General features: G+C 53.6%; 3 protein-coding genes across 3 annotated transcripts; 1 reads left to right on the top strand and 2 right to left on the bottom strand.

The window, feature by feature from the left end:
- Nucleotides 1–3,421: 3,421 nt before the first annotated feature.
- LOC139585590 (olfactory receptor 14J1-like) lies at nucleotides 3,422–4,354 on the bottom strand. Its single transcript, XM_071418383.1, has one exon. It carries the CDS (start codon nucleotides 4,352–4,354, stop codon nucleotides 3,422–3,424), a length of 933 nt encoding a protein of 310 aa, XP_071274484.1.
- Nucleotides 4,355–11,721: 7,367 nt separating this feature from the next.
- Nucleotides 11,722–58,975, bottom strand: LOC139585581 (zinc finger protein 436-like). Its single transcript, XM_071418374.1, has 4 exons — nucleotides 58,924–58,975; nucleotides 58,621–58,737; nucleotides 58,117–58,548; nucleotides 11,722–12,032 (listed from the first exon to the last, which is right to left on the bottom strand). Exons 1-4 carry the CDS (start codon nucleotides 58,973–58,975, stop codon nucleotides 11,722–11,724), a joined length of 912 nt encoding a protein of 303 aa, XP_071274475.1.
- ZNF132 (zinc finger protein 132) lies at nucleotides 17,180–29,655 on the top strand. Its single transcript, XM_071418407.1, has 3 exons — nucleotides 17,180–17,231; nucleotides 17,418–18,113; nucleotides 29,009–29,655. Exons 1-3 carry the CDS (start codon nucleotides 17,180–17,182, stop codon nucleotides 29,653–29,655), a joined length of 1,395 nt encoding a protein of 464 aa, XP_071274508.1.
- Nucleotides 58,976–69,793: the final 10,818 nt, after the last annotated feature.

Genomic DNA, 69,793 nt, shown 5'->3' on the forward strand with positions numbered 1-69,793 from the left:
TGTGTGAGAAGGGGAACTGGAAGTTCAGCAGCCTCAGGGTCCTGCCAGCTCAGCCAGGCCCACTGGAACATTGGGGTCCACGACCACCAGGGACCACCAGAGAGACCCCCAGGACAGAAGAACACATGGGTACAAGGGAGGGGAAATCTGTTAATGATTTTGGGGAAATGATTATCATATGTATGTTTAGTCCAGGACAATCAATGAATATGTGAGCAAAATACAGAATATAAACAGAAACTTTCCTGTACTCAGCATGCAGGGCTTTGGGAGGAGCTCTCCCCCGTGCATCCAGCTGAATAAAGAATGCTGCTTCTTAATGCTACACTGGGGATAAGGAGTTTTCTGTTTCACGGAATTTTTGGTAACACTCCCACTGCCAAGGAAAGCTCTGTCTGCTGCTGTTCACAAACAGAGAAGGGCTGGGGGCAGATGTGGGGCTCAGAGGCTGCCTGGGGCACAGTGACCATGAAATAATCAAGTTTTCCATGTTCTGTGAAAGAAGGAAGGGCAGCAACAAAACTTCTGCACTGGAATTAGGAAGGGCAGACTTTGGCCTGTTTAGGATGCTGATTTGGGGAATATAAAATCAGGTACTGAATTATTTTAAGGGAAACACCCCTTAAAAACAAAGGGGTCCAGGAAGGACACACATTTCAAGAAGGTAATTTAAGGGGGAAGGAGCAGCCTGTCCCAGTGTGACAAAAGATGAGCTGGTAAGGACAATGACTGGCCTGGCTGCCCATGGAGCTTTTGTGGGAACTTGGGGGATAAAAGGACTGGCAGCTCAGGAAGCATTTAAGGATTTTGATGGGTTATTCAGAAAGAAAAGTTGAGATGTGAAAGCTCAATTAGAACTTAACCTGGTGGCTTCTGTAAAAAAAGAGGTTTTTATAAAAAAAAAATTATCGCAAAAGTAGGGAGAAGAAGAACCTCTAGTATTTATTAGATGCAGTGGGGAATATAGTAACTAAAGATAAGGAAAGGGCTGAGCTACTTAACATCTTGTTTGTCTCAATTTTCAATATTAGGACAGGTTGTCCTCAGGACAAGTGTTCTCCTGAGCTGGTAGATGGGCACAGGGAGCAGAACAGCCCCCTGGAATACAGGAGGAAGCAGCTGCTGACCTGCTGAGCCACTCAGATGCTCACAGGTGTATGGGATCTGATGGGATCCATCCCAGGGGGCTGAGGGAGCTGTGGATGAGCTCCCCAGGCTGCTCTCCATCATTTACCATCAGTCCTGGCTCAGCAGGGAGGTCCCAGAGCACTGGAGGTGCCAGGGTGAGCCCATCCCCAGGAAGGGCTGGAAGGAGGAGCTGGGGAACTCCAGGCCTGTCAGCCTGACCTGGGTGCTGGGCAAGGTTATGGAACAGATCACCTTGAGTGCCATCACAGGGCACCCACAGGATGGCCCAGGGATCAGAGCCAGCCAGCGTGGATTTAGGGCTGGCAGGTCCTGCCTGACCAACCTGGTCTCCTTTTATGCCCAGGTGACCCAGCTGTGGATGTGGGAAAGGCTGTGGATGTTGTGTGCCTGGACTCCAGCAGAGCCTTTGACTCTGTCTCTGACAGCATTCCCTGGAAAAGCTGCAGCCCACGGCTTGGGCAGGTTCCCTCCTGGCTGGGAGATTTAAGAGCTGGCTGGAGGCTGGGCCCAGAGAGTGGTGGGCATGGTGCTGCACCCAGCTGGTGTCCAGGCACTGGTGCTGTCCCCAGGGATCTGTGCTGGGCCCAGTCCTGTTTAATATCTTCACTGATGATCTGGGTGAGGGGATCGAGTCCAGCATTCACAAATTGCAGATGGCACCAAGCTGGGTGTGAGTGTGGATCTGCTGCAGGGCAGGACAAGAAGACCCAGCCTTAAGCTGCGCCAGGGGAGGCTCAGGCTGGACAATAGGAAGGAGTTCTTCACAGAAAGGGTGAGTGGGAACTGGAATGGGCTGGCCAGGGCGGAGGTGGCAGAGTCACTGTCCCTCTCCAGTGGCACTTAGTGGCATGGTCTGGGTGACAAGGCAGTATTAGGGCATTGGTTGGACTTGATGATCCCAAAGGTCTTCTCCAGCCTATTTGATTCTGTCATTCTGTGATGATTGGGACACTCTGGGGCCATTGTGACACTGCAGGGCCTTGTGGAACTAAGAGGACCATGGTGACACCATGCAGCCCCACAGAACCAGGGGTCCATGGTGGTGCTCTGGGGCCAAATGGAACCAGGGAGTGCCCCATGACACTCTGGGCCCTCGTGGAACCACAGAGGCCATTGTGACACTGCAGGGCCTCGTGTAACCAAGGGGTTTCACCATTTTGACACTGCAAAACCAAGGAGACCATTGGGAGACTGCAGGGCCCAGTGGAACCAAGGGGCCGTTCTGACACTGCGTGGCCTCATGGAACCAAGGGGACATGGTGACACTGCAGGATCCTGTGTAACCAAGGGGCCACTGTGACACAATGGGGCCTCGAGGAATCTGAAGACCGTTGTGACACTGTGTGGCCTGGTGGAAACAAGGAGTCCATTGTGACACTGAGGGGACTTGTGGAACCACAGAGACCATGGTGACAGTGTGGGACCTCATGTGACCATGGGGCCATTGTGACACCCTGGGGCCCATGGAACCAAAGGGCCACTGTGAAACTGCAGCACCAACGAGAACATTGTGGTACTGTGAAGCCCCATGGAACCAAGGAGACCAGTGTGACAGTGCAGGGCCTGGTGTAACCAAGTGGCCATTGTGACACTGAGGGACCCCATGGAACCAAGGACATCTTTGCATATGACACCACACCAGGGATGAGTGTTGACCTGTAGGAGCAACAGAGGGCTCTGCACAGTGACCTGGACAGGCTGCATCCAGGGCCCAAATCCAACAAGGTGAGGTTTAACAAGTCCCAGTGCCGGGCCCTGCACTTTGGCCACAACAACCCCTGCAGCGCTACAGGCTGGGGACAGAGTGGCTGGAGAGCAGCCAGGCAGAAAGGGACCTGCAGGGACTGATGGACAGCAGGCTGGACATGAGGCAGCAGTGTGCCCAGGTGACCAAGAAGGCCAATGGCTCCTGGCCTGGATCAGGAATGGTGTGGCCAGCAGGAGCAGAGCTGCTGTGCCAGCACTGATCTGCCCCCAGCTCTGCACACAGACATTGCTGCTGCAGCTCCAGAGAAGGGAACACAAGGGGATCACTGCAGAAAACTTTGCTGGGAGATCCTTTACTTCCTTTAAATACAGAAAGAGGACAGCCCCTCATTTACACAGTCTGTGGCCACAGGGAAGGTGGAGAGAAACAAAATGAGAAATGGCACAAGGAATGACATTTCTTTGTGGACAATATGAAAAAAACTAAAACAAAGGAAAGAAATCTCCAAAATGAAACCAACAAGAAGTATCACCAACAAGTGATTTGCAGAAATTTTCCAGCAGTTTAATGTTCCTGAAAGCATCCAGTCATCAGTCTCCTCACTGCAGCCTTGAGCTCCTGGTTCCTCAGGCTGTAGATGAGAGGGTTCAGGGCTGGAGGCACCACAGAGTACAGAACTGATACTGCCAGATCCAGGGATGGGGATGAGATGGATGGCGGTTTCAGGTGAGCAAATATGGCACTGCTGAGGAACAGGGAGACCACGGCCAGGTGAGGGAGGCAGGTGGAAAAGGCTTTGTGCCGTCCCTGCTCAGAGGGGATCCTCAGCACGACTCTGAAGATCTGCACATAGGAGAAAACCATGAACACAAAACAGCCAAATAGTAAGCAGGCACTAACTGCAACTAGCCCATGTTCCCTGAGGTAGGAATGTGAGCAGGAAAGCTTGAGGATCTGTGGGATTTCACAGAAAAACTGGCCCAGGGCATTGCCATGGCACAGGGGCAGAGAAAATGTATTGGCTGTGTGCAGCAGTGAATAGAGAAAGGCACAGCCCCAGGCAGCTGCTGCCATGTGGGCACAAGCTCTGCTGCCCAGGAAGGTCCCGTAGTGCAGGGGTTTGCAGATGGACACGTGGCGGTCGTAGCACATGATGGTCAGGAGGAAAAACTCTGCTGAGATGAAGAAGAGAAAGAAAAAGAGCTGTGCAGCACATCCAGTGTAGGAGATGTTGCTGGTGTCCCAGAGGGAATTGTGCATGGCTTTGGGGACAGTGGTGCAGATGGAGCCCAGGTCAGTAAGGGCCAGGTTGAGCAGGAAGAAGAACATGGGCGTGTGCAGGTGGTGGCCGCAGGCTACGGCGCTGATGATGAGGCCGTTGCCCAGGAGGGCAGCCAGGGAGATGCCCAGCAAGAGGCAGAAGTGCAGGAGCTGCAGCTGCCGTGTGTCTGCCAATGCCAGCAGGAGGAAGTGCCTGATGCAGCTGCTGTTGGACATTTCCAGTGTATTGGCATGGGGATCTGTAAGAAAAGTAATCATGGAATAGTTGGGTTTGGAGAGGACTTGAAATATCCCAGCACAGCCTGGGGGCACTTTCCCCCCACTGCCTGCCCAGGGCTCTGCTGCCTGGAGCTGTCCCTGCCAGCAGCTGCTTCCCTGTGCCCAGGGCTGGGCCCTGCCAGTGATGCCAGAGCCCAGCCCAGCCCTGGGGGCTCAGCTCTGCCCTGCAGAGCCCTCCCAGCTCAGGCACTGCCCAGGGGCAGCTCTGGCTCTGCAGGCTCTGATGGCAACGTCAGAGCAACCCTGAGGAGGCTGGAGAAGCAACACTGATGCTGCCTCTAAGGGCTGATTTCTGTCACTGCCCAATTTATTCAGATCTGAGAGAAAATTTTTTCATTTTTCTCAGCTTTAACTGAGAGATGAATATCTATCTGCAATTTCCCATCCAGGAAACCCAGAGCAGTAGATTAAAAAAGCAGGATTTTCCCTTTTATGCAGCCCCTGACTCACTGTGCTCCCTGTATAATCTACTTGGAAATGTTCTGACGTTCAATGCCATGCTGGGAGCAGTCCTTGAACAATGCAGCATCCTCCCCACACAAGAAGAACACTTCCAGCCTCACCAGCTTTCTCCTGCCAGCCAGATCTTGTCCCCCAGTGCTGGGAGCAGCTGCCAGGGCTGGCTGAGAGCTGTCCCTGGCAGGCAGCAGAGTCCCTGCCCCAGCACAGCGCCCTGGGCTGCAGGACCCTGCTCTGCAGGACAGCCCTGGGCACCCCTGGCTGCTCTGCACAAGAGACAAGCAGAGAATGTACTCACAGGCTCTGCAGGCATTGGCATGTTCCAGCTTGAGGAGATGGCTCCAGGAGCTGCAGCTGCATTGTCCTGCAGCCAGAGGTTCCTGTGCCAAGGGCTGGCAGTGATTGTGCCCCAGGCGCTTCTCAGCCCCTTCCCAGCCCTGCCTGATTGAAGCTCTCTGTGCCTCTGTGCTGTGCCCGGGCTGGCTGCAGGCAGTGCCCCAGCCCTGCTGGGCTGGCACAAGAGCTGCTCATCAAGAGAAATGTGCTTTTGAAGCTCTTCTTGGTGACCAGGAGCTGCCTCTGTGCCAGGAGCCCAGCCCAGCTCAGCAGCACAGACACAGCACAAGGACTTTAATCAGCCTCTGGGGCTTTGTGCTCAGGCCCTGGACATCAGTCCCTGAGAGGCAGCTGAAGAAACTTCTCCAGACCTCCAAGGCAGAATCCAACTCCAAAGTTTCTTGGACTTTTAATGGGTCCCAGAGAGGGACACGACTGAGCAAGTGTCCCCAGGCCCCAGGCAGAGCAGAGAACTGCAGGCAGTGATGACAGGTGGGGTCAAAGAGAAGCCAAGTCTTGGTGCCCTGGGGCACAGCAGGGTCTGTGCCAGCAAGGGCTGGGAGGAGACACCTTGTCCTGAGGGCCTGGGGCCTCCTGGCCCAGCCCCAGCCAGGCTGGGCACTGTCAGCCCCTTGTGCTGCCCTCAGCATCCCCCCCTAGCCCACATCCCAGTGGCCTCAAGGATCTGCTGCAAGGAGTCCCTGGGGAGCCTTGCTCAGCAATGGCCCTGGGGGCTCCTGAATGCTCCCTGCAGGGACTGCAGGTTTTTCAAAGCACTTTGGGTTTGGCTTTTGCCTTGGAGTCTCTGAGAGGTTTGTGCAATCCTGGCCTCCAATTATCTGCTGTAATTAGTCCCTGGAGAGGCTTTGTCAGTAACAACACTCAGTGGGGCTCATTAATGCTTCAGGGTACTTCAGTTATTTGAAGGTACTTGGGGTTTCCCTTTTGATACAGACTCTGTGAGAGGTTTGTGCAATCATGGCCCCAATTATCTGCTTTAATGAGTCCCTTGAGAGCTTTGTGCTGACACTCAGTGCTGCTCAGTAATGCTTTGAGGTTCTCAAATTTTTAAGGTAGTTTGGAATTTCCTTTCCACATTGAGACTCTCAGAGGTTTTTGGCCAATCCTGGCCTCCAATTCTCTCCTCTAAGGAGTCCATGAGGAGCCTGTGTTGGGGATGGACCTCAGCTGGACCCATTCATGCTTTGAGACACTTTGGGGTTTTCTTCTGACTTTGACTCCTGGCAAGGTTTGTGCAATCTCCTCTCAGGCCCTGAGGTTCAAGGGCTCAGCTCCAAATGCACCACAGGGCTCATCAGGATGCAGCAAGTCCTGACAAACCATGGCTCTGCCTTGATTTCCCTCTGCTCTAATGCAGTGTATCAGGAATGTATCTGGAGTGATTTTGGTTTGTTAATTTGAGATTTCTCAGCCAATTCATCTATTAGTTCAGTGGGATCAGTGTTGGCTAATTACCATTGCACTCCCTGGAATATATTTACTCATTTCCTGCTGTGAGACAGGATTAGGAGAAGGGCAAAGTAGGCTCAAAATTTTAAAAGTGTATATAGAAAAGTTTATTACCAGTAAATAGAAGAAAGAGTAATAAGAACCTGAACACTTCTCCTCTCCCTACAACCTTTTCTTTCTTACTGACAATGCAAGGAGACAAAATCTGAAATTTTCAGTCAGTTTACACCATCTAGAACAGTCTTTCTTCAGTTCACTTAGGGAGAGGAGTCTCTCTTTCATGCTATGGAGACTTCTCCATAAGAAAAAAGTTCACTTGTGGCTCTCAATTGCCATGAATAGCAGCTGCCCGGAAAATCTGCAATTGTGAAATCCCTTCCATTTTTCACAGCTTTTCCCACAGCTGTGGGGAATGTCAACTTACGGGGTATGAGTTTAAAGATGAGCTGTTGAAGAGCAAAGATTCTCTTCATCTATTTCTGAAATCATCTTCATCTCTGACAACAGAGATCTTCTTCTTCTCTCCATGAGGGCACAGGATGTCAGCACTCTTCTCTCTTTCTCTGTTTAAACTTCTCATGGGATCACAGCTACTTCAACATTTGCTTTCTTTAGCATGGAGGTTTTTGCAGAACAAGTCATCTCCCCATATTTTAAATGGATTATAGAGAAAAAGAGAGTCTGATATATTAATTACATCCTTCCCCATAGCTTGACAAGAGGATTTCACCCCAAGATCAAGGCATCTCCTCATCCCTCCCATCTGGGACTCAACTTCCCCTTCACTGACCTCGGTGTCTTCATGTTGCTCCTCTGTGTGCCTGCACTTTGTCCTTTTCTCTCACTGGAGGGAGGATGGAAGCACTGAAAGAGTTCATATCTCACCCGGGGCCTGCAGATGGTTCCGTGACCCCGGTCGGGCTCGGTGCTGTTTTACGATGGAGGTTTCTGCAGCGGCTGCGCTGGGGCTGTGTCAGGATGGGCCGCGCTGGGGCAGGGCCAGGATCTCAGCAGCCAGGCCAGAGCACAGCAGCAGCACGGCCGGGGGCCGATGGCTTCTCCTGCCCCTGCCCGGGGCTTGCGGCTGAGCCCCAAGGGTGGCAGAATCTTGGCCGAGCCGGCCCGGCCCGGGGCTGCTCCTGGGGCCCAGCGGATCCTGGCCGGGCCCGGGCTGGCGGCGGGGCAGGGCTCAGCAGTGCCCAGATGTTCCCAACTGCAGCCATGGCCTGGCCCGGCCTCGGCCCCGCGGCCTCCCCTGCCCTGCCCGGCAGCCGATGGGGCCTGGCGGGGTCCCTGGGAAGGGGCCCGGCCCCACGGCAGGAGCCGCCCAGCCCGGCCTGGCTGAGATGGGTCGGGTCAGCCTTGTTACCTCTGTGCCAGACAGAAGGGAAAGAGACCCTCCCAGGCTTTCCCGTCTTTAACATGTGTCTTCACAGAGGCGTGTACAGTTTCCTTAGTGGTTTAACAGATTGTCAATTCTCAAAGATAATTACTGATTGGGTTTTTTGTCAGACACGGAGGAAACTCCTAGCAGCTTCTCTTAGGACATCACTTCCATGATGCAAAACCAATACAACTGCACAGAGCACAGAGCTCCTTTGTCCATATGGAGTGCTCATGTGCCCGAGGCCTCAAAACCCCTCCTTGGGAGATCTCTGGGCCCTACCCAAGGTGTTTTCAAATGAAAACATTCAGCTCAGTGTCTAAGAAAATCACCAGAGGACAGGGCCAGCCTGACCTTTCTGTCCTGGCTACTTTTGTCTGGGAGCAATCCTTGGAAATAAGGAAATTGGGAGGCCAAATGCTAATTTTTGTCTATGGCTCTTGGACATGAAAACCGGTTCTTTTCCGTAGGAATGAAGGAACAGAGCCAGTGTTTCAGGGGCAGATGAGAGGTGGCCACCAGAGGCCAAGGCCAGCCAGAGCTGGCAGGTTTTTTTCTGGGAGATACCATTGCATTAAGGAAATTTTTAGGGAGAGTACCAAGTTTGGCAATGGGCATCTGTCACAATCTGCTCATACAAGTGGGGGTCGTGATGGTTCATTAACTGATCTCAGAGTGCAAAAACAACACGAAGGGGATTTCAGTATTAATCAAATAAATGCACCTTTTATTGAGTGCCCACAGCAAATGCAATAGAAGGATTTAGAAAGAAGATAAAGGATAGAGAGAGAGAGAAAGAGAGGGGGGGGAATATAGCTACCAAACAGAGAGACTAAATCCTCATGTGGTCCAGCCAATAGATCTGTCTTGTCACGTCAGGGAGAATCTCAAAGTCTTGGTTAACTCAGGGGTCTATTATAGTCCTCTGCTGAGGGGGGAACAGGTAAAAGACAATGAAGAATAAGTCTCTTGAAAACGGGTACAGACAGTCCATGTTCCAAAACAGGATAAGTCAATCTCAGCAGTGAGTGAGAGCAATTGTTTTCTTGGTCCAATGACCACACCTGGGCAAACATCTCACTTCAATCAGGCTAACCCCTCCCCATGTTAGGGTTCTAGGGGTCTCAGTCTCAGTCCTTGGGAGGGGGCTTCAATCTCTGTCCATCACGGTGGTCATGAAGCAGATGAAGGATTTTCCATGGGGGACCACCAAAGTTACCCCAGAAAGTTCATTTGGCCAAGAGGTGGGGAAATTCATGGGCTATTGTCATGAAGCAGGTGCCAGCATATAGGGCGAGCTGCTCCTTTGCCAGCCCCCTGCTCGAAGCAGCAACCATGGCAGCACTGTAAACACACCTGCAAACAATCCCTTGGTGAGCATCCACTGCAGCCAGGCCAGAGCTCCAGTCAGGGTCCTCAGGGTCCCGGTCTCTGTCCTTGGGACAGTTGTGAGGCAAATGAGGGAACTTCAGACCTCTCTTACAGCATCTGAAAAGCCAGATGGTTCTTTCCCATAGCAAGGAGAGCATGGAGCCCCAGTGCTCCAGGAGCTGATGAGAGGCAGCCCTTGACATCAGCCAGACCTGTCAGGTGGCCCCTGGGAGGCCAAGCCAGCCAGACCTGTTCCATCTTCCCTCGGTTCCTTGGGGCCTCACAGTGTCCCAATGGTCCCTCGCTTCCCTGAGGCCCTGAGGTGCCATAATGCCCCCTTGGTGACACCAGGCCCTGAAGGGTCCCAATGGTCTCCATGGTTCCATCAGGCCCCACAGAGCCATAATGGTCTCTGGGTTCCATGAAGCCCCGCTGTGTCACCATGGCCCCTTCGTTCCATGGGCTCCAGTGGTGCCACAAGGATCCCCTTGGTTCCATGAGGTCCCCACAGTGTCCCAGTGATCTCCATGGGAAGGGAAGAACCCAGCCCCAGTGTTGCAGGGGCACCCACCAGAGGCCAAGGCCAGCCAGACTTGATGGTACTGGCAGGCTGTGCCTGGGAGCAACCCTTTGATATATGGAATTTTAGAGGTGGAATCCCAATTTCAGACATGGACACCTGGAAGAGAAGGATGGTTCTTTTCCATAGGAAAGAAAGCACGAAACACTGATCCAACAGTGAGATTTGGGGATCTGTGGGGGCTATTGGGGATCCTTTTTGCACCTCATGACCCAACAGGAGCGTCTCTAATAAACTTTGCCTGAAGCTCCCACTGTGGCCATGACAGGAACCCCTGTGAGTGTCTGGGACATCCCGGCTCTTTGGCAGCCTGGAGACTCCTGGGATGTCACTGTGGAGCCCCTGTGAGTGCCTGTGACAGATGGGTGCCTTTGCAGCCCAAGGTGCCCTGGGATGTCAGCATGGAATGGCTGTGACTGCCTCTGACCACAGGGCTCTTTACCATCCCCAGAAAGCCCTGGGAGGTCTCCATGGAGCCCCTGTCTCTGCGTGTGACATTCCAGCTCTGGAACAGCCTGGAGACTCTTGGAAAGATCCCATGGAGCCCCTCTGAGGGCCTGTGACAAATCTGATCCTTAGCAGGCAACCATCACCAGCCCCCTGTTGCTATGGTCAGTTTCCATGGTAACCATCACCAGCCCCCTGTTGCTATGCTCAGTCCCTTGGCAGCTCCATGGAGACCCCATGCGAGGGGTGGTTGCCATGGACACCAGCTCAGGCCTGCAGCCAGAATTTTTTTGCCATGGCAACCATTTCCAGTCCCATCCCCAGGCTCATGGGATCCCAGAGCCACAGAACTGGCGGAGCTGGGAGGGACCCACCAGGATCCTCCAGTCCAACTGCTGACTCTGCACAGGACACCCCAACAATGCCAGCCTGGGCCTGGCAGCGCTGGCCGAACGCTGCTGGAGCTCAGAGAGCCCTGGAGCTGGGACCCTTCCCTGGGGAGCCTGGCCAGGGCCCCAGCAGCCTCTGGGCAAAAACCTTTTCCTGACATCCAACCTGAGCCTGCCCCAACACAGCTGCAGCCGTTCCCTCCACTCCTGTCCCTGGGCACCAGAGGGAAGAGGTTCCCACAGCCCCAGCTAGGGACCCACTCCCAAGGCTGCTGCCATGGCCACCAGGGCTGGCACCAGCTGGGATGCTCAGTTTCCATGGGCCGGGCTTCAGGAATGGGATTTCCCAATTTCCTGCCCCCACTAAAACCGCGCTGCCCTTGCTGCCCTCCCGCCTGCCATGGAAAGCACAAAAGGCAAAGATCCGGGGCTGGGATAGGAACAATTTATTGGGAACAGCAACGAGATAAGGAACAAATGGAACAGAAACAAAATTGATAACAGAAGGGATCAATAAAACTGTTTACAGGGAAAACTACAACATCAACTACTGGTTCTACCCAGTTTCGTATTTCCCCTCCCTGGAAAGGACACCCTTCTCCTCAGGGAGAGAGAGTCCCTTTCCTGCCCCTGGCAATGTTCTGAGGTGGGAGTGAATGGAATCACATGGCCATGGCCAGACCCTCATGTTCTTCATTCCACACCATGTCATTGACAGGGGCAGGAAAAGGTACAGGCGTCTTCCTCACATGGATCACAGGGAACATGGATCACCCGGGCTCTTTCCAACATGGGTTTTCCCATGGGGGTTGAAGCTGGAGCTGGGCACAAAGCTCCTCCTGCACTTGGGGCTTTTGCAGGGCGTCTCTTACCGGTGACTCCGTTGGTGTCTTGTCAAGTTAGAGCTGAAAGTGAAGCTCTTCCCACACTTGGGACACTCGTAGGGCCTCTCCCCAGTGTGGATGCGTTGGTGCCTGATGAGTTCTGAGCTGCAGCTGCAGCCCTTCCCACACTCCCCACACTCGTAGGGCCATTCCCCAGTGTGGATCATCTGGTGGCGGATCAGGTGGGAGCTCTTCCTGAAGCTCTTCCCACACGCCAAGCACTTGTAGGGCTTCTCCCCATCATGAAGCTGCTCATGGGCCACCAGCTCTGAGCTCTGGCTGAAGCCCTGTCCACCTTCCTGGCTCAGGGTGGGTCTTTCCTCCTCAGAGCACCCTGGGCTGGCTTTGTAGCCCCTCTTCCGGTACAATCTCTGGGGATTTTCCTCCCTGTTGGATTCCTCCACTCTGGAATCACTCAAAACAGCCTCTTCCATGAGGTTCTGCTGTGGGGATTTGTCCTCCCTGGTCTCCATCCTCAGCTTCTTCCCTGGGGGAGGAAGGACAAGGAGATTATGGGATTTGCCTCCGTGCCACAGGGAAGGGAAAGGAGATCCCCCCAGAGCATCCCCGGCACGATGGGGTTGGCAGCAGGGTTGTCCTGCAGCTGGGGGCCGTGCTGGGCTGGGAGATGGAGCAGGAGAGAGGGGGAAAGGGGCACTGACTTCCTCCTCACCTGCCTGGGGCTCCTGGGGCATCTTCCTCTTCCTCACAGCCTCCTCCTCCATCTGGCCAAGAACTGAAATGGGAAATTCTCTTTTAGGAGGAAAACAAAGGATGAGCACACTGGATTTTGTACTGATTTGAAGGAAAAGCTGGGGAGGGTCTAAACCAGGAGTACAATTTAATATGAAAATTTCGATCACGGCAATGATACAGAAACGCTGCCTTAAACTGACAGAGTCAGGATATAACCTGACACCCTGTTGCTGGTCAGGGTGGTGGCAGCAGTCCCATTAAATGGTGGCTGCAGTCCTGTTGGAGTGATGAACGTGATTCTGTCCAAGCAGTGATCCTGTAGAAGGGTCTGGTCTTCCTCTGGAGGTCCAGAGGTGGTTCTGGAGCTCTTGTCCTCTGGGAATCCAGTAGGCAAGCTGCTCCTGGTGTTGCAAGGCTCAGCTTATATCCAGGTAGGAGTGCTTGGATCCTCCCCCTGGGCGGAGCATCCCACAATGGGATGATGGAATTTTATCAGTACTGCAGTGACACACAATGGCCCATTCGCAGAAGATATCTCCCCTGGAGGGCGTTATCAGGGCTGAGTCATGGAAGAGATAAAGAACACTGCCCCGCCTGTTTATAGCAGTTGATGAAGATGGCGATTGAAAACATGCATTGGGTTCCATCTTACACTGCAACCTGAAACAGTGGGGGAATCCCTGCTCAGGGGGTGAACACCACCCCCCTTACCCAAACTGGCTCAGGTGTAAAACCTCCACCCCGGGAAGGCCACACACACAGGGGACAATGTCACACTTGGCCCACTCCAGGGGAGATCTCTGTCCCTCTCAGTCCCTGGCTGTCCCCCCTTTTCTTTTTCACAGGCCGGGGGCTTTGCCAAATCTAAGAATATTTTTTTTCTTTGTCCCTGTCACCTTTGTGACATCTAAACAGAGCTTTCCCTTCCTTTTCATACTCTTTTCATAAAAGAGGTATCACAATGTATTGGGCCGAATTTCCACTTTTCTTTTATCAGAATGTGCCAGCAGCTGAGCTGGAGCTCTGCAGGACCAATGGATTTTGGAATTGCCACAGAATTGCTTCTACTGTCAGTTTATTAAATTTTGTAATTTGTTCTCGTTTCCACCACAAGTTACTTGTGGGAAGAGTAAATTCAAGGCATTTTCTGTAGGCTTAAGTTTGATTTTTGTCAAGAAACAACTTCACTTTGTCCAGTGCCCAGGGAATGCTCAAGGGGTCACTGAGCCTCTCAGACTGGGGGATGCTTGAGAGGGGCTTGGGAGGGTTTGTCCCCATCCCTGTCACCCCAGGCCATTCCCCAGGGGTGTCCCTGTCCCTGTCACCCCAGGCCATTCCCCAGGGTTGTCGCTATCCCTGTCACCCCAGGCCATTCCCCAGGGGTATCCCTGTCCCTGTCACCCCAGGCCATTCCCCAGGGGTGTCCCTGTCCCTGTCACCCCAGGCCATTCCCCAGGGGTCTCCATCATTCTCACCCCAGGGAATGCCTGGGGGGTCTCCCTCCCTCTCACCCCTGTGCCAGGGGGTGCTCGGGGCAGTCTCTGTCCCTCTCAGCCCAGGGGATGCTCGGGGCTCTCTGTCCCCTGGCCCTGGGGGGTGTTCAGGGGGTCTCCATCCCTCTGGCCTCAGGCAATGCCTGTGCAGGGCTGGGCACCAGGGGCTCTGTGTCCCTCTCACCGCTGAGGCTGCTCAGGGCTGGGGGGGCTCTGCCACCTTCTCACCCCTGGGGAGGCCGGGGGGGTCTCTGTCCCTCTCAGCCCTGCTGTGACCCCACCCAAACATCATCGGGGGCACAGGGACAGAGACACCCCCAAAGCCCCAGAAAAGCTGAACCTGGGATTTGGTTTGGGGCTGAGGATTTAGGAAGGGGCTGGAATTGGGGCTGGGCTTGGAGCTGGGGCTGAGATTTGGATTAGAGCTGGGATTGGGGTTAAGACTAGAAATGGAATTGGCTTTAGGGCTGGGGTTGGGATTGGGTCTGGGGCTAGATGAGTGTGGGGCTAGGATAAGATTAAATTCAGAACTGTGAGTGTGTCTGAACATGCAGTGAGATTGAGACCAGGATCAGGGTCAGGTTTGGGACTGAGCTCACCCAGAGCAGGACATGGGGGATGTCACTGCAGGATGGTTTGGGGAAAATCCTGGTTTCAGGAAAAACAGGGTGTGAATGCCTTTTTTTGGGGATTTCTCTTGCCCAAGTCCATCTCTAGAAGTCACCTGATGTCCATAAAAACCTCCAAAAATCAAGACTTAATTAAAAAAAGCCACCAGGAGTGTCCTATGTCCAGTCTCATCCCTCCAGGGTTCTGGTGTTCCCCCATCTCAGGGCTGCTGGGGATCCTCAAGGGTCCCCAGGACCCCTCTCCAGGGTCCTGCTTAGGGATGCTGGGGGGTTTTGGGGTCCCCTTCTCCAGCCTCACCCCAGTTCAGCCACTTGGGTGTCCCCCCTCTTCCCACCACCCTGGCCTCGTATGGGGCAAATTTGGGAGAAAAACTCCAAAAGAGTTTCCTCTAGAAAGCAGATTTAAGAAGCCCCTCCCCCAACCAGATTGGGAAAAGATTTCCTTGGAAAAAAGTGGAAAAAACGTTTATTTACCAGGCAAAGCATTCACCAGCACAAACAAAGAACAATATTGAACAATAAAACCTCTTGCCACTCCAAAAGAGATGACAAACACAGAAAGTCCCTCTGTGGGCTGTAGCTCAGCTCACTCAGTCTCTTATCAGTCTCTTATCAGTCTCTTATCAGTCCCTCCAGTGCTGGAAATGCCGCGGCCCAGGCCAGGCCCAGTGGGCCACAGGTGCGAGCTGCTGGTGGTGTTCTGTGTGTTCAGTGCAGAGCAGGTTCCAACAGCCCCAAAGAAAAAGAAAAATAACAGTCCAGGCAACTTCTCTGCCTCAGAGAGCTAAAAACTAACTAAAAGCAAAGGAGAGCTCTGTCCTGCCCTCTGTCCATCCATGAGCTGGAATGTGGAGGAGTGAGTGCAGTGTATGAAAACAAACTGCAGCTTCTTCGTCCTCCCCTTGGCTCTCAGAACCAGCCTTAAAGGTGCAGAACTCATTTCTGGGCTAAAGGGACCGATGGGGCACGAGCATCATGAAGTCACCCCAGGACACGCCCCTGTCAGGGTCAGGGGGTCCCGTCCCCGCCTCATCTCCGGGCTGCCGGGGGTGCCCCAGCTCCGGTGTCGCCCCTTCCCCTCTCCCCGCCCCGGGGGTCCCCCGTTCCACAGCCCCGGCTCTCACGGGGATCCCCAAAACCAATGTCCCGCCCCGTCGGTACCGGGCCATCCCCACGTGGACCCCCCGGGACCCTCCCGAGGGGCGATCGCGGCTCCTCTGCCCCCAAAAAAGCTCCTCTTAGGGAGCCTGGAGATATCCAGGGCTCGAGTCCGGGATCTGCCGGCTCCAAACACTCTCCAAAAAAATCCTCCCGGAGACCCCTGGCTGGAGTTATTTGGGAATTTAGCTACTTGAGCTGCGCTTCTTGTAGGACTTTTAGCAGCCTTGTGTTCCTCACCTTGGAGTAAATGAACTTTGTCAGTCACGCTGATATAATTTGCTCCCTCTTCTCCAGTGATTTTAACAAACTTTTCAAGGAAGGACAACAAAATATTTTCTTTTTCACTGGCCACCCACAACAGCCATTTTCCCCATCAGTTCTTCCATAAGTTCCCCAGGAGGAAGGAGGGACTGTTTCCAAGAGTTCTTCCAGAAAGAGCCACAACCTCCTCAGAGGAGGGAACCATGCTGTTGTCAAGAGCACTTGGGGTGAGACAAGAGTGCCCTGAACTCACTGTGCAAAAATAATGTTACAATCTGGTTAGGCAAATTGTTAGAGAAATGCCTCTGCCCCAGTTAAGGTGCTAACGAGACCAAATCCAAAGTGGATTTTATTGAACACTAAATGTGACGGATGAGAGAGAGAGATGGAAAGAAAAAGAAAAGAGGAGACAGCAAGGGAATGATGGAACAGAGACCTGCCCTGGGGCAGGGCAAGTGTGACATTGTCCCCTGTGTGTGTGGCCTTCCCAGGGTGGGGGTTTTAAACCTGAGCCAGTTTGGGTAAGGGGGGTGGTGTTCACCCCCTGAGCAGGGATTCCCCCACTATTTCAGGTTGCAATGTAAGATGGAACCCAATGCATGTTTTCAATCCCCATCTTCATCAACTGCTATAAACAGGTGGGGCAGTGTTCTTTATCTCTTCCATGACTCAGGCCTGATAACATCCTCCAGGGGAGATATCTTCTGCGAATGGGCCATTGTGTGTCACTGCAGGACTGATAAAATTCCATCATCCCATTGTGGGATGCTCCGCCCAGGGGGAGGATCCAAGCATTCCTACCTGCATATAAGCTGAGCCTTGCAACACCAGGAGCAGCTTGCCTGCTGGATTCCCAGAGGACAAGAGCTCCAGAACCACCACTGGACCTTCAGAGGAAGACCAGACCCTTCTACAGGATCACTGCTTGGACAGAATCACATTCATCACTCCAACAGGACTGCAGCCACCATTTAATGGGACTGCTGCCACCACCCTGAGCAGCAGGGTGTCAGGTTATATCCTGACTCTGTCAGTTTAAGGCAGTATTTCTGTATCATTGCCTTGATCGAAATTTTCTTATTAAATCGTAATTCTGAATTAGAATCTCCCCCAGGTTTGCCTTCAAACCAGTACAAAAGACAATGTGTGCTCCCTTTGTTTTCTTCCCAAAACAGAATTTCCCATCTCCAAACTGTTGCCAGATGGAGGAGGAGGCTGCAAGGAAGAGGAAGGAGCCCCGGGACACCCTGGCAGGTGAGGAGGAAGTCAGTGCCCCTTTGCCTCTCTCTCCTGCTCCATCTCCCAGCCCAGCACAGCCCCTGGCTGCAGGACAACCCTGCTGCCAACCCTGTCCTGCCAGGGATGCTCTGGCGGGATCTCCTTCCCCTTCCCTGTGGCACGGAGGCAAATCCCATCCTCTCCTTATCCTTCCTCCCCCAGGGAAGAAGCTGAGGATGGAGACCAGGGAGGAAAAATCTCCACGGCAGAACCTCATGGAAGAGGCTGTTTTGAGCAACTCTAGTGCACAGGAATCCAACAGGGAAGAAAAGCAACAGAGATCCCAGAGGAGGAGGGGCTGCAAACCCAGCCCAGGGTGCTCTGAGGAGGAAAGACCCACCCTGAGCCAGGAAGGTGGACAGAGCTTCAGCCGGAGCTCAGAGCTGGTGGTCCATGGGCAGCTTCATGATGGGGAGAAGCCCCACAAGTGCTTGGAGTGTGGGAAGAGCTTCAGGAAGAGCAGCACCCTGATCCGCCACCAGATGATCCACACTGGGGAATGGCCCTACGAGTGTGGGGAGTGTGGGAAGGGCTTCAGCTGCAGCTCTGCCCTCATCATCCACCAACGCATCCACACTGGGGAGAGGCCCTACAAGTGTCCCCAGTGTCAGAATAGGTTTCAGACACGCTCCAATTACCTCTGCCACCAGCGCATTCATACAGAGGAGAGGCCCTTCCGCTGCCCTGAGTGCGGGAAGGGCTTCAAGCACAACTCCCACCTCATCATCCACCGGTGCATCCACACCGGGGAGAGGCCCTACGAGTGCCCCACCTGTGGGAAGAGGTTCCAGACCAGCAAAATTCTCTGCCTGAATGAGCAGAGTCACACCCAGGAGAGGCCCTTCTGCTGCCCTGATTGCAGGAAGCGATTCAAGAAAAAATCCACCTTCATCATCCACCGGCGCATCCACACTGGGGAGAGGCCCTACAAGTGTCCCACTTCATGGGAAGAGCTTCTCCATGAGCTCGAATTTGACCAGAAACCAATGGAGTCGCCAGTAAGGGAAGTTCTGCGAGTGCCCCAGCTGCAGGAAGAGCTTCATGCACCACTCCAGCTTCTTTTTCCATTGGAGGTCCCACGTTGGGAAGAGCCCTGGGGATCCATTTTCCCTGTAATCCATGCTGGGAAGACAGCTGTCAATTTTCCTGCCCCTCCCAATGACCTGATGTGGCATTGAAAAATATAAGGGTCTGGCCATGGCCCTGTCATGACATTCACTCCCACCTCAGGTCATTGCCAGGGGCAGGAAAGGGACTCTCCCTCTCTCTCTCTCTTTCTCTCTCTCCCTGAGGAGAAGGGTGTCCTTTCCAGGCAGGGGGAAATACATGGCCAGGAAGACCCAGTGAGTTGTGTTTTAGTTTTCCCTTTAAAAATTTTATTTATCCCTTCTGTTATCAATATTGTTTCTGTTCCTGTTTGTGCCTTATCTTGTTGCTGTTCCCAATAAATTGTTCTTCTCCCAGCCCCGGATCTTTGCCTTTTGTGCTTTCCATGGGAGGCGGGAGGGCAGCGAGGGCAGCGCGGTTTTAGCGGGAGCAGGAAATTGGGGAATCCCATTCCTGAAGCCCGGCCCATGGAAACCGAGCATCCCAGCTGGTGCCAGCCCTGGTGGCCATGGCAGCAGCCTTGGGAGTGGGTCCCTGGCTGGGGCTGTGGGAACCTCTTCCCTCTGGTGCCCAGGGACAGGAGTGGAGGGAACAGCTGCAGCTGAGTCGGGGCAGGCTCAGGTTGGATGTCAGGAAAAGGTTTTTCCCCAGAGGCTGCTGGGGCCATGGCCAGGCTCCCCAGGGAAGGGTCCCAGCTCCAGGGCTCTCTGAGCTCCAGCAGCGTTTGGCCAGCGCTGCCAGGCCCAGGCTGGCATTGTTGGGGTGTCCTGTGCAGGGTCAGCAGTTGGACTGGAGGATCCTGATGGGATCCACCCAGGGACTCCACCCTTTTCTACAGGAGCCCTGCTGCAACAGACCCACACCTGACACTGCAGGAGGACTGCAGCCACAATTCCAATTGGATTGCTACCAACAGCCTGACCAACAGGGTGGCAGGTTGGGTTCTGGTTCTGTCATTGCTGTTTTAGTTTACTGCATTGTTTATTTTCTCCTTTTATTTTCTTCCCCAATAAAGAACTGTTATTTCCTGCTCCTATATTTTTTGCCTGAGAGCCCCTTAATTTAAAATTTATAGCAATTTGGAGGTGGGGGGGGGGGGGGCGTTATATTCTCCAATTCAGGGGAGGTTCCTGCCTTCCTTAGCAGGCACCTGTCTTTCCAAACCAAGACAGCAGGACAGAAGGCACTTTGATTCCTTTTGTCCCAAGTTTCTCCTGAGTTCATGACTTCAGATGAACTGGAATGGTCCCGACAGCACAAAAGCAGCCACAACGAGCAGGATCAAACCCCCAGGTCACCATTAAATGCACTCAATCCACACCTTCCAGAGCCCAGCAGCAATTCCTGCCTGTGCCCCCAGCTCTGGCTCAGCCTGAGGGGCATCGCTCTGGTGTGTGCGGGGCCGGCTCCTGCAGGACACAGCGCTGGGAGCCGCTCTGTGTCCCGCAGCTTCAGCATCTCAGGCACCGCTCCACAGCTGCGGGGCTGTGCCACCACTGTTCCATGGCTGGAGTTCCTGTGCCACCACTGTTCCATGGCCATAGTTCCTGTGCCACCACTGTTCCATGGCTGTAGTTCCTGTGCCACCACTGTTCCATGGCTGTAGCTCCTGTGCCACCACTGTTCCGCCTTTTCCATGCTCACTCCACTGCTGCTCCAAAGCTGTGCTGTGCTGTTTCAGCACGGTTCCTCTGCTCCTGCACCACTGCTCCACTGCTGCTCCAACACTGCTCATCTCCCCCTGTTCCACTGCTCCTTCTCTGCTCCTCCCCTGCTCCCCTGGTGTTCCACGGCTGCTGCTTCTGTTCTAGTGCTGCTGCCACAGCTGCAGTGTCACAGAGAGGGGAAGATTTGGGCAGCAACCACTGTGGTGTCACAGAGACCGGGACAATGGGGCTGCCACAGCTGTGGTGTCACAGAGAGGGGAACGCTGGGGCTGCCACAGCTGTGGTGTCACAGTGAGGGAAATGTTGGGGTGGCTGCTGCTGTAGTCATAGAAGGGAACACTGTGGCTGCCAGTGCTTTGTTGTCATAGAGAGGAGAACATTGGGGCTTCCACTGCCCCCAGTGATGTCATAGAGAGGACAACATTGGGGCTGCCATCCTTGTGAGCTCAAAGACAGGGTAACCTTGGGGCTGCTACCCCTGGTTTCTCATGGAGAGGCTAATCTTGGGGCTGCCACCGCTGTGGTGTCATAAAGAAGTCAATGTTGGGACTGCCAATGCAGTGGTGTCACAGACAGGGGAATGTGTGGGGAGTCACTGCTGGGGTATCACAGACAGGGGAGCATTTGGGGCTGCCACCCTTGTGGTGTCACAGAGAGGGGAATGTTGGGGCTGCCACTGTGGTGCTGTCATAGAGAGGAGAATGCTGGGGGTGCCACCTCTGTGGTGTCACAGAGAGGGGGACGAGGACTGGCACAGCTGTGTTGTCACAGAGACAGGAACAGTGGGGCTGCAACCACTGTGGTGTCATAGAGAGGGGAACATTGTGGCTTTCACCATTGTGGTGTCACAGAGAAGGGATTTAGGGCTGCCACAGCTGTGGTGTCACAGAGAGTGGAAGGTCAGGATTGCCTCCGATGTGGTGTCACAGAGAGGGGGACACTGGGGCAGCCATTGCTGTGATGTCACAGAGAGGGGAATTTTAGGGCTGCCACCTCTGTTCTGTCACAGGGAGGGGAACAATGGAATTGCCACCCTTGTTGTGTGACAGACAGGGGAACATTTGAATTGTCACTGCTGTGGTGTCACAGAGAGGGGGACATGCTCCTGCCACAGCTGTGGTGTCACAGAGTGGGGAACACTGTGGCTGCCACCCCTGTGGTGTCACAGACAGGGGAATGCTCGATCTTGAAGTGCTGTGGTATCATAGAGAGGGGAACGTTGGTGTTGCCACTGCTGTTGTGTCACAGACATGGGAACACTGCCAAACCTGCCCTGGTGCTGTGCCCACTGCAGTGCTGCTCCTCTGTGACACTGCAGGGCCTCCTGGGGACATTGTTCACACTCTGGAGACTCATGGGACTATAGGAGCCCTGTGACACTCCGGGGTCTTGTAGAATCCATGGAACCAAGAGGAGACTGTGAAACTCTGGGGCTTCATGGAACCATCCATTGTGATACCTCAGGGCCTCATGCTTCCCAGGAATCCTTGTGACTCTACAGGACTAAATGGAACCAAGGGGACATTGTGACACTGTGGAGTTCATGGAACTGAGGGGATGCCCTGAGACTTTGGTGCCTGAAGATGCTCAGGAGCCGTTGTGACCCTGTGGCTTGTGGAACCAAAGGGACACTGTGACACTGTGGGGTCTCATGGAATCCAGAGGCCCTTGTGACTCAGTGAGGACAGTTGGAACCAAGGATCCATTGAGATATGTCAGGGCCTTGTGTTGTCCAGGGATCCTTGTGACATTGTGGGGCCTCATGGAACCAAAGGGAGCCTGGGACACTGTGTGATCTCAGGGAACCAAGGGGACTCAGAGACACTGTGGGGCCTCCTGGTTCTCAGTCACTTCTGACACTTGTGTCCGTCTACAAAGAGGCAAAGCTGGGCAGCCTGAGCCTGTTGATCGAGAATATTTGCATCTCCATGGGAGGATGTTCCTGCCAGCTGTGGTGCTTTGTGTTCTCTCTGCTCTCTGGGGGAATTGCATCCTACAGGAGACCCCAACTACTCCTGTAGCTGACACCACAGGGCCTGCTGTGGGGTGGGAGCAGAGGCATCTTTCACTCCATCATGTTGCTCAGAGCCCATCCAAGCAGGAACGTTTCCAAGGATGGAGCATTCACTGGCTCTCCACCAAGGCTAACGGTGAAAGCAGGGTGCTGGGGGAGGCAGCAGGGAGAGCAGAGGCTGTGCTGGGTGAGCGAGGGAAGAGAATGAGTGCAGAAGGCACAGCCCACCAGGAGGCCACCAGGCAGATCCGTGGAGCCTCCCCAGGTGAGGGTGACCTGCCCGGGGAGTGCCCTGCTGCCCCTGGGACTGTGCTGCCACCCCCGGTGGAGGTGTTTGCCCAGCAGGATGTCCCCTGGTCACCCAGGGCTGTGCCGCTGCCCCAGGCGGGAGGGCGCTGCCAGCTGAGTGTGCCGTCCCTGGGGTCAGTGGTGGAGGCGCCCCGAGCAGCCTGGCTGTGTTAAATGAGCACCCTGCAGCCCCTCTGTGCCCTGCCCTGGCTGCCAAGACACCTGAAAGGACTGGCTGCTGTGCTGCTGTGCCCGCTGCTGCCCCTTGTTCTGCCCTGCTGGCAGAAACTGCCGCAACCGCCCAAGCCCAGCGCGGGTTGTCAATGGAGAGCGCTGCTGCTGATCCAGAGGGTGGAGAGACGTCATGCTGCAGAGCCACATTGAACAGGCACTCTGCCACTCTGCTGTGCCCTGCTGCCGCAGCTGGAACCCCAGAAGCAGCACTTGGTAGCAGCAGGGAGGCGCTTTGCCACTGCAGCCGCTGCAAGGCACCCAGCCGCCACCACTGTGAGATGCCTTGCTCCTGCAGGACAGTGCCTGGCCATGGAGCAGGGTTTGCTGCCCCTCCACCAGGCCCTGCCACGCCAGCTGAGATCTCAGAAGCGGTGCCCGGCCCCTGCAAGATTCCAGCTCCTCTGTGCCATGCTGCTGCCCCTGTAGCCATCTCTGCCTGCGCTGGAACCCCCTCTCTGTGCTTTGCTGTGACTGAAAGCGCCCCTACAGCTGTGCCCAGCCACGGCGAGACAGTGCCCGGCCCCGGCGGGAGAGCGCCCTGGCACTGTGAGGGGGTGCCTGGCTGCAGAGCCATTCCTGGCTGCTATGGAGCTGCCCGTGCCTGTTGCCAAGCTGTACCTGGCTGCTGTGAGACTCCCAGCTGCTGTGGAACACCTGGCTATGATCAAGCCGTATCTGTCGCTCCATGCCCTGCTGTCAACTGCTGGGAAAAGGCGTCGACTGAGCAGTTCATGCAGGGGAGGGTCCCCGGCGGGGGTCCCTGGGCCAGTGCCCCACCTTGTCCAGCACCCAGCAGCCAGCTTAGAACTGGTGCAAACCAGGGGAATCTGACTGTTTAATTAAAACAAAGCATCCCAAAGGCCTGAGGTGGGTGATGATGCGATGGGATTGCTGCCCAGTGCTCTGAATGTCAAAGTGAAGAAATTCAGTGAAGTGCAGGCAAAAGGCGGGAGCGACTGTGATTCTCTTAAGGCAGTTTTTGAGAGTATAGTTACAAACTGGGCATTGCTGCAGTGATTGCACCTCCTCATGGTCCTGCTGGAAACCCTGTGTAATGGAACCCAGTCGATCTCTGCCCCAGCACAGAGGTGGTGGGGATGGCCAGTTCAACGTCCTCCTGTTGAAATGTCATCCTCCTGAAACAAACAGTAAGAGCTGGGTGGCTCTTTGCCCAAGATCTGACTCCAGGATTTTAAAGTGGGCAAAAGATTGCTATGTCCTTGCTCTGTCCTTCTTATTCTACCTCTCCTAAACTTGTGGCAAATTTACTCTCCGGAGCCATAAAATGGGGAACCATTTTAAAACAAAACCTCTAAACATAACTAGGTGACCTGGTGTCCCAGGGTCTACAACTGGACACCTTCTCTCAATTTTGCAAGGTAAACCTGGTGTTTTGATTTTCTAAACACCAGCTAGACCTGTTGTCTAAAAACTGGGTAGACCTAGTGTTGAAAAATTTACCATCTCACCACCCCAGTATGTGAACTGGCTTCTCTGGTGAACTCTGAGTTTTCTAGATTGGACTTGTTTATGAATAACTTTGAATGTGTTCATTTTCCCACAAGCTGGGAGGGTTTGAGCAGGCTGCCTGAGGTCTATGAACAGTTTGCACCACGGCCAAGTGTGGGACTGAAGATCTGCCTTCCGAGGAACTGTGAATCGTTTGTGCTCGACAACAGGTAGAAAAACAGCAATTGTGAGACTGAGGGCACACCAGAAACATCACCTGCTGAGCCGGAGAACGACACCAAGCCGGCGACATCCCCAGCTCAGACAGAGAACCACGGGGAACAGACACTGGAAGACATCCTTACTGTGACTGTTCCTGATAACAAATCCACCTTGTCCTTGCTGTGGTACCCGGGTGAACTGTGTGTTGGGCTTGATTGAAGACCTGAGGGTAGCCCACGGGATAAGGAGGGTTTGTTTTCTGTGTGCTCAATGTGGAAAAGAGAAGAGTAATTCTCATGGTATTGTTTGTCACTTTGGTAAATGCAGGGGAGCAGCAGAAATGGCTCCAGGCAGGGAGTGGATATATGAGGAATGCAGCAGAGACTTCAAGATGAAAATTGCTCTGGGACAACACAAAAGATTGGCACATTCATTGGTTAGAAATCAGGAAAGGGTTGCTGTTTTCCACCCAAAAGAGACTTCCAACCCAGGAGCCCACCAAAAATGCTGGACTAAAGAGGAAGAACTACTGGTAAGATTGGAGGCTCAGTTTGAGGGCAACAAAAGCATCAATAAACTCATTGCAGGACACACATCACATGCAAAACAGCTGAACAAATCAGGGACTAAAGGAGATTGCTGCCCAGGAAACCAGCTGAGGATGTAGATAAGGAACCTGGCATGAGTCATGAAACCAGGAGAGCAGCTGGGGGCCTGCGAATGGACTTGGACAAAGATCTTGGGAGGAGTCAGATGCCTGGGAGAGCAGCTGCTGGAAGGAAAACAGATCCCAAGATGAGTCACCACCCTGATAAAGATAACAACAGCTGGGAAACAGCAAGTGACAGAGGGAGGGGGAGCTGCAGGCCCATTATCTCAGAACCCTCAGTGAATGGCTATCAGCTGGGACAATTCACACCTTCCTGTGGATATCCAAGCACTTAATAGATGATAAGGAGATGTAATCAACAATCAATCAGCACAGGAATGCTTTTGATGCCTTGAATTAATCAGCCAGATAAGAACAGCAACCCAAGATAAGAGAAAAATGGGGAGCCAGGAAAAAGGACCAATAAGACCTTTTCAAAAGTGGATGAAAAGAAGAACAGTTAAGAAAGGTCATTTTCTTTGCTTCTAAGACCTGTTCCATCTAGATAGGGAAAAACTTGCTAAAATTATCCTGAATGACAAAGAGTGTTTGTCCTGTGAAATCCCACCCATCGAACTTTATTCAGTTTTTAAAGCCTGATGGGAAACACCTGGAACATTTGATAGCCTTGGGAACTTCCAAATTGTGGGAGATTAGGGACTGGCCCCAAGATATCGCATTGTTATGGGCAGACAGAAGCCCTCCCCTTTACCGTTACTTAGCCCCACGTGTTGTTGACCATTAACCGCTGTTATAAATGACCCTGCCTAACCGTTAATAAACGCCAGTTACCGTCCACCACATTGGTGTATGCATGTGCTTGTTCCGTGTGGCAAAGGCGCTGCCACCGAGCCGTCCTCGACCTGGGATGCCACGCCCCAAGCGGCGGCAACACCAAATTAATGGGAAAGCCAACATTAGTGCTTTCAGAGACTTAATTATGGCAAAAGAAATTGAGAAAAATGTGCAGGAGATGAGCAAAAACTCGGCTCCCAGTCCAGGATTCCTCTAAGAGACATCAAGAAGATGGATCCAGAGTACTCCTGGAGCATGGAGATCTTCAGCTTATGGTTAACATCAGGAAAAATCCCAGACATGGGGAGGGGTTGCAGGACTGTTTTGATTCCTAAGTCAACCAAAGCAGGGCACCTAAAGGACATTAACAACTGGAGACCCATCCTGATCGGTTCCATCTTGCTAAGACTGTCCTCCAGGATTTTAACAGCCAAACTCACCAAGGCTTGCCCCCTCAACCCAAGGCAAAGAGGCTTTATAAGGGCAGTGGAATGCTCCGAAAACCTGAAACTCCTGCAAACTAGAATTCAGTCCGCAAAAGGAGAACACAAACCCCTGGCTGTTGTATTTGTGGACATGGCCAAGGCTTTTGACACCGCAAGCCAGCAGCACGTTCTACATGCCCTACAGGAAAGGGAGGTAGATCCCCACTTCATCAATCTGGTGAGCAATACTGTGAAAAATGTTTTTGTGATTTGTGTCAATCAGCAATGGAATCAGCAAATGCTTTTATCTGCTGTGTGGAAAATGGATGCATTCTTTGGGATAGATCCAAAGAAGGCTTATGAAACTTTCTATAGCCAAATAAAGCTTTGAACTAGGGGAAGTATGGTAAAGTAAAGAGATGAGGTAGCAAGATGACTGATGCTTAGAATAAAATAGAGGATGTTGTGGTTAAGCTAAGGGGACTGCACTGCGACTAAATGCTTATGTGTAATAAAAAGCTTAACAAAATCATGTAGCAGACAGCGGTGAAGGGGCCTCGCTCCAGACAAGCACAAGAAGGACAGGAAGCCAACAACCACCTGGAAAAATGATGAAATTGCTTATTCCAGCTGATTGATATTTACTCATTTCTACTAAACAAGCACACTGGAAACTGCTTTTTTATGCTTAAAAACAGTATATATATATACTTTACTGAATTTGTAAGTGGTGTGTGCCGTGAGTGGAGCGGTGACTCCCCAGCCAACCAGCGCTGCTTGCTGGCCTTCTTTAAAATAAAAGATATAGAAATAAAATTCACATTGACTATTGAAATTTTATGTATTAGTATGATCCTTGTCACATGGCAGCACTCCCAGTATGGTCCCAGAATAATCCCAGTTACTTTCAAGCACTCCCAGGATGGTCCCGGTTGCCTCCAGCTAGATCAACCCAGTCAGTCCCAGTATGATGCCATTTGCTCCCAGTGTGCTCCCAGTTGCTCCCAGTCACCCCCAGTCCAGGGACGATGTGCATGGTGTGTTCCCAGTCACTCTCAGACAATGCCAGGGTTAATCCAGTCAGTCCCAGTATGATCCAGTGATGACCCCGGTGTGGTCCCAGTTGCTGCCTGTAGGAACCACTTGTGCCCCACATGGTTCCAGTTGCTCCCTTTCACCCTGACTTTTGTTCCAGTGTTTCCCAGTCTTTCCCAGTGTATCCCAGTTCCTTCCAGCATATTCCCAGCCACTCCCAGCATGATCCCAGTAGAAGCCCAGTTGTTTCCAATGACCCCCAGCATGCACCCAGTCACTCCCAGTTCCCCCACATGCTCCTGGCATGATCCCAGTTGCTTACAGCTGCTCCTGCTCACCCAGAGCATGATCCCACTTGCTCCCAGTATATCCCATTTGCCTCCAACAGGGTCACAATTGCACCCGGCAGGCTCCTACTCAGTTCCAGTATGATCCTGGTATGATGTGAGTACAAATGCAGTGCAATCCCAGTCACTGCCCATTTGATCCCAGTATGATCCCAGTACAGCTCAGTCCCTCCCACTGAAGCCACTCCTGGGATCTCCCAGCCCTCTCTGCATTCACCCCTTCCGGATCTCCTGGGAGGAACCGCAAGGGCTGGAAGTCTGCAGCCAGGGTCCCCAACAAGGCCCAGTTTGGATGAAGAAGGAGAGCAAGAAGGGAGGGAAGTAAGAGAAGGAGGTTGGCTTAGGAAGAAAAAGGAGGAGGAGAGAGGGAAGATGAGGAGTGGGAGGAAGAGGAGGGACAAAGGAGGATCAGGGAAAGGAGAAGGAACCATGATGTTGAGCACTCCCTGAATTCACAGGCTGTGGGATCATCACCCATCTGTTAGAACTGGAGCATTTATCTTCTGTTAATTGGGCAGTTTTCTTTATCTCTTCCACAACCAATCCATCCTCTGGGAAATATCTTCTCTTAATGGGCCATTGAGTGTCACTGCATGACTGATAAAAACCACATCATCCCATTGTGAGATGCTCCGCCCAGGGGGAGGAGCCAAGCATTCGTACCTGGATATAACCGCATCCTTGGGACACCACATCAGCCTCTTCCCACTGGATTCTCAGAGAAGCAGCTTTCTTCTCCACAGGATTCCCAGAGGAAGACCAGGCCCAACACCACCACCACTGGACCTTCAGAGGAAAACTCCACCCTTCTACAGGATCCTAACAGAACCACATCTGTCACTGCAGGAGCTCTGCAGCCACCATTTCAAAGGACTGCTACCAGCAGCCTGACCCGCAGGGTGTCACGTCGTATTCTGATCTGGTGAGTGGGGTATTTTTGTAAAACGACATTTGTATTTTTAAGATTTTCCTAGTTCAATAACTGTTATTCCTATTCCCATACTTTTGAGATACCCTTAATTTCAAAATTCTAGTAATTTGGAGGGAGGGGGTTTACATTTTCCATTTCAAGGGAGGCTCTTGCCTTCCTTAGCAGACACCTGTCTGTTCAAACTGACACAATGTCCCAGGACACCCAGGCAGGTGAGGAGGAAGTCAGTGCTCCTTTCCCCCTCACTCCTGCTCCATCTCCCAGCCCAGCATGGCCCCCAGCTGCAGGACAGCCCCTCTGCCAATGCCGTCCTGCTGGGGAATCACTGGGGGGATCTCCTTCCCCTTCCCTGGGGCACAGAGGCAAATCCCATCCTGACCTTGTCCTTCGTCCTCCAAACAAGAAGCTGAGGATGGTGACCAGGGAGGACAAATCCCTGCAGCAGAACCTCATGGAAGAGGCCATTTTGAGCAGCTCTACTGTGCAGGAATCCAATGGGGAGGAAAAGTCCCAGAGGTCCCTCAGGAGGAGGGACACCAAACTCAGCCCAGGGTGCTCTGAGGAGGAAAGACCCACCCTGAGCCAGGAAGGTGGACAGAGCTTCAGCCAGGGCTCAGAGCTGGTGGTGCATGAACAGCTTCACGATGGGGAGAAGCCCTACAAGTGCTTGGCGTGTGGGAAGAGCTTTAGCCGGAGCAACACCCTGATCCGCCACCAGATGATCCACACTGGGGAATGGGCCTACGAGTGTGGGGAGTGTGGGAAGGGCTTCAGCTGCAGCTCTGACCTGAGTGTCCACCAGATGATCCACACTGGGGAGAGGCCCTATGAGTGTCCTGAGTGTCAGAAGAGGTTTCAGACCAGCTCCAATCTTCTGCTGCACCAGCGGATTCACACCGAGGAGAGGCCCTTCCGCTGCCCTGAGTGCGGGAAGGGCTTCAAGCACAACTTCCACCTCATCAGCCATCAGTGCATCCACACTGGGGAGAGGCCCTATGAGTGTCCTGAGTGTGGGAAGAGGTTTTGGACCAGCTCCCAGCTCCTTGTGCATGAGCGGATTCACACCCAGGAGAGGCCATTACGCTGCCCTGACTGCGGGAAGGGCTTCAAGCAAAACTCCCACCTCATCACCCACCGGTACATCCACACCGGGGAGAAACCCTACGAGTGTGGGGAATGTGGGATGAGCTTCAGCCGTAACTCTCACTTGAGCAGACACCAACGGAAGCACCAGTGAGGGAAGCCCTGCAAATGCCCCAACTGCAGGAAGAGCTTTGTGCACTGCTCCAGCATCATCCCCCATTGGAGGTCCCACGTTGGAAAGAGCCCTGGTTATCTACGTTCCCTGTGATCCATGCTGGGAAGACACCTGTCCCTTTTCCTGCCCCTGCCAATGACATGATGTGGGTCCAAGGTTATGAGGGTCTGGCCATGGCTGTGTCATTACATTCACTCCTACTTCAGGTCATTGCCAGGGGCAGGAAAGAGACTCTCTCTGTCTGCCGTGAGGAGAAGGGCGTCCTTTCCAGGCAGGGGGAAATACATGGCTGGGAAGAGACAGTCGATGGTGTTGTAGTTTTCCCTGTAAATAGTTTTTCTTATCCCTTCTGTTATCCATGTTGTTGTTGTTCCTGTTTGTTCCATATCTGGTTGCTGTTCCCAATACATTGTTCTTATCCCAGCCCGGGATCTTTGCCTTTTGTGCTTTCCATGGGAGGTGGGAGGGCAGCGAGCAGCAGCACGGTTTTAGCGGGAGCAGGAAATTGGGGAATCCCATTCCTAAACCCCAGCCCATGGAGACCGAGCATCCCAGCTGGTGCCAGCCCTGGTGGCCATGGCAGCAGCCTTGGGAGCGGGTCCCTGGCTGGGGCTGTGGGAACCTCTTCCCTCTGGTGTTCAGGGACAGGAGTGGAGGGAAGGGCTGCAGCTGAGTCGGGGCAGGCTCAGGTTGGATGTCAGGAAAAGGTTTTTGCCCAGAGGCTGCTGGGGCCCTGGCCAGGCTCCCCAGGGAAGGGTCCCGGCTCCAGGGCTCTCTGAGCTCCAGCAGCGTTTGGCCAGCGCTGCCAGGCCCAGGCTGGCATTGTTGGGGTGTCCTGTACAGGGCCAGCAGGTGGACTGGTGGATCCTGATGGGTCCCTCCCAGCTCAGCCAATTCTGTGGCTCTGGGATCCCATGAGCCTGGGGATGGGACTGGAAATGGTTGCCATGGCAACAGAACTCTGGCTGCAGGCCTGAGCTGGTGTCCATGGCAACCACCCCTGGCATGGGGTCTCCATGGAGCTGCCAAGGGACTGACCATAGACACAGGGGGCTGGTGATGGTTACCATGGAAACTGACCATAGCAATGGATTCTAGTGATGGCTGCCTGCTAAGGATCCGAGTTGCCACAGGCACTCAGAGGGGTTCCATGTGGACATTCCAAGAGTTTCCAGCCTCTTTAAGAGCTGGAATGTCACACACAGAGACAGGGGCTCCATGGAGACCTCCCAGTGATTTCTGGGGATGGAAAAGAGCCCTGTGGTCAGAGGCAGTCACATCCATTCCGTGGTGACATCCCAGGGCACCTTGGGCTGCAAAGGCACCGATCTGTCACAGGCACTCACGGGGGCTCCACGGTGACATCCCAGGAGTCCCCAGGCTGCCAAAGTGCCGGGATGTCCCAGACACTCACAGGGGTTCCTGTCATGGCCACAGTGGGAGCTTCAGGCAAAAGCTTTGTTTCTTTCTTGGAGAAACTCCTGCTGAGTCATGAGGTAGAGAAATGACACCCAGGAGCCACCACAGAACCACAAAACCCCTGCAGGACTCCATAACTTCTAAAATTCCTTCTCAGAAAGGAGACTGGGAATGGCTGGATCCAATGCTAGCCCCAGACTTTGTCCAAGGTACAAGACATTGGACAGGGGGAATTGAACTTTAATGCAATTTGTCCAGCAGGATTAATGACAGAATACCAGATAGATTTCTAGAAATACAGCTCTGTTTATTCTGATCATGATTGGACAGAAAGATCTTGATCAGAGTTCTTTCCTCCACAGCAAAGGACCTCTAACCATTAGAATCTTCTGCTCTAGGAAGCAATTTTGAAGTCAGCAGGGCCTTGCTGGAGTTGTTGGAGCCCATTGCAGGCAGAGTCTCCTGCTCCAGCAGGAACTGCCTTTCCTGTGCCATCAGCAGGGCAGGTCCTGCTGCAGGAAAAGCCCCAGGCCAGCCCCAGCACAGGGAAGGCCTCGGGCACAAGGGCAGAGTGCCGTGCTGGGAGCTGTGCCAGGGAGAGCCTGAGGCACCAAAGGCACCTTGGCAGCAGCAGCTGCTTGCAGGCCATGGCCAGAAGCTTCCCTTGGCGGCCCGGCCTGGTGGCCACCACTGCACAGCTGCTGCCTCAGGGCTCCTTTCTGGCTGGCCTCTGAAAAGCCACTTGTGCTCCAGGAGCCTGACTGGGAAGCCATTGGCCCCAGCACCTTGGGGACAAGATATCAATGACAAAACTCTTCATGCCAGCAGAGACAAGGCAGGGGCAGAGCAAAGGGCACAGCCAGGCCCAGGGACAGGGCTTCCATGGTGATGGCTGTCAGGTCACTGCCCCTGCAGCAGCCTGGTTGCCCTCAGCAGACATTCTGGCCAGAAGCCTTGTGAGGGCACCCAGCACATCAGAGAACCCACACTACAGGAATTCCATCCTTGGGAAGGGCAGGGGGTTTCACTGGGTCAGGTTGCACAAAGCTCCTGCTCCTGGACAATTCCTAGGATGGCACATCCACTTCTCTGGCAAAACAGTTGCAGTTTTGTTGCACTCTCATCATTGTAAAATATTTCCTCCTTCTAACAAATGTAACTCCAGCCTCATTCACTTTAGAGTTATTGACCCTTGTTCTGCCACTGCAAAATTGCAAGAAAATACCTTTGGCAGTTATTTTTCCATTTTCACAGACATTGGAGAGGACCCAAACATCTTCCAAGATGGGGTTTTGAGGCCTTATCACGTAACCCACAGGTAGAGGCTGCAGGTTCTGGGCTCAGTAGGGTGGAGACTGAGGACAGAACAGGAGTAGCCTGGCAGGGACTGAAGGGTGGTTTCAGAGAGGCTGGAGCTTTTCTTCCTAGAGCATATAAGCATGAGAAGGAAATAATGGCAGCAAGGGCGCCTGGGGAGGCCCAGACCGGGCAGCAGCAGAAAGGAATTTCCTTGGCAGGTCAGGGCTGTGATGCAGCACGTCCCCCAGCAGGAGCCTGGAGCAGCCTAAGGCTTTGTGTGGGCAGGCAGAGGCAGGCAGGAGGCAGAGCTGTCAGCAAAGGAAGGGGCCAGCCAGGTGGGGCAGCCGGGGGATGCCGACAGCCTGCAGGGACAGAGGCGCAGGGCAGGGACACCGTAGGACAGCCTGGGCTGCACAGGGCACAGGCATGGGCAGCAGCTGCAAGACAGCCCTGCCAGAGCCAACTCCTGCAGCACTTTGGCCATGGCTGCTGGCCGTGGCCCTGAGGCCAGCAGGGGACAAGTGACCCTTGCAGGCCTGGCGCCTCATGGCCTCCTTGTCCCTGCTCAGCAGCCTGGCAGGGGCCGCCCCATGCTCCTGTCCTTGGCATTGCCCATCCCCACATCCCAGTGCCCCAGCAAGAGCCCTGATCAATGAGGGAGGGACAGGATCTGCCTGGCCGGGGGCTGGGGCTCAGGCCTTGGCCCTTTGCATTCCTGAAACACATCCAGCTTTGCTCAGCACCAGAGACACATTTCCCTTGCTTGTCCCCACCTGTCATCAGTGCTTCCAGTGTTCTGCTCTAACTGGAACTTGGGGACATTTTCACATGAATTGTGTCCCTCAGTGGTACCCATTAAAAGTTAATGAAACTTTGGACTTTGAATGTGAGTTTGAGTTCTCCAGAAGTTTATTGAGTGTAATCTGAGGGACTGAGTCTGATGCAAAGAGCACCAAAGCCTCAAGAGGGTCATTGAAGTCCTTGTGCTGAGTCTGTGCTGCTGAGCTGGGCCGGGCTGCTGGCCCAGAGTGTCCTAGGTTAGAATAGAAAAATGTCTTCTATTCCCATCCTCAAGAGCTGCTGAAACCAGGAGGGACATTGTTTTTTCCGTATCTCCTGTTAATGGGCCCATCAATGTCTTGCCTCATGACTCAGAGATAACTCCCTCTAGGAGCCATTTCTGTTTATCGGGTAATCAAGGACCCACCCCATGAGTCAGAACGATCTCAGCCCATTTTGTGATTTCCTGCCCAGCGGGGAGGAGCTCAGCATCCCCACCTGGATACAATCTGGTCTTTGGGACAGAGCAGTCAGTCTTTCCACTGGATTGCCAGAGGAATAGCTGCCCTTACCCACAGGTTTCCAGAGGACAAGAGCTACCAGATTGTTTCTACAGGATCACCACCTCAACAAGACCATTTCATCTGGACTGCTACCACCCCCCTAACTAGCAGAGTGTCCGGTTGTATTCTGACTCCGTCACTGATTTTTCTTTTGTATTATTGCATGTGTATGGTTTTATCCCTTTTCCTGATAAATTGTATTTCTGACTTGGAATCTTTTACTGGTTTTGCTTTGAAACCAGAACACAGAGACAGCTCCTGGCAAGGGCAGCAGAGCTGCAGAGAGACAGCTCTGGCCAGGAGCAGCTCCTGTGCACAGCCCAGCAGGACTGGGGCACTGCCAGGGCCCCTCAGAGACACCAGCAGGGCACAGACTGAGCTCCCAGGGGCTCAGCACTGGCAGGGGCTGTGGCATGGCCCAGAGGGGGTTGTGTCACAGCAGCTCCTCTGTGGCTGTGTCATAGAGGCACAGAGCAGCTGGGATGTCAGCAAGGGGCTGTGTGACAGCACAGAGTGGGCTGTGTGAGGTCACAGCTTTGGCTATGATGTCACAGAGCTTGTGGTTTGAGGTCATAAAGCAGCTACAGCATCATAGAGGGGACTGTGTGACATCACAGAGCAGGCTGTGACATCATGGCATGGCTGTACGACATCATGGAGCCAGCTGTGAGGTCAAAGTGTGTGCTGTGACATTACAGAGTGGGTGTAAGACATCACAGAAAGGGTTGTGTGACATCACTGAGGGGGTTGTGACATCGCAGAGGTGGCTGTGGCATGATAGGGTAGGGTGTGAGGCCATAGAGCAGACCCTATGATCATGGAGGGTGGCTCTATGACATCAGAGAGTGGGTTGAGACATCACTGGGTGTCTGAGTAACATCACAAAAGAGGCTGTGACATCACAGAACAGGCTGTGACATCATGAAGTGACTTTGTGACATCACAGTGTCTTCTGTGATGTCACTGCACAGCTGTATGACACCACACAGTGATATGCCAGCCTTGGGACTGTGACATCACAGGGGGCTGTGTTACATCACAGAGGGCTGTGTGACATCACAGGGGCTGTGTGACATCACAGGGGCTGTGTGAGGTCACTGGGGAGGTCACTCTGCCCCGGCCCCCCTCACAGTTCCCCCCAGAGCAGTCCAACCCTGCTCGTGCACAGCGGGGTCCCCTGTCCCCCCGGGTCCCCCCGCCCCCGGCCCCGCAGCCTCCCCCAGAGGATGTTCCACGAGATTGACCCCAGAGCCTGACACGGGGACGGGGGGCCAGGGCCCTGGGGGTGGCACAGGGGGACAGGGACCCCCCGGCAGCGTCCCCATGTCCCCCAGGGCCAGAGCCTGGGCCAGGGCTCCTTCACCCTGTTACCAATGAGGCCTTGAGAGCGCTGAAAAAATCCCCAGCAAGGGATCAGCAAAAACCAGATTTAATATTAAGGGACAGCAGCACAAAGTTCCTTGGCAAGAGTCACTCTGCTCCTGACTGGACACATCAGGCACACCAAGGAACCAAAGCAACAACTAAACCAAACCAAATCCAGGCAATCAAACCAGAAATGAGCCAAGAACTGTCCCTGTGTGTGTGTGACACAAAAGGACAGTGAGGGCAAGGATAAAAGGAATATGGCCTAAACAATTAACAGAGCTCAAACTTAACAGGACTTAACTTATACCTTAACCTTAACTGATACCTTCAATTTCATAATTTCGCAAAAGAACAGCATTTAACACTACTTAACCAAACTTAAAACATATGACTTAGCAATTTAACAGAGTAATACCATTTAATATTCAACTTAGCTAATAAATTAATTAAACAGAACAACTTCGCAAACGAACAACTCTTAGCAGCATTTAACTTGGCTTAGACCTTGTGACTTAGCATTAGTTACTGACATCTGGATATCTGACGGACTCAGCTATCCAAGGCACTCAAACCCCTCAGAGAGCAGCATTTCTGCCACATTTCCCCAGCACGGGCTCTCCTGTGTGCACACAGACACCAAGAGTCAGTGCAAGGCACCTGGGAGAAATTCCCCTGAGGGCAGGAAATGCTCCCTGAGGATGCTTTGGCATCTCCCCAGCAGGCAAAGGGCTGAGCCTGGAGGAATGGGGGGATCGGCCCAGGCTCCGTCGTTGTTGGGGATCCCCGAGTGCAGCAAAGGGGAGAGTTCCCGGCTGAGAGAGGCCCCACTCAGAGGGAGTCACTGGCCCAGGAGAGCTCCAAGGGCTCCTTTTGGAGTGCTGTTTGCAGGGCCCCAAGAGAGGGGCTTCAGTGCCAGCAATGGTTCATCCTGGCCACACTTGGCACCAACAGCTTTCTTTGGCAGGGTGAGAACAGGGATATTGTGCCACTGAGGGAACAGAAACAGCTCCCAGGGCTGCTCCTACAGAAAGCAGGAGCTGGTTGGGCAGCAGCAGTGCCTGGAGCAGACAGTGTTTGTGATGAGCTGCAGGGGAGCTGAGCCCGGGGGTTGTTGGCCAAGGCCGAGGCCCAAGGAGCATTTCTCAGCTGGCAGGGCGGCCTGAGAAGGGGAGGGGGGAATGCAGCAGCACAGGGCCCATAGAATGTAGGGGCCATTGTGACACTGTGGGGCCTTGTGACACCAAGGGACCATTGTGACACTGTGGGGCCCCATGGAATAAGCAAAGCATTGTGACACTGTGGGCCACCATGGAACCAAGGAGACCATTGTGACACTGTGGGGCCTGATGAAACCAAGAGGCCTTTGTGACATTGAAGGGCTGCATGGAACCAAGGGGCCATTGTGACATTGCAGGCACTTCTGTCATCAGTGGTCCATTGTGACACTAAGAAACCAAGGGGGACCATTGTGACACTGCAGGGCTTCATGGAACCAAAGCTCCAGGGTGACACAGACAGGCCACCTGTCATCAATGGTCCATTGTGACACTGTGGAGCCAAAGGAGACCGTTGTGACACCACAGACCCCCATGGGCCCAAGGTCCATTGTGACATTGCAGGGCTCACAGAACAGAGGAGTGATGTGACATTGTGGGGCCTGTGGAACCACAGCGACCATTGTGACACTGCAAGGCCTCATGGAATTGTTGGGACCATTGTGACACTGTGGGACCCCATGGAACCAAGGCACTCTTGTGACACCTCAGGACCCCATAAAACCAAGAGAACACGGAACAGGTCTGCCTGGTTTGGCCTCCCGTGGGCCATCTGACTGGTCCAGCTGACCTTGGCATGTTGAGGGTCTCTTCTCATCTGCTGCTGAAACACTGGGGATCTGTGCTTTCCTTCCTATGGAAGAGAACTGTCCTTCTCCTCCAGGCACCCATGACCAGAAGTGGGATTTCACCATCAAATTTCCTTATATCTGGGATTGTTCCCATAGCAATATTGCCAGGACAAGTCTGTCTGGCAGTGGTTTCACAAGGGTCACCTCTCATCTGCCCCCAAAACCCTGGGGAAGACTCCATGCTTTCCTTCCTATGGAAGAGAACTGTCCTTCTTGGCCAGGTGCCCATGGCCAAATTTGGGTTCCACCTCCAACACTGCCTATTGAGACAGACTGGAGGAGATTGCTGGCTTGAATCATTTTGTGTCTGTGGGAGGAAGAGGCAGGTCCAGCCTTGCCCTGCCCTGTGACCCCAGCACTGCCCTGCCCTGGAACCCCAATCCCCCAGATCCTCCATCCCAGCCCAGCAATGGCTGCCAGTCCCTGGCACAGCACAGGCAATGCTCCACAGCCACCTCTGCAGCCCCCAGCCCAGCTCCTGAGGGACCAAATGACCCCAAGTCCCAGCTGGGGGAAGGGCACAGGAAGACCGAGGGTGACCACAAGGGTGACCACAAGGCAAGCTCACATCTTGACCCTCCCTCCTCTTGGCATTTCCATCTGAACAACACTGGAACCCAGGTGTGAGTGCTTCTCTGTATCTTATTTGTCTTTTTCTCTGTCTACTTCTTCTATTTCTGTCTCCTTGCAAATTTTGATTAACTTCAAATTGAATGGGCTTACAGTTTGTGAAGTTGAATGGGCCAAGTTAATGCTTTGAGAAGTGTTTGGTTTTGATTCACTGTCATATTAAACCTTTTGCCAAAGGTTCTCTGATTTTCTAAAGTTGCCAGTAAAGGCTGTTTGGTTGTTTTCAGCTCCTGAGAATGTCTTGCTGGTATTTCTCCAGTAGATCCAACTCAGAGGACACAAACAATTGCAATTCCTTTAAAATGACTCCTTGAGAGAATTGTTTGAGGAATGGGAGTCAGAGCTTGCCTGTCCTGCTTGGCCCAGCCCAGGCAGGGCTTCCCCAGCCACATTCCACACTCCATTGCCCAGCTGGAGCCGCTGGTGCCTCTGAGTTCTGCTTGCCCAGCCCCAGGGACGCTCTCCTTGTCTGCCCATTCCCCCACAGTCTCTGGGCAGGGATGGCTTCAGTGGGGGCTGCTGACATCCTCAGCAACTTGCAGAGGCTGCTGCTGAATTTCCCTGCTCCAGAGGCTTGAAGTGTATTCAATCTGAATAGATCATATTTAAAAAGACAGTGAGAAAACATTTTTTAGGCGCTGCTTAGGTTTTTCTTCCTGTTAATACATGGATATGTGCAATCTCCAATTGACACTGAATCCAGGTTCCTCCTCGTGCCGTTTGAATGGATATGAAAATCAAGACCCTTCATGGCTGACAATCAATCAGACTCTGTCCCTACCCTCTCCCCACCATTTCCCCAATCCAAGCCCTGGCACTCAGAGCAGCCTTTGTGCAAATCTGAGCTGCCTCCAGCCCAGGCTGCACCTGCAGGTTCCAGCTCCTTGGCTCCAACTCCCACCTGCTTTCCTTGGAGAAGGAGCTGCCCGAGACACAGAGGGATGTTCATTTCTTGTCAGCCAACAGAGCCAAGGGAAGGCACAGCTCCATCAAATGCAAAAGTCATTCTTCCCCGTGGCTCTGCCGTGCCCCTGATCCCCACAGCCTGTCCTGTTTCCTTCATCCCTCCAGTGCCAGGGACTGTCTGGGACACGGGAGCTCTGCTCTGGCTATGGAGGGAGGTGCAAGTGCAGCCCCTGGAGTGGCAACCACAACTCATCAGGTTTGTGTCCTTTGGGGATCAGGAACTGCTGAGACTCAGAGGCACAGAAAGGTTTCTCTTCATGGCCAACATAAAAATTTGAAAATGTGAAAATTTAATAGACATCAAAACCCTTCCCTCTGCTCCTTTTGACATCCCAACAACATCTGACATGTCCACCATCCACAAGGGATTGCCAGAGAAAGGATTTAGACAAAGACATGAGAAGAGGCAATATGAAAGATAAAAATACATCTAAGATGCTGAATAAAGAGTTCTTTAAACTTCTGAAAGACTGGGCAACTCCCTGAAGCTCAAAGCATGAAGCCATTCAAGGCAGATGCATTGGAATGACCAGAGAACAGCTGCAGGAGGAAATGTGGAGGCAACAGGAAAGACATAGATGCAGCTGCTCTAAATGAAGAGATGTCCTTGGACATGGCCATTTAACCAGGAGAGCTCAAAACACCTGAAGGAAGAAGGGAATGAAATATTAGACTGAATGTTGGAGGCACAGCTAGAGGGGAAGATCAATATTTCTTCTCCTGCCATCAGTAGAAGAATCCAGTTGATCCAGGAAATTCCTGTTCCTGGTGGGAAAACTTGGCCATTTCTTCAAAGTCCTCAATGACCCAGATAATAAAGATTTGCTTCTATATAATGAAGCTAACAGCTATTAAAACCTGTGCCCCTTTCCAGGCCGACATCAGTTGTGTGCCCATGAACAGGCAGTTCTCCTGGGAGGGCCCCAGTAGCCAGAGGTGCTGAGCTGGGATTGGCATCTCCCAGAGAGGAGCTGAGGGAGAGCAGAGCACCTTGCAAGCTGATGAGTCGGCTGGAATTCCATCCCCTCCCCATTGCACAGTAGCCCTGCATTTCCCTCCTTCAGCCTTGGTCTCCAGCACAGCCATGGAACCTCTTTGGGCTCTTGACTGTTCCTGCAGCCCCCAAGGGCAGCTGAGCTCTGCCTTTGGCACACTCAGCTCTCAAGGGGCTCTCCTCCACAACAGGTAATGTTGGAGGTGGAAGCCAAATTTGGCCATGGGCACCTGGCCAAGAAGGGCAGTTTCTTTCCATAGGAAGGAAAGCACAGAACCTTCCCCAGGGTTTTGGGGCCAGATGAGAGGTGACCCTTGTGAAACCACTGCCAGACAGACTTGTCCTGGCAATATTGCTATGGGAACAATCCCAGATATAAGGAAATTTACTGGTGAAATCCCAATTCTGGTCATGGGTGCCTGGAGAAGGACAGTTCTCTTCCATAGGAAGGAAAGCACGGATCCCCAGTGTTTCAGCAGCAGATGAGAAGAGACCCTCAACATGCCAAGGTCAGCTGGACCAGTCAGATGGCCCACGGGAGGCCAAACCAGGCAGACCTGTTCTGTGTTCCAATTGTTTTATGGGGTCCTGAGGTGTCACAAGGGTGCCTTGGTTCCATGGGGTCCCACAGTGTCACAATGGTCCCAACAATTCAATGAGGCCTTGCAGTGTCACAATGGTCCCAACAATTCCATGAGGCCTTGCAGTGTCACAATGGTCTCTGTGATTCCACAGGCCCCACAATGTCACATCACTTCTCTGTTCCGTGAGCCCTGCAATGTCACAATGGACCTTGGGCCCATGGGGGTTTGTGGTGTCACAATGGTCTCCTTTGGCTCCACAGTGTCACAATGGACCATTGATGACAGGCGACCTCTCTGTGGCACCCTGGAGCTTTGGTTCCATGAAGCCCTGCAATGTCACAATGGCCCCTTGGTTCCATGCAGCCCTGCAATGTCACAAAAGCCTCTTGGTTTCATCAGGCCCCACAGTGTCACAATGCTTTGCTTATACCATGGGGCCTCAGAGTGTCACAATGGTTTCCATGATTCCATGAGTCCCTTCAGTGTAACAACAGCCCTCTGGTTGCATGAGGATGTGAAGTGTCTTATAGGTCTTTCCATGGTTCCATGGTTCCATGAGGCCTTGCAATATCGCAATGGACCTTTGGTTCCATGATATCCCAAAGTGCCACAATGGTCTCAGATTCCATGCAGCCCCTCAATGTCACAATGGACCCTTGGTTCGATGGGGCCTCTCAGTGTCACAATGATCTCTACATTCCATGGAGTCACACAGCGTCAGTATGGTCCCCTTGGTCCCATGAGGCCCAGCAATGTCACACTGGTCTCCATAATTCCATGGGGCCCCACAGTGTCACAATGGTCCTTTGGTGTCACAAGGCCCCACAGTGTCACAATGGTCCCTTGGTTCCATGGGCCCCGTGCTGCTGCATTCCCCCCTCCCCTTCTCAGGCCGCCCTGCCAGATGAGAAATGCTCCTTGGGGCTCGGCCTTGGCCAACAGCCCCTGGGCTCAGCTCCTCTGCAGCTCATCACAAACACTGTCTGCTCCAGGCACTGCTGCTGCCCAACCAGCTCCTGCTTTCTGGAGCAGCAGCCCTGGGAACTGGTTTTGTTCCCTCACTGGCACAACATCCCTGTTCTCACCCTGCCAAAGAAAGCTGCTGATGCCAAGTGCGGCCAGGATGAACCATTGCTGGCACTGAAGCCCCTCTCTTGGGGCCCTGCAGACAGCGCTCCAAAAGGAGCCCTTGGAGCTCTCCTGGGCCAGCGACTCCCTCTGAGTGGGGCCTCTCCCAGCCGGGAACTCTCCCGTTTGCTGCACTCGGGGATCCCCAACAACGACGGAGCCTGGGCCGATCTCCCCACTCCTCCAGGCTCAGCCCTTTTCCTGCTGGGGAGATGCCAAAGCATCCTCAGGGAGCATTTCCTGCCCTCAGGGGAATTTCTCACAGGTGCCTTGCACTGACTTTTGGTGTCTGTGTGCACACAGGAATGCCTGTGCTGGGGAAATGTGGCAGAAATGCTGCTCTCTGAGGTGTCTGAGTGCCTTGGACGGCTGAGTCAGTCAGGCCTATAAGTAAGGGTGAATCACAAGCTGTAAGCTGAGTTAAAGGCTGCTAAGATGCTCTTTTGCTAAGTAATGAAGTTTAATATAAGTTATAAGCTAAGTTGAATGTTGTTGAGTGTTATTGCACAGTGAAATCATTAAGTCATAGGTTATAAGTAAGGTGAAATACTGTCAAGTGTATAAGTAAGGTGAAATACTTTTGCGAAATGCTGAAGTCTAAGTAATCAGTCAAGGCCTGTTAAGTTTAAGCTCAGTTTAGCTTTTAGGCTGCATTCCTTTCATCCTTGCCCTCACTGTCTTTTTAGAACACAGGCTCACAAGCACACACAGTTCTTGGTTCATTTTCGGTTCAATTGCCTGGATTTGGTTTGGTTTTGTTGTTGCTTTGTTACCTTGGTGTGCCTGACGTGTCCAGTCAGGAGCAGAGTGACTCTTGCCAAGGAACTCTGTGGTGCTGTCGCTTAATATTAAATCTGGTTTTTGCTGATCCCTTGCTGGGGATATTTTAAGCGCTCTCTGCCCCTCGTTTGTAACAGGGTGAAGGAGCCCTGGCCCAGGCTCTGGCCCTGGGGGACACAGGGATGCTGCCGGGGGGTCCCTGTCCCCCTGTGCCACCCCCAGGGCCCCGGCCCCCCGTCCCCGTGTCAGGCTCTGGGGTCGATCTCGTGGAACATTGTGACTGGTGTCACAAGGGTTTTCAGGGTGAAGAAGAGACGAGAACATTGACTCCATGATCAGAAGGCTTGATTTATTATTTTATGATATATGTTACATTACACTATACTAAAAAGCAATAGAAAGGAAAGGTTTCTTCAGCAGCTAGCTAAGCTAAGAATAGAAAAGGAATGAATAACAAAGATCTGTGTCTCAGACAGAGCAAGAGCCAGCTCTGCCATGAGTGGTCAAGAAATCCAAACACCCACAGGAGACCAATCACCTGTTGCATTCCACAGCAGCAGATAACCATTGTTTACTTTGGTTGCTGAAAACTGCAGCTTCTCACAAGGAAAAATCCTAAGAAACGATTTTTCATGAAAGATGTCTGCGACATGTCACCTTTTTTTATTTAATTAAATTAAAAGGAAAAAGCGTTTGTAATTTTCTCTGCTGTACTCATGCTGAAGAAAAAGACAAACACTTGACAGGTTATCTGTTGCCAATCAAACTCCACTCAAGTGCTCCTGTGGAATGCACTGGGAATTTCTTCACCTGTAGAACATAAAATTCTATCATATTACTAAAACAATTCTATAATATAGGAAAATGCAAAAACAATGCAAAGAAAATTCAAGTCCAAGCAGCTGAGTTTCAGGAAAAGTCCATGGCTTGAAGATGTTCCTCTTTGCCATATCTGAAAGTTTCTTTTGGTCCTGAAACAGGCTTGCTACAGAAAAGTCCATCAATAGTTATCAAATGTCCATTGACAGTCTTCAAAGAATTTCGAGAAAATTTCTGAAATGTCTTGCCACAGCCCTTTATTGAACAACTTGGGCTGAAGCCAATCCCTGGCTCCTCAATGCCTCTGCTCAATGGCTCTGAGCTGCTGCCAGCTCTTTCACCCTTTTTTATTCAATTAATTTTTTTTTTTTTTTTTTTTTTTTTCTTGTCGGAAAGAGCAGCAGCAGAGGAGCCAGAGAGAGGCCCTTGGGGGCCCTGGCCCATGTGGAAGGATCAGGAACCCCTGACCTGGCCCACAGAAAGGTGGCCCAGGACCAGAAGGGGGAAGCAAAGCCCCCAAACCCAACAGGAGGCCGGGAGGTGGCCCTGGCCCAAGCAACCAAGGCAGACAGCCCAGGCCCAGCCCCCGAGGCAGGCTCTGCATTGGCACAGACCTGCACCCTGCTGCCAGTACAATGGCAGAAGGGGTGACCAAACGCCTCCTTTCCCCAAAACCACCGAGGCATGCCGGCAATGGGAAGACAGAAGCTGTCCCGAGAAACTTCGTCTCGGGTCTGGGGATGTCCTTTCCCCACAGCAGACAAGCGATGCTCGCTTCCTGCTGTGCCCTCTGCCTCTGCGATGCAAATGCACCAGGTGTTCCTCCCATCTGCCTCATGGCACCACCTCCACCCCCCTCTGGGCTGGGGACCAGGGGCAGAACTTTCGGGACCCACCTCCCCCTCGCCGCTGGGGCGCGCGAGGGGCGGCAGAGAGATTCGCATCCCCCAGGGGGAAACCCCAGACCAAACACCCCCCAACCCGCCAAAAATGCTGATCTTGAAAACAGGCAGCCACGCTGCGCCCACAGCCAGCTGTCGGGCCATGCCTCCTCCACAGAAGGACAGGCTGACGCCCTCTTCCTCTGTCCCAGCTCCCGCTGTAGGGGCAGCCCCGGGACAACCCGAAAAACTCGGGGAGGAAGTCACGCTGGATGCAGGAGGCGCCGCTGCAGCTGCCGCCGCCGGCTCCAGGGCAGCCTCTGACGCAGACACGGAGGACGGAGTCCCCGCAGGTGGCAGAACTGCTGGGGCGGGCAGCGGGGCCACCTGGGGAGGTGGCGGGGGCGGCGGGGGCGGCACGGGGTCGGCAGCTTCTTCTGCACCGGGCTCTGACATCGGCCGCGGAAGCGCAGCCGCAGAAGGCAGCGGGATGGCCGGGGGGAGTGGTGGATCGCTGTTGCCCAGCAACATCGGCGCTGCCGCGGGAAGCGGTGTCTCTGAGACCTCAGACGCAGACGGGGAAGCCGGCGGAGGCGCGGCCGGAGCGCCCACAGGCTCCCCCGCAGGGGCGGCCGCGGGAGGGGCCGCGCGGGGAACCGCCCGCACGTGCGGGGCGGGTTGAGGCGGTGCCCATGGCGCTGGCCGGGGCGGTGCTCGCGGCCCTGGCCGGGGCGGTGCCGCCCACTCCCATCCCCCCTGAGAGCAACGGGAGGGGGGAAAAACCGGCTCCGTCTGAGCATGCTCCGAAGACGCAGTAAAAAAAACTTCGGCTGCGGGCGAAACTTCGCCCCCCCCCACTGCGGTTCAGGGGGGCTGGAAAGCAGCAGATCGTCCCCCTCCAAAGGGTCTTCCCCTGGACTCGGGGGGAACGGGGCTTTGCCCTTGCAGTTAGCAATCCAGGGAAAAACAGCTGCTCTCCGTTTCAAGACTAGAAAGAGCTTCAAAAAGGTTGGATAAATCGAGGGGCATCCGAACCCCCGGTATAAAAAGAAATGGAAAATGGAGCCCATACACTCCCAGACAAACACATCGAGGGCATATAGCACGTCCGTAAAAAAACCAAAGAGCTTCGCCCATCGAAAAAACTCATACAAATCTGTCTCCAACAGGAGAATTCTGTCCTCTGCACCCCATTTTTGCCAGAGGGCAATAAGTTTCTCCTCTGAAGGGGAGAATGGAACCTCATCCTCTAGGGGAGAAGTCCTCCAGATGAGCAGCCACAAACTGCGAATGGCCTCATCTTCAGGAGGGCAAAAACCAACAGTACCTTGTGACAGTGTCCAGGACTCTCTGGCTATCTGCACGGTGCTGCTGAGCATTCTGAACATCTTCCTGGAGGCTTTTCAGAAGGTTCTCTTTGTGGTCAGCCTTGCTGAGAACTCTGTCCAAATTCGGATCTTCAGTTCTTCAGCTCCTGGCTAGAATCCACTTCTGTGGTCACTTGTGAAGCAACCATCAACGCCGCACATTTGGGGCTCACCCAGTGCAGCAATGCTCCTCTGGTGGTCTCACCAAGTGATGATTGTCCTCCTCAGTCGAGGGTCACCAATTGTGACTGGTGTCACAAGGGTTTTCAGGGTGAAGAAGAGACGAGAACGTTGACTCCATGATCAGAAGGCTTGATTTATTATTTTATGATATATGTTACATTACACTATACTAAAAAGCAATAGAAAGGAAAGGTTTCTTCAGCAGCTAGCTAAGCTAAGAATAGAAAAGGAATGAATAACAAAGATCTGTGTCTCAGACAGAGCAAGAGCCAGCTCTGCCATGAGTGGTCAAGAAATCCAAACACCCACAGGAGACCAATCACCTGTTGCATTCCACAGCAGCAGATAACCATTGTTTACTTTGGTTGCTGAAAACTGCAGCTTCTCACAAGGAAAAATCCTAAGAAACGATTTTTCATGAAAGATGTCTGCGACAGAACATCCTCTGGGGAAGGCTGCGGGGCCGGGGGCGGGGGGACCCCGGGGGGACAGGGGACCCTGCTGTGCACGAGCAGGGTTGGACTGCTCTGGGGGGAACTGTGAGGGGGGCCGGGGCAGAGTGACCTCCCCAGGGACCTCACACAGCCCCTGTGATGTCACACAAACCCCTGTGATGTCACACAGCCCCCTGTGATGTGACACAGCCCCTATGATGTCACAGCCCACACTGGGATGTCATGAAGTCCCCTTATGTTCTCTCAAAGCTCCCTGTGATGTCACATAGCCACCTTCAATGTCACACAGCCTCCTGTGATGTCACAGCCCATGCTGGGATGACACAAATCCCCCTTGTGATGTCACAGAGCCAATGCTGGGATATGCTCTGTGATGTCATACAGCTGTGATGTGATTGAGACAGAACAATCTGTGACATCACAAAGTCACGCTGTGATGTCTCTGTCTCTTCTGTGATGTCACAGCCTGTTCTCTGATGTTACTCAGACACTCAGTGATGTCACAACCCCCTCTCTGATGTCACAGAGCCACCCTCCATGATGGTAGAGTCTGCTCTATGGCCTTATACCCTACTCTATGATGCCACAGCAACCTCTGTGATTTCACAACCCCCTCAGTGATGTCACACGAGCCTCTCTGTGGTGTCATACTGCCACTCTGTAATGTCACAGCACAAACTTTGACCTCACAGCCGGCTCCATGATGTCATAAAGCCATGCCATGATGTCACAGCCTGCTCTGTGATGTCACACAGTCCCTTCTATGACGCTGTAGCTGCTTGATGACCTCAAACCACAAGCTCTGTTATGTCATAGCCCAATCTGTGTCCTCACACAACCCACTCTGTGCTGTCACACAGCCCCTTGCTGACATCCCAGCTGCTCTGTGCCTCTATGACACAGCCACAGAGGAGCTGCTGTGACACAGCCCCCTCTGGGCCGTGCCACAGCCCCTGCCAGTGCTGAGCCCCTGGGAGCTCTGACTGTGCCCTGCTGGTGTGCCTGAGGGGCCCTGGCAGTGCCCCAGCCCTGCTGGGCAGTGCATAGGAGCTGCTCCTGGCCAGAGCTGTCTCTCTGCAGCTCTGCTGCCCTTGCCAGGAGCTGCCTCTGGGCCAGGAGCCCGGCCCAGCTCTGCAGCACAGACACAGCAGAAGGATTTGAATAACCCTCTGGGGCTTTGGTGCTTTTTGCATCAGACTCATCAGTGCCTCAGAGTGTGCTCAAAAACCTCTCACTGATTCAAAGTCAGATTGAAACATGGCAGTTTCTTGTACTTTAAAGAGATCCTCATGAGGAATATGACTGACAAAATGTCCCCAGTTCCAGGTAGAGCAGAACCCTGGAAGCATTGATGACAGCTGGGGACAAGCAAGGGAAACATGTCTCATGCTGGGCAAAGCTGGATGTGTTTCAAGAATGCAAAGGGCCAAGGCCTGAGCCCCAGCCCCTGGCCAGGCAGATCCTGTCCCTCCCTCCTTGCTCAGGGCTCTTGCTGGGGCACTGGGATGTGGGGATGGGCAATGCCAAGGGCAGGAGCATGGGGCGGCCCCTGCCAGGCTGCTGAGCAGGGACAAGGAGGCAATGAGGCCCCAGGCCTGCAAGGGTCACTTGTCCCCTGCTGGCCTCAGGCCCAGGGCCAGCAGCTATGGCCAAAGTGCTGCAGGAGTTGGCTCTGTCAGGGCTGTCTTGCAGCTTCTGCCCATCCCTGTGCCCTGTGCAGCCCAGGCTGTCCTACGGTGTCCCTGCCCTGCGCCTCTGTCCCTGCAGGCTGTGGGCATCCCCCGGCTGCCCCACCTGGCTGGCCCCTTCCTTTGCTGACAGCTCTGCCTCCTGCCTGCCTCTGCCTGCCCACACAAAGCCTTGGGCTGCTCCAGGCTCCTGCTGGGGCATGTGTTGCACCACAGCCCTGCCCTGCCAGGGAAATTCCTTTCTGCTGCTGCCTGGTCTGGGCCTCCCCAGCTGCCCTTGCTGCCATTATTTCCTTCTCATGCTTATATGCTCTAGGAAGAAAAGCTCCAGCCTCTCTGAAACCACCCTTCAGCCCCTGCCAGGCTACTCCTGTTCTGTCCTCAGTCTCCACCCCACTGAGCCCAGAACCTGCAGCCTCTACTTGTGGGTTATGAGATGAGGCCTCCAAACCCCATCTTGGAAGATGTTTGGGTCCTCTCCAAAGTCTGTGAAAGTGGAAAAATAACTGCCAAAGGTATTTTCTTACAAATTTTGCAGTGGCAGAACAAGGGTCAATAACTCTAAAGTGAATGAGGCTGGATTTCCATTTGTTAGAAGGAGGAAATATTTTACAATTATGAAAGTGGCACAAAACTGCAACTCTTTTACCACAGAAGTGGATATGCCATCCTAGGAATTGTCCAAGAGCAGGAACTTTGTGCAACCTGACCCAGTGAAACCCCCTGCCCTTCCCAAGGATGGAATTCCTGTAGTGTGGGTCCTCTGCTGTGCTGGGTGCCCTCACAACGCTTCTGGCCAGAATGTCTGCTGAGGGCAGCCAGGCTGCTGCAGGGGCAGTGACCTCACAGCCATCACCATGGCAGCCCTGTCCCCTGGGGCTGGCTGTGCCCTTTGCTCTGCCCCTGCCTTGTCTCTGCTGGCATGAAGAGTTTTGTCATTGATATCTTGTCCCCAAGGTGCTGGGGCCAATGGCTTCCCAGTCAGGCTCCTGGGGCACAAGTGGCTTTTCAGAGGCCAGCCAGGAATGAGCCCTGAGGCAGCAGCTCTGCAGTGGTGGCCACCAGGCCGGGCTGCCAAGGGAGGCTTCTGGCCATGGCCTGCAAGCAGCTGCTGCTGCCAAGGTGCCTTTGGTGCCTCAGGCTCTCCCTGGCACAGCTCCCAGCACGGCACTCTGCCCTTGTGCCCGAGGCCTTCCCTGTGCTGGGGCTGGCCTGGGGCTTTTCCTGCAGCGGGACCTGCCCTGCTGATGGCACAGGAAAGACAGTTCCTGCTGGAGCAGGAGGCTCTGCCTGCAATGGGCTCCAAAAACACCAGCAAGGCCCTGTTGACTTCAAAATTGCTTCCAAGAGCACGATATTCTAATAATTGTTATAGCTCCTGTACTGTGGAGTAAATAACTGTGCTAGTGATCCTTCCATCTGATCATGATCAGAATCAATCAGAGGTGTATTTATACTAATTTATCTGGTATTCTAACATTAATCCTGTAGGACAAATTGTGTTAAAATTCAATTTCACCTGTCCAATGCTTTCGACCTTTGACAAAGTCAGGGGCATGAATGTGATCCAGCCGCTGCCAGTCTCCTCTCTTAGAAGGAATTTGAGAAGTCTAGGGCTCCTGCAGGGCTTTGAGGATCCATGGTGGCTGTTGGCTGTCATTTCTCCACCTCATGTCTTAGCAGGAGTTTCTCCAATAAAGACACAAAGCTTTTGCGTAAAGCTCCCACTGTGGCCATGACAGGAACCCCTGTGAGTTTCTGGGCCATCCCGGCTATTTGGCAGCCTGGGGACTCCTGGGATGTAACCGTGGAGCCCCCGTGAGTGCCTGTGACAGATGGGTGCCTTTGCAGCCCAAGGTGCCCTGGGATGTCACCATGGAATGGCTGTGACTGCCTCTGACCACAGGGCTCTTTACCATCCCCAGAAAGCCCTTGGCGGTCTCCATGGAGCCCCTGTCTCTGCCTGTGACACTCCAGCTGTGGAACAGCCTGGCAACTCTTGGAAAGATCCCATGGAGCCCCTGTGAGGGCCTGTGACAAATCTGATCCTTAGCAGGCCACCATCACCAGCCCCCTTGTTGCCGTTACGGCGTGGCGACCTGGTTCGGGAGGTCCGGCACGGTGACCCAAGGCCCAGGGTCACTCGGTCCAATGCTACATACACCAATGTGGTGGACAGCAAATGGCGTTTATTGAGGGGTCTCAGGGGTATTTATGGCTTGGGCAGTCCGTGTCACTTCCCTCTGCTCACGTCCGGCTGGGTGTGGCCAGGTACGGAGCAACGGTCAGACTGCAGGGTGAGGGGGGCCTTCTTATCTACCCGTACAGCCCGAGATCTTCCGCACACAGGTCCCTAGCTCTCCACATTTCCCCCCGCCTCATGAGTAGTAAAAATCTTATAAAGTTATAAAATGTAAAGGTTACAAAATTTCATGGGTTAGTAGAATTAGTGTAAAATCGTAAGTTTGTTAGTAAGTGGTGCGCCTTAAAGTAATTGTCGGCACTCGAGAAACAAAATGTTAGCCGTTTCCAAACGCCTTTTAACGAATTGCACCAGTTTGTTTAATATGCAAGGCCCGAAGATTAGGGTTAGTAAGATTATAGTGACTGGGCCTATTAGGGTAGAAATCAGGGTGGTGAGCCATGGAGATCGATTGAACCAGGATTCGAACCAGCCCTGTTGGGCTTCCCTGTCTTTCTGTCTCTGAGCCAGTCTGTTTCAGAGTTCTGCCATGGAGTCTCTAACGACTCCTGTGTGGTCAGCGTAGAAAAACATTCCTCTGTCAAGGCGGCACACAGGCCTCCTTGCTGCGTGAACAGGAGATCCAGTCCTCGCCTGTTCTGCAGGACCACTTCTGAGAGCGAGGAGACTGACTTTTCTAGAAAGGAAATGGATTTCTCGATCCTCTGCAGGTCCTCATCGATGGTCATCTGCAGCTGGGACAGTCCTTGGTGTTGAGTTGCTAGGGCTGAGACACCTGTTGCCGTTCCAGCCGCCCCTAGACCGAGCAGCATTGCGATAGTTATACCTGTTAATATTTCTCTCTTGTGGAGCCGGCTGTTTTCTTCGAAAAGGTGGTACACCTCTTCGTCTGAGTGGTACAGGACCCTAGGGACGATCAGAACTTGAACACAAAAGTCATTAGAGTTATCGAATTTGGCAAGAAACACGCAGGGACTCACTCCAGATCTCTGGCAAACCCACATCCCAGATGCGGATGGGACTACCCACTTATTATTCTTCCTGTCGGGCTCAACTACTTCGGTGCAGACGTCGCCTTTCCGCTTAGCTAGGGTTGCATTGCCAAAGCATCTGCCCTGACCTGTGACTTGACTCAGGGTAATTCCTTTGCGGGGTGTGTCCCATCTGCACTGGCAAGGGGCATCGGCTGTGGAATAGCTGAAGGGGGTATCTAAAGCGACTCCTTCGTAAAAGGGGGGTTTAACATCATAGCAAAGCCAGCAGGAGTCGGTTAGGTTAGGGTTAGATTCATTCAGGGATAGAAAGGTAGCTTCTAACATGCGAAGGATTGGGTCCGAGCCTGACCTGGCTGAGCGGCCTATCTGGAAGGCTTCCTCATCGCCAGTCGGGACGTCGGTGACCCTTGTGGGTAGGGCTTTGGGGTAGGTCATGTTTCTCCCTTTCTGTGTGCTTTTGATCACTTTGTTGGGCCCAACCGCTCTGGGTGCTGACGGTTGGAGTCTGGTAATTCGCACATTCACCCACTTTTCTGACCCTTGAAGGACTACTGTCCATGCTTTGCCCACGGCCCAGCTGGGGTGATTCGGCTGCAAAACTGTCATGTTATAGTGAGTGCATTTCCGGAATTTGGGGACTTTATGGTGGTTTTGATAGAAACTTCCCTGAAGGAAGACGGGTGTTTTGCAGCCTGCGGGTGCCCAGGTGAACTGTAGGAATCTGTCGGGCTCTTGTGGGTCCCACCCAGGTCCTGACGACCTGGCGTCTGTAACTATTGTTTCACAGCCCCAGTGCCCACAGTATCCCCACCCTGGGCGATTGCAATAACTTTTTCCTGGGTTTGAGGCTGGGCACCAGTAGGATAGGTACATGTGTGTGGCGTGTGAAGAATAGGGGTCTACCTTTGGTTGTCCCGGAGACAGGTCGGTGACGCGAAGCACGAAGGACGGGGCGTTTGGCGTGGTGATGTCTCTGAGCATCTTGTCACCAGTAAGATGTTGCATGACCCACCTGAAGGGCTGATGAGGGTAGTAGTCTGGGCTGGCTTGCCCTCTGGCGACAAGCCCCAACAGCAAAATCACACAGAAACACCGTTGTTGCTTTAATTTTGATGGCGCGAGCTTCTCAGGTGATGTCGGGTTCCTCGATGGCCTCTCTCTCTTTCCCAGTAGGGGGGCATATGAGTTTCGGGGACATCCAATGATCCAGTCCTGTAAACAAAGTCTCACAATTCTCATGAGTTTCCCTATGAAGGTCTGGTTTGATAGATTTGAGTGGACACCATTTAATGTCCCCGTCCTTTTTAACGGCCGCATATCCACACCCCATGAGCACTAATCTCCAACCCTGTTCCCACTCCCCTAGTTCATTTTTGATCACCACCCGTGGGCCTTCCTCTAGCGCCCGAGTGGCCCAGTGTCTCTGAGCAGGACTGTTTGTTTTGTCCCCCCTAGGGAATTGATTTAACGCTAGCAGCGCAGTTGCCAGCATGCGTGCCTGGTCACCCGGGGGAATGGCATTGGTGAAGCCTTCTGCCTTTGCTAGCACTTCCAGCTTAGTTTTCAGAGTCTGGTTTGCTCTTTCGACAATGGCTTGCCCGGTGCTGTTGTATGGGATGCCATGCACCAAGGCGATGTTCCATTTCGAGGTAAATGCTTGGACTACCTTTGAGATGAAGTTTGGGCCGTTATCTGTTTTGATCTGTTTTGGAACTCCAAGCCATGCCATGGCTGTTAGCCAATGTTGGATGGTCGCTTTGGAATCGGTCTTGAGATGCTGTGTGGCCACAATCATGCCGCTGTACGTATCTACGGTAACTGCGAGCCACGCTTGGGGTTTCAACAGCTGGCATTGTGTAAAGTCTGTTTGCCACATTTCTGAGGCTTTGAGGCCTCTGGGGTTGACGCCACTCGACCACAGTGGCAACTTCTGGCAGTGGGGGCACGTAGAGACCACGTGCTTTGCGTCCACGGTAGAAATCCCGCACCTTTTCGCAAGCGCTTTAGCTCCGATGTGAAGGGATTCGTGCAACTGACGAGCTTCTTTCAGTGTCCATACGCCCTTTGCGGCGGCGTCAGCCTTGTCGTTGCCTATTTGGTAGAATCCTTTGACCGGGTCGTGGCTGTTGACGTGGATGACTGATATGGTGCCTTTCCGTGAATAGAGTGCTTCCTCCAGCATCGTTGCCACTGTGGACACTGACACACCTGGTCTGGACATGGCTAGGCAGAGCTTGGCCACAAATATGGAATCAGTCACAATGTTAAGGTGTTCTTCTGGGAACAGTCCGCACGCTAGCACTACAGCTGCTGCTTCAAGCTGTTGGACCGAAAGCGTGGGGTTGGTTGCCTTGACACATTGCCACTGTTCTCCTGACTGCCATACTGCCGCCGCGGTGGAGGTCTGCGATGATGCATCCGTGAAGATTGTTGGTCCCGCCCGCGGTCGGTCAAGTACTTTTGGTGGGAGGTCAATATCGATGACCGTGAGCAGCCGAGTCCAAGGGGGTTTTTCCGCGTAGCAAATCTCTCCTCCAAAGCCTGTAAGGGCCATGGCTAGATATTCTGATATTGTTGTTGACTGCGCAGAGAGCTGTTTGCGGAGAGGCAAGCTTATCCTGGAAGGTTCAATGCCCAGATGTTTTAGGGTGAGTTTCCTGCCTTTCATGATGAGGCTGCAGAGGCACTCGACTCCCGAGGAAAAGGCACGCGACGGTTTCCCCAAGACCACCCATAGTATTGGTTGGGCCTTGTTGGGGGGTCCTTGGGCTAAGGCTCCCACTCCCCCCTTTTTTGTAAAGTGGACATACAGATCGACTGGAGCACTTGAGTCCCATCTGGTGAGCATGCTCTCTGACATCTGACGTTCGATGAAGTTGAGCGAGCTTACCCCTTCCGGTGTCAGGGTTTTTTGCTCCCATGGGTTCTACCCTTTCAAGAGGTCATTCAGAGGGTCCATGACCTCGGGAGGAATCAGGACGATGTTGCGGAGCCACTGTAAGGACCCTACCAGCTGTTGCATGTCATGGAGCGTCTTGATGTCTCGGCGGATTTTCATCTGGGGAGGAGTTATGTAGGAGCTTGTGATTCCCACTCCTAGGAAGGTCACGCACGGTCCCTTTTTTATTTTTGCACTCGCTACCTCAAAGCCATTTGTCCTTAAGGTCTCAGAGATGGTAGACACCAGCTGGTCCACTTGTCTCGTGGATGGTGCGGCGATCAGGATGTCGTCCATGTACTGCACAATGGTTACAGTCGGATTGCTCTGCCGGACTGGTGCTAGCACTCGGTCCACGGTGATCTGGCAGATAGTCGGGGAGTTGAGCATTCCTTGTGGAAGCATCCTCCATTGGAAGCATAGGTTGGGCCGCTGGCTGTTTGGGAAGACGATGGAGAAGGCGAAACGCTCCTTGTCGTCTTCGTGCAGGGGAATAGAAAAGAAGCAGTCTTTGATGTCGAGCACTGCACAGGGTTGTCCTTTCGGTATCACAGAGTTCATGGGCAGCGAAGTTTGCACAGGGCCCATAGGCTGGATTCTCTTGTTCACTTCTCGCAAGTCGTGCAGGAGACGAAAGCCTTCACCAGACCGCTTAGGTATTACGAAGATCAGAGTGTTCCATGGACTCGTGGAGGGTTCTATATGATTCTTGTGTAATTCATGGCTAACTAACTCAATGAGGGCAGTCATTCGAGGCGTTGACAAGGGCCACTGTTCGACCCACACTGGGTCGGCTGATTTCCAAGTCAGCTTGATGGGCAATGGCGGGTACGCGACAGTGGCCCTTAGAATAAATTTGTCACCCTAACATCCAGCAGGGCTAGGGCACCCCTCCCTAGCAAGGGTGGGCAGTCCAACATCACATATGCAGTGAGGGTGATAGTTCTTCCCGGTCCTCTCTCGGTGCAGAGGGTTATTGCCACTGGTTGGGTGCTCTTGTGGGCTCACAGGACAGCCCTCCAACTCCGCCCACCATGGGGGCTACTTCTAGCTTCCATGGTCGAGGCCAATGTATGTCTGGGATGACAGTGACATCTGACCCTGTGTCCACCCAAAAGGGAAGGCAGAAGGCCGAGTCATCGGAGCTGTTGTGGAGACGGCACACTGCCCACACGATCAGTGGGTGTTTCCCCACCTTCGCGGCGAAGGCCACCCATGGGTCCCGTTCCCATGCTTTCATGGCCAAAGCCACCCAGGGGCCTCGGCCCCAGGGAGCTGTTCTTGGTATTCCTGAGGTGCAGATGGGTTCGATTGAGCCTTTGGCTGGGCGACAAAGTTGGTCATTCCCTGAGGGGGTGGAGGTGGTGGGCATGAGAGCCCTCTGCCCCATTGGGGGTTGCTGTAGCTGGGCCGCTGCATGTTCCAGGTGGGAGGAGGCTGGATACGGCCCGGCTGCCCCCTCCCTCTCCCGTTTCCCTGATGCCTGGATCTGCATTCCTTAGCTAAATGCCCTTTCTTTCCACATGCCCAGCATGGTCCCCTAGGTCTCCCCTGGCGTGGTGGAGCAGCTGCTGGTGGGCGTCCTGACTGGGGGCAGTTTGTTGCCACGTGCCCAGCTTGGCCACACTTAAAGCATGCCATGACACTCGTTATTGCAGTGTGAACTGCTGCTTGAATGGGAGCTAGGTGTTCTTCCTTTGCAACGTGTCTGATCATGGCAGCTAGATTAGACCCTTGCGGCAGTGATCTTAAAATGTCCTTGGTGGCTGAGTTGCATTGCTGGCGTAGGCACTCTGCCAGCACAGGACCCTTTGCCTCTGAGGGTAATGTTGAGGAGTCCAAGGCAGCCTGTAAACGATCCACAAACTGAGTGAAGCTTTCACTCTCACTCTGCTTTATTGTGGACCAAGGCGACGGTTTGGCTATTACTTTGGAAGCAACATGGATGGCTTCTCGGGCAGCACGGGTTGTTGTCATAACCTCATGTGCCCGCAAGCCCTCAGCCTGTGCCTGGGGGGTGATCATTGTAGGGTCTGTGCCCATTAGCCTCTGTATGCTGGAGCTGTGCAGTGGATGATCTGCCCCTGTTACCAGGGCCAGCTGCTTAATACAGTTATCCTCCCATTCCTGCTTAAAAACGATCATCCCTGCCCCATCAAAAATCATTCTGCAAGTCTGCTTAATATCAAAAGGTAACATGTCATCCCCTCCAAAAATGCTGTCAATGAGTGTGGAAACCATGGCAGAATTAATTCCCCTATCTGCAATTGCTTTAATAATTGCCTGCACGTCTTTCGGGTTTACCGGGGAATAGGTCCTTTGATTCCCGCCGGCTCCCCCCACCCGAACGGGGAACACCAGTTTCGCCGACGGAGTCCATTCAGCACACGCTATTTTTATTTTCCGCCAGTCTGTAAGCGGAGTTCGATCTTTCTCCGATATCCCCTTCACCCATGCAGGAGCGCTGTGGCTAGTGACGTTGTATGCCGCTGCTCTCCTTCTGTTAAAACCCAAATCCGAGACGGAACTCCCTGATCCCCTCTCGAGCTCGGAGCTCGAGTCCGAGTCAGAGCCGGAAGTCGACTGCCCGGACGTTTCTGGGCTGCTCTGCCTTTTTCTCGGGCTCCGACCCTGCCCCTTCTTGCGGGGGTCAGGCCGTTCCCGCCCCCTGGGGTCCCCCCGCCTCCTACTGGGGGAGGTCCTTGCCCTATAAGGACCTAATGTGAACTGAGTGCTCTGATTGGCCTTACGCTCCTCCGCGGGGGCCGCCCCGTCCCCCCGCTCACCCGCGCAGGCATTGTTAAGCAGGCTGACTGCATTTCCGCCCCCCATGTTTCCCTTTCCACCCTGAACACGCGGTTTGGCGCCATTTTCAAACGCATATGGAGGGGGTGCGCTTTTATCCACCCCTTCGGGGTCCAGCAATTTCGCCGCCTCCCGCGCTTCCTCCGTTAACCCCCGCCAAAACGCCTGCACGTGTTCCCCCCCCTCTGATGGTAAGGCGGTCTGCTCGGGGGAATCCAGCGTTCGCAGTTCCGCGGTGCCGATCTGATCGAAGTCCTCCACGGTCTGCGTTGCCGCACCCACCCCCAACTGCGGCGTGGCTAATAACCAAGCCTGCGTGGCTTTCCAGGTCTCCTGCTCTTCTCTAGATTTCTGCAGAGCCTGCACGACTCTGCCCCATGACTTTAGAGCTTTCCCTGAGCCTGAGGACATAGTTTCCTCAGCTAAAACCTTTGTACAAGTATCCCATATCTCCGGATGGAGAATATCCACCGGGCTGTCTATCGCCCCCAGCTTAATAAGTCTCGGTATAGCAAGACATAAATCTTTTAGCTTACAATCAATCCCCCATTGAGCATGCATCTGAGTTACGACCTTCGCTATGGCTTCCATGGTCAACGCTGGTCCGGGGGCGTCCCCCCCGCTGCACTAGGCCTGCTGTGCAGCCGCCGGTCCCCTCTTGCGGCGAAATCCCGAACACCGGGCGCTGCAACTCTCCCAGGTTTCGGCACCAGATGTTGCCGTTACGGCGTGGCGACCTGGTTCGGGAGGTCCGGCACGGTGACCCAAGGCCCAGGGTCACTCGGTCCAATGCTACATACACCAATGTGGTGGACAGCAAATGGCGTTTATTGAGGGGTCTCAGGGGTATTGATGGCTTGGGCAGTCTGTGTCACTTCCCTCTGCTCACGTCCGGCCAGGTGTGGCCAGGTACGGAGCAAAGGTCAGACTGCAGGGTGAGGAGGGCCTTCTTATCTACCCGTACAGCCCGAGATCTTCCGCACACAGGTCCCTAGCTCTCCACAACAGCCCCAGCCAGGGACCCGCTCCTAAGGCTGCTGCCATGGCCACCAGGGCTGGCACCAGCTGGGATGCTCGGTTTTCATGGGCTGGGGTTTAGGAATGGGATTCCCCAATTTCCTGCTCCTGCTAAAACCGCGCTGCTCGCTGCCCTCCCGCCTCCCATGGGAAGCACAAAAGGCAAAGATCCGGGGCTGGGATAAGAACAATTTATTGGGAACAGCAACGAGATAAGGAACAAATGGAATAGAAACAGTATTGATAACAGAAGGGATCAATAAAACTGTTTACAGGGAAAACTACAGCATCAACTATTGGGTCTTCCCAGTTTCGTATTTCCCCTCCTTGGAAAGGACACCCTTCTCCTCAGGGAGAGAGAGTCCCTTTCCTGCCCCTGGCAATGTTCTGAGGTGGGAGTGAATGTAATCACATGGCCATGGCCAGACCCTCATGTTCTTCATTCCACACCATGTCATTGACAGGGGCAGGAAACGGTACAGGTGTCTTCCCAGCATGGATCACAGGGAACATGGATCCCCAGTACTCTTCCCAATGTGGGCCCTCTAATGGGAGATCAACCTGGAGCGTGCATGAAGATCTTCCTGCAGCTGGGGCATTTGCAGGGCTTCCCTCACTGGTGGCTCCGTTGGTGTCTGGTCAAGTTAGAGCTGCTGGTGAAGCTCTTCCCACACTGGGAACACTCGTAGGGCCTCTCCCCAGTGTGGATGCGCCGGTGGGTGATGAGGGTGGAGTTTTGCTTGAAGCCCTTCCCGCAGTCAGGGCAGCGGAAGGGCCTCTCCTCGGTGTGAATCCGCTGGTGCTGGAGGAGAGTGGAGCTGGTCTGAAACCTCTTCTGACACTGGGGACACTCGTAGGGCCTCTCCCCAGTGTGGATGCGTAGGTGCCTGATGAGTTCTGAGCTGCAGCTGAAGCCCTTCCCACACTCCCCACACTCCCCACACTCGTAGGCCCATTCCCCAGTGTGGATCATCTGGTGGCGGATCAGGTGGGAGCTCTTGCTGAAGCACTTCCCACACTCCAAGCACTTGTAGGGCTTCTTCCCATCATGAAGCTGCTCATGGGCCACCAGCTCTGAGCTCTGGCTGAAGCTCTGTCCACCTTCCTGGCTCAGGGTGGGTCTTTCCTCCTCAGAGCACCCTGGGCTGGCTTTGTAGCCCCTCCTCCTGTGGAAACTCTGGGGCTTTTCCTCCACGTTGGATTCCTCCGCTCTGGAATCACTCAAAACTGCCTCTTCCATGAGGTTCTGCTGTGGGGATTTGTCCTCCCTGGTCTCCATCCTCAGCTTCTTCCCTGGGGGAGGAAGGACAAGGACATTATGGGATTTGCCTCCGTGCCACAGGGAAGGGGAAGGAGATCCCCCCAGTGCATCCCTAGCAGGACGGGGTTGACACCGGGTTTGTCCTGCAGCCGGGGGCCGTGCTAGGCTGGGAGATGGAGCAGGAGAGAGGGGGAAAGGGGCACTGACTTCTTCCTCACCTGCCTGGGGCTCCTGGGGCATCTTCCTCTTCCTCACAGCCTCCTCCTTCATCTAGTGAAGGTTTCAGGATGGGAAATCCTGCTTTGGCAGGAAAACAAGGGATGAGCACACTAAATTTTATACTGGATTGAAGGAAAAGCTGGGGGAGAGTCTAAGCCCGAATTACGATTTAATAAGAAAATTAAGATCACGGCAATGATACAGAAACACTGCCTTAAACAGACAAAGTCAGGATATAACCTGACACCCTGCTGGTCAGGGTGGTGGCAGCAGTCCCATTAAATGGTGGCTGCAGTCCTGTGGGAGTGATGAACGTGATTCTGTCCAAGCAGTGATCCTGTAGAAGGGTCTGGTCTTCCTCTGGAGGTCCAGTGGTGGTTCTGGAGCTCTTGTCCTCTGGGAATCCAGTAGGCAAGCTGCTCCTGATGTTGCAAGGCTCAACTTATATTAAGGTAGGAATGCTTGGCTCCTCCCTCTGGGCGGAGCATCCAACAATGGGATGATGGAATTTGATCAGTCCTGCAGTGACACACAATGGCCCATTCGCAGAAGATATCTCCCCTGGAGGGCGTTATCAGGGCTGAGTCATGGAAGAGATAAAGAACACTGCCCCACCTGTTTATAGCAGTTGATGAAGATGGGGATTGAAAACATGCATTTGGTTCCATCTTACACTGCAACCTGAAACAGTGGGGGAATCCCTGCTCAGGGGGTGAACACCACCCCCCTTACCCAAACTGGCTCAGGTGTAAAACCCCCACCCTGGGAAGGCCACACACACAGGGGACAATGTCACACTTGCCCTGCCCCAGGGCAGGTCTCTGTCCCTCTCAGTCCCTGGCTGTCCCCCCTTTTCTTTTTCACAGGCTGGGGGCTTTGCCAAATCTAAGAATAATTTTTTTCTTTGTCCCTGTCACCTTTGTGACATCTACACAGAGCTTTCCCTTCCTTTTCATACTCTTTTCATAAAAGAGGTATTGCAATGTATTGGGCCGAATTTCCACTTTTCTTTTATCAAAATGTGCCAGCAGCTGAGCTGGAGCTCTGCAGGACCAATGGATTTTGGAATTGTCACAGAATTGCTTCTACTTCCAGTTTATTAAATTTTGCAATTTGTTTGCGTTTCCACCACAAGTTACTTGTGGGAAGAGCAAATTCAAGGCATTTTCTGTAGGGTTAAGTTTGATTTTTGTCAAGAAACAACTTCACTTTGTCCCGTGCCCATGCAATGCTCAAGGGGTCACTGAGCCTCTCAGACTGGGGGATGCTTGAGAGGGGCTTGGGAGGGTTTCTCCCCGTCCCTGTCATCCCAGGCCATTCCCCAGGATTGTCCCTGTCCCTGTCACCCCAGGCTATTCCCCAGGGGGTGTCCCTGTCCCGGTCACCCCAGGCCATTCCCCAGGGGTCTCCATCATTCTCACCCAGGGAATGCCTGGGGGGTCTCCCTCCCTCTCACCCCTGTGCCAGGGGGTGCTCGGGGCAGTCTCTGTCCCTCTCAGCCCAGGGGATGCTCGGGGCTCTCTGTCCCCTGGCCCTGGGGGATGCTCGGGGGGGTCTCCATCCCTCTGGCCTCAGGCAATGCCTGTGCAGGGCTGGGCACCAGGGGCTCTGTGTCCCTCTCACCGCTGAGGCTGCTCAGGGCTGGGGGGGCTCTGCCACCTTCTCACCCCTGGGGAGGCTGGGGGGGGTCTCTGTCCCTCTCAGCCCTGCTGTGACCCCACCCAAACATCATCGGGGTCACAGGGACAGAGACACCCCCAAAGCCCCAGAAAAGCTGAACCTGGGATTTGGTTTGGGGCTGAAGACTTAGGAAGGGGCTGGAATTGGGGCTGGGCTTGGAGTTGGGGCTGAGATTTGGATTAGAGCTGGGATTGGGGTTAGGGCTAGACATGGGATTGGCTTTAGGGCTGGGGTTGGGATTGGGTCTGGGGCTAGATGAGTCTGGCACTGGGATGAGATTAAATACAGAACTGTGAGTGTTTCTAAACATGGAGTGAGATTGAGACCAGGATCACGGTCAGGCTTGGGACTGAGCTCACCCAGAGCAGGACATGGGGGATGTCACTGCAGGATGGTTTGGGGAAAATCCTGGTTTCGTGAAAAACAGGGTGTGAATGCCTTTTTTTGGGGATTTCTCTTGCCCAAGTCCATCTCTAGAAGTCACCTGATGTCCATAAAAACCTCCAAAAATCAAGACTTAATAAAAAAAAGCCACCAGGAGTGTCCCATGTCCAGTCTCATCCCTCTGGGGTTCTGGTGGTCCCCCATCTAAGGGCTGCTGGGGATCCCATGGGTCCTGGGGATCCCCCCCTCTCCAGGGTCCTGCTTAGGGATGCTGGGGGCTTTTGGGTTCCCCCTCACCAGCCTCCCTTCAATCCAGCCACTTAAGGCTCACCCCTCTCCCCACCACCCCACCCTGGTTTAGGGCAAATTTGGGAGAAAACCTCCAAAAGGGGTTTCCTCTAAAAAGCAAATTCAAGCAGCAAACCTGCCCCCCACCCCCCCACTCCCAGCCGGTTTGGGAAAATATTTCCTTGGACAAAAGTGGAAAAAACGTTTATTTACCAGGCAAAGCATTCACCAGCACAAAGAAAGAAATATATTGAACAATAAAACCTCTTGCCACTCCAGAAGAGATGACAAACACAAAAAGTCCCTCTCTGGGCTGTAGCTCAGCTCACTCAGTCTCTTATCAGTCTCTTATCAGTCTCTTATCAGTCTCTTATCAGTCCCTCCAGTGCTGGAAATGCCGCGGCCCAGGCCAGGCCCAGTGGGCCACAGGTGCGAGCTACTGGTGGTGTTCTGTGTGTTCAGTGCAGAGCAGGTTCAAACAGCTCCAAAGAAAAAGAAAAATAACAGTCCAGGCAACTTCTCTGCCTCAGAGAGCTAAAAACTAACTAAAAGCAAAGGAGAGCTCTGTCCCACCCTCTGTCCATCCAGGAGCCACAATGTGGAGGAGTGAGTGCAGTGTATGAAAACAAACTGCAGCTTCTTCCTCCTCCCCTTGGCTCTCAGAACCAGCCTTAAAGGTGCAGAACTCATTTCTGGGCTAAAGGGACCGATGGGGTACGAGCATCATGAAGTCACCCCAGGACACGCCCCTGTCAGGGTCAGGGGGTCCTGTCCCCGCCTCATCTCCGGGCTGCCGGGTGTGCCCCAGCTCCCGTATCGCCCCTTCCCCTCTCCCCACCCCGGGGGTCCCCCGTTCCACAGCCCCGGCTCTCACGGTGATCCCCAAAACCAATGTCCCGCCCCGTCGGTACCGGGCCATCCCCACGTGGACCCCCCAGGACCCTCCCGAGGGGCGATCGTGGCTCCTCTGCCCCCGAAAAAGCTCCTCTTAGGGAGCCCGGAGATATCCGGGGCTCGATTCCGGGATCTGCCGGCTCCGAACGCTCTCCAAAAAAATCCTCCCAGAGACCCCTGGCTGGAGTTATTTGGGAATTTAGCTACTTGAGCTGAGCTTCCCGTAGGACTTTTAGCAGCCTTGTGTTCCTCACCTTGGAGTAAATGAACTTTATCAGTCACACTGGTATCATTTGCTCCCTTTCCTCCTGTTATTTTAACAAACTTTTCAAGGAAGGACAACAAAATATTTTCTTTTTCACTGGCCACCCACAACAGCCATTTTCCTCATCATTTCTCCCATAAGTTCCCCAGGAGGAAGGAGCGACTGTGTACAAGTTTCCAAGAGTTCTTCCAGAAAAAACCACAACCTCCTCAGTAGAGGGAACCATGCTGTTGTCAAAGGCACCTGGGGTCAGAAAACAGTGCCTGAACTCATTGTGCAAAAATATTATTACAGTCTGGTTACGCGAATGGTTAGACAGGTGCCTCTGCCCCAGTTAAGGTGCTAACCAAATCCAAAGTGGATTTTATTGAACAGTAAATGTGAGGTAGAGAGAGAGATGGAAAGAAAGAGAAAAGGGGGCACAGCAAGGGAGTGACAGGGACAGAGACCTCCCCAGGGGCAGGGCAAGTGTGACATTGTCCCCTGTGTGTGTGGCCTTCCCAGGGTGGGGGTTTTACACCTGAGCCAGTTTGGGTAAGGGGGGTGGTGTTCACCCCCTGAGCAGGGATTCCCCCACTGTTTCAGGTTGCAGTGTAAGATGGAACCAAATGCATGTTTTCAATCCCCATCTTCATCAACTGCTATAAACAGGTGGGGCAGTGTTCTTTATCTCTTCCATGACTCAGCCCTGATAACGCCCTCCAGGGGAGATATCTGCTGTGAATGGGCCATTGTGTGTCACTGCAGGACTGATCAAATTCCATCATCCCATTGTGGGATGCTCCGCCCAGGGGGAGGATCCAAGCATTCCTACCTGGATATAAGCTGAGCCTTTCAACACCAGGAGCAGCTTGCCTTCTGGATTCCCAGAGGACAAGAGCTCCAGAACCACCACTGGACCTCCAGAGGAAGACCAGACCCTTCTACAGGATCACTGCTTGGACAGAATCACGTTCATCACTCCCACAGGACTGCAGCCACCATTTAATGGGACTGCTGCCACCACCCTCAGCAACAGGGTGTCAGGTTATATCCTGACTCTGTCTGTTTAAGGCAGTGTTTCTGTATCATTGCCGTGATCTTAATTTTCTTATTAAATCGTAATTCTGGCTTAGATTCTCCCCCAGCTTTTCCTTCAATCCAGTATAAAATTTAGTGTGCTCATCCCTTGTTTTCCTGCCAAAGCAGGATTTCCCATCCTGAAACCTTCACTAGATGAAGGAGGAGGCTGTGAGGAAGAGGAAGATGCCCCAGGAGCCCCAGGCAGGTGAGGAAGAAGTCAGTGCCCCTTTCCCCCTCTCTCCTGCTCCATCTCCCAGCCCAGCACAGCCCCTGGCTGCAGGACAAACCCTGCTGCCAACCCCATCCTGCTGGGGATGCTCTGGGGGGATCTCCGTCCCCTTCCCTCTGGCACGGAGGCAAATCCCATAATGTCCTTGTCCTTCCTCCCCCAGGGAAGAAGCTGAGGATGGAGACCAGGGAGGACAAATCCCCACAGCAGAATCTCGTGGAAGAGGCTGTTTAAGTGGCTCCACGGTGCAGAATTCGAACGTGGAGGAAAAGCCCCAGAGTTTCCACAGGAGGAGGGGCTGAAAACCCAGCCCAGGGTGCTCTGAGGAGGAAAGACCCACCCTGAGCCAGGAAGGTGGACAGAGCTTCAGCCAGAGCTCAGAGCTGGTGGTCCCTGAGCACCTTCATGATGGGGAGAAGCCCTACAAGTGCTTGGAGTGTGGGAAGTGCTTCAGGCAGAGCAGCACCCTGATCCGCCACCAGATGATCCACACTGGGGAATGGGCCTACGAGTGTGGGGAGTGTGGGAAGGGCTGCAGCTGCAGCTCTGCCCTCATCGCCCACCAACGCATCCACACTGGGGAGAGGCCCTACGAGTGTCCCCAGTGTGGGAAGAGCTTCACCACCAGCTCTCACTTGACCAGACACCAACGGAGCCACCAGTGAGGGAAGCCCTGCAAATGCCCCAGCTGCAGGAAGATCTTCATGCACGCTCCAGGTTGATCTCCCATTAGAGGGCCCACATTGGGAAGAGTCCTGGGAATCCATGTTCCCTGTGATCCATGCTGGAAAGACACCTGTCCCTTTTCCTGCCTGTGCTGATGACATGATGTGGGATTGAAAAACATGATGGCCTGGCCATCGACATGTCATTACATTCACTCCCACCTCAGGTCATTGGCAGGGGCAGGAAAGGGAGTCTCTCTTTCCCTCAGTGAGGAGAAGGGTCTCCTTTCCAGGCAGGGGAAATTGTGGCCAGGCAGACCCTGTGAGTTGTGTTTTAATTTTCTCTGTAAACAGTTTTATTTATCCCTTCTGTTATCAATATTGTTTCTGTTCTATTTGTTCCTTATCTCGTTGCTGTTCTCAATAAATTGTTCTTATCCCAGCCCGGGATCTTTGCCTTTTGTGCTTTCCATGGGAGGTGGGAGGGCAGCGAGGGCAGCGCGGTTTTAGTGGGGCCAGGAAATTGGGGAATCCCATTCCTGAAGCCCGGCCCGTGGAAACTGAGCATCCCAGCTGGTACCAGCCCTGTTGGCCATGGCAACCACCCCTGGCATTGGGTCTCCATGGAGCTGCCATGGGACTGAGCATAGCAACAGGGGGTCTGGTGATGGTTTCCATGGAAACTGACCATAGCAACAGACGCCTGGTGATGGTTGCCTGCTAAGGATCAGATTTGTCACAGGCCCTCACAGGGGCTCCATGGGGATCTTTCCAAGAGTCTCCAGGCTGTTCCAGAGCTGGAATGTCACACACAGAGACAGGGTCTCCATGGAGACCTCCAAGGGCTTTCTGGGGATGGTAAAGAGCCCTGTGGTCAGAGGCAGTCACAGCCATTCCATGGTGACATCCCAGGGCACCTTGGGCTGCAAAGGCACCCATCTGTCACAGGCACTCACGGGGGCTCCACGGTGACATCCCTGGAGTCCCCAGGCTGCCAAAGAGCTGGGATGTCCCAGATACTCACAGGGGTTCCTGTCATGGCCACAGTGGGAGCTTCAGGCAAAAGCTTTGAGGTGGAGAAATGACAGCCTACAGCCACCATGGACCCTCAAAGCCCTGCAGGAGCCCTAGACTTCTCAAATTCCTTCTAAGAGAGGAGACTGGCAGCGGCTGGATCACATTCATGCCCCTGACTTTGTCAAAGGTCGAAAGCATTGGACAGGTGAAATTGAATTTTAACACAATTTGTCCTACAGGATTAATGTTAGAATACCAGATAAATTAGTATAAATACACCTCTGATTGATTCTGATCATGATCAGATGGAAGGATCACTAGCACAGTTATTTACTCCACAGTACAGGAGCTATAACAATTATTAGAATATCATGCTCTTGGAAGCAATTTTGAAGTCAACAGGGCCTTGCTGGTGTTTTTGGAGCCCATTGCAGGCAGAGCCTCCTGCTCCAGCAGGAACTGTCTTTCCTGTGCCATCAGCAGGGCAGGTCCCGCTGCAGGAAAAGCCCCAGGCCAGCCCCAGCACAGGGAAGGCCTCGGGCACAAGGGCAGAGTGCCGTGCTGGGAGCTGTGCCAGGGAGAGCCTGAGGCACCAAAGGCACCTTGGCAGCAGCAGCTGCTTGCAGGCCATGGCCAGAAGCCTCCCTTGGCAGCCCGGCCTGGTGGCCACCACTGCAGAGCTGCTGCCTCACGGCTCCTTTCTGGGTGGCCTCTGAAAAGCCACTTCTGCTCCCAGAGCCTGACTGGGAAGCCATTGGCCCCAGCACCTTGGGGACAAGATATCAATGACAAAACTCTTCATGCCAGCAGAGACAAGGCAGGGGCAGAGCAAAGGGCACAGCCAGCCCCAGGGGACAGGGCTGCCATGGTGATGGCTGTGAGGTCACTGCCCCTGCAGCAGCCTGGGTGCCCTCAGCGGACATTCTGGCCACAAGCCTTGTGAGGGCACCCAGCACAGCAGAGGACCCACACTACAGGAATTCCATCCTTGGGAAGGGCAGGGGGTTTCACTGGGTCAGGTTGCACAAAGCTCCTGCTCCTGGACAATTCCTGGCATGGTGCATCAGCCTTTCTGCAAAAACATTTGCAGTTTTGTTCCCCTCTCATCATTGTAAATTATTTTTTCCTTCTAACAAATGGAAATCCAGACTCATTCACTTTAGACATATGGACCCTTGTTCTGCCACTGCAAGATTTGGGAGAAAATACCTTTGACCACTATTTTTCCATTTTCACAGACTTTGGAGAGGACCCAAACATCTTCCAAGATGGGGTTTGGAGGCCTCATCTCATAACCCACAAGTAGAGGCTGCAGGTTCTGGGCTCAGTGGGGTGGAGACTGAGGACAGAACAGGAGTAGCCTGGCAGGGGCTGAAGGGTGGTTTCAGAGAGGCTGGAGCTTTTCTTCCTAGAGCATATAAGCATGAGAAGGAAATAATGGCAGCAAGGGCAGCTTGGGAGGCCCCAACTGGGCAGCAGCAGAAAGGAATTACCTTGGCAGGGCAGGGCTGTGGTGCAACACGTCCCCCAGCAGGAGCCTGGAGCAGCCCAAGGCTTTGTGTGGGCAGGCAGAGGCAGGCAGGAGGCAGAGCTGTCAGCAAAGGAAGGGGCCAGCCAGGTGGGGCAGCCGGGGGATGCCAACAGCCTGCAGGGACAGAGGCGCAGGGCAGGGACACCGTAGGACAGCCTGGGCTGCACAGGGCACAGGGATGGGCAGAAGCTGCAAGACAGCCCTGACAGAGCCAACTCCTGCAGCACTTTGGCCATAGCTGCTGGCCCTGGGCCTGAGGCCAGCAGGGGACAAGTGACCCTTGCAGGCCTGGGGCCTCATTGCCTCCTTGTCCCTGCTCAGCAGCCTGGCAGGGGCCGCCCCATGCTCCTGCCCTTGGCATTGCCCATCCCCACATCCCAGTGCCCCAGCAAGAGCCCTGAGCAAGGAGGGAGGGACAGGATCTGCCTGGCCAGGGGCTGGGGCTCAGGCCTTGGCCCTTTGCATTCCTGAAACACATCCAGCTTTGCCCAGCATGAGACACATTTCCCTTGCTTGTTCCTACCTGTCATCAGTCCTTCCAGGGTTCTGCTCTACCTGGAACTGGGGACATTTTGTCAGTCATATTCCTCATGAGGATCTCTTTAAAGTACAAGAAACTGCCATGTTTCAATCTGACTTTGAACCATTGAGCAGTTTTTGAGCCCACTCTGAGGCACTGATGAGTCTGATGCAAAAAGCACCAAAGCCCCAGAGGGTCATTACAGTCCTTGTGCTGTGTCTGTGCTGCTGAGCTGGGCTGGGCTCCTGGCCCAGAGGCAGCTCCTGGCAAGGGCAGCAGAGCTGCAGAGAGACAGCTCTGGCCAGGAGCAGCTCCTGTGCACAGCCCAGCAGGGCTGGGGCACTGCCAGGGCCCCTCAGGGACACCAGCAGGGCACAGACTGAGCTCACAGGGCCTCAGCACTGGCAGGGGCTGTGGCACGGCCCAGAGGGGGCTGTGTCACAGCAGCTCCTCTGTGGCTGTGTCATAGAGGCACAGAGCAGCTGGGATGTCAGCAAGGGGCTGTGTGACAGCACAGAGTGGGTTGTGTGAGGACACAGATTGGGCTATGACATAACAGAGCTTGTGGTTTGAGGTCATCAAGCAGCTACAGCGTCATAGAAGGGACTGTGTGACATCACAGAGCAGGCTGTGACATCATGGCATGGCTTTATGACATCATGGAGCCGGCTGTGAGGTCAAAGTTTGTGCTGTGACATTACAGAGTGGCAGTATGACACCACAGAGAGGCTCGTGTGACATCACTGAGGGGGTTGTGAAATCACAGAGGTTGCTGTGGCATCATAGAGTAGGGTATAAGGCCATAGAGCAGACTCTACCATCATGGAGGGTGGCTCTGTGACATCAGAGAGGGGTTTGTGACATCACTGGGTGTGTGACTAACATTACAGAACAGGCTGTGACATCACAGAAGAGGCAGAGACATCACAGGGTGACTTTGTGATGTCACAGATTGTTCTGTCTCAATCACATCACAGCTGTATGACATCAGAGTATAACCCAGCATTGGCTCTGTGACATCACAAGGGGGATTTGTGTCATCCCAGCATGGGCTGTGACATCACAGGAGGCTGTGTGACATTGAAGGTGGCTATGTGACATCACAGAGAGCTTTGAGACATCATAAGGGGACTTCATGACATCCCAGTGTGGGCTGTGACATCACAGGGGCTGTGTGACATTGAAGGTGGCTATGTGACATCACAGAGAGCTTTGAGACATCATAAGGGGACTTCATGACATCCCAGTGTGGTCTGTGACATCACAGGGGCTGTGTCATATCACAGGGGGCTGTGTGACATCACAGGGGTTTATGTGACATCACAGGAGGCTGTGTGACATCACAGGGGTTTGTGTGACATCACAGGGGCTGTGTGAGGTCACTGGGGAGGTCACTCTGCCCCGGCCCCCCTCAAAGTTCCCCCCAGAGCAGTCCAACCCTGCTCGTGCACAGCGGGGTCCCCTGTCCCCCCGGGTCCCCCCGCCCCCGACGCCGCAGCCTCCCCCAGAGGATGTTCCACGAGATCGACCCCAGAGCCTGACACGGGGACGGGGGGCCGGGGCCCTGGGGGTGGCACAGGGGGACAGGGACCCCCCGGCAGCGTCCCCGTGTCCCCCAGGGCCAGAGCCTTGGCCAGGGCTCCTTCACCCTGTTACCAACGAGGGGCAGAGAGCGCTTAAAACATCCCCAGCAAGGGATCAGCCAAAACCAGATTTAATATTAAGCGACAGCACCACAGAGTTCCTTGGCAAGAGTCACTCTGCTCCTGACTGGACACATCAGGCACACCAAGGAAATAAAGCAACAACAAAACCAAACCAAATCCAGGCAATTGAACCGAAAATGAACCAAGAACTGTGTGTGCTTGTGAGCCTGTGTTCTAAAAAGACAGTGAGGGCAAGGATAAAAGGAATGCAGCCTAAAAGCTAAACTGAGCTTAAACTTAACAGGCCTTGACTGATTACTTAGACTTCAGCATTTCGCAAAAGTATTTCACCTTACTTATAACCTTGACAGTATTTCACCTTACGTATAACCTATGACTTAATGATTTCACTGTGCAATAACACTCAACAACATTCAACTTAGCTTATAACTTATATTAAACTTCATTACTTAGCAAAAGAGCATCTTAGCAGCATTTAACTTTGCTTACAGCTTGTGACTCACCCTTACTTATAGGCCTGACTGACTCAGCTGTCCAAGGCACTCAAACCCCTCAGAGAGCAGCATTTCTGCCACATTTCCCCAGCACAGGCACTCCTGTGTGCACACAGACACCAAGAGTCAGTGCAAGGCACCTGGGAGCAATTCCCCTGAGGGCAGGGAAATGC

Source organism: Agelaius tricolor, unplaced genomic scaffold (assembly GCF_023055355.1).
Source record: "Agelaius tricolor isolate 1412-34295 unplaced genomic scaffold, bAgeTri1.0.p SCAF_85, whole genome shotgun sequence".
Classification (NCBI taxonomy): domain Eukaryota; kingdom Metazoa; phylum Chordata; class Aves; order Passeriformes; family Icteridae; genus Agelaius; species Agelaius tricolor.

Bases quoted from the DNA above. Each gene is read 5' to 3' on its own strand.
- LOC139585590 (XM_071418383.1), bottom strand. From the start codon at position 4,354: ATGTCCAACAGCAGCTGCATCAGGCACTTCCTCCTGCTGGCATTGGCA.
- ZNF132 (XM_071418407.1), top strand. From the start codon at position 17,180: ATGGAGGAGGAGGCTGCAAGGAAGAGGAAGGAGCCCCGGGACACCCTG. The intron at 17,232-17,417 runs GTGAGGAGGAAG...TTCCTCCCCCAG, and splicing joins GCCCCGGGACACCCTGGCAG to GGAAGAAGCTGAGGATGGAG. The intron at 18,114-29,008 runs GCAGGAAGCGAT...TGAGCCAGGAAG, and splicing joins GCCCTTCTGCTGCCCTGATT to GTGGACAGAGCTTCAGCCAG.
- LOC139585581 (XM_071418374.1), bottom strand. From the start codon at position 58,975: ATGAAGGAGGAGGCTGTGAGGAAGAGGAAGATGCCCCAGGAGCCCCAG. The intron at 58,738-58,923 runs GTGAGGAAGAAG...TTCCTCCCCCAG, and splicing joins GCCCCAGGAGCCCCAGGCAG to GGAAGAAGCTGAGGATGGAG. The intron at 58,549-58,620 runs GTTTCCACAGGA...CCCTGAGCCAGG, and splicing joins CGTGGAGGAAAAGCCCCAGA to AAGGTGGACAGAGCTTCAGC.